The 71,582-nt window shown below is 43.6% G+C and overlaps 2 protein-coding genes and 1 pseudogene across 4 annotated transcripts in view; all 3 read right to left on the bottom strand.

Moving 5' to 3' along the window:
* Nucleotides 1-9,157, bottom strand: part of SFT2D1 (SFT2 domain containing 1) — a 23,052-nt gene extending 13,895 nt beyond the window's left edge. The window contains exon 1 of the mRNA XM_025384063.1: nt 8,977-9,157. Coding sequence (XP_025239848.1) covers nt 8,977-9,039 — 63 coding nt within the window. The 5' untranslated portion in view covers nt 9,040-9,157. The remainder of the gene's footprint in view (nt 1-8,976) is intronic.
* Nucleotides 9,158-36,484: 27,327 nt separating this feature from the next.
* MPC1 (mitochondrial pyruvate carrier 1) lies at nt 36,485-56,161 on the bottom strand. 3 transcript variants are annotated; one of them, XM_025383793.1, is made up of 6 exons: nt 55,954-56,161; nt 47,346-47,352; nt 38,528-38,740; nt 38,354-38,450; nt 37,539-37,671; nt 36,485-37,019 (listed from the first exon to the last, which is right to left on the bottom strand). In XM_025383793.1, the coding sequence occupies exons 4-6, from the start codon at nt 38,394-38,396 to the stop codon at nt 36,995-36,997; spliced, it is 201 nt and encodes a 66-aa protein (XP_025239578.1). In that variant the 5' UTR covers nt 38,397-38,450; nt 38,528-38,740; nt 47,346-47,352; nt 55,954-56,161; the 3' UTR covers nt 36,485-36,994. The 3 variants fall into 3 exon arrangements, with proteins under 3 accessions (XP_025239578.1, XP_025239576.1, XP_025239577.1); XM_025383791.1 differs by lacking the exons at nt 38,528-38,740; nt 47,346-47,352 and adding an exon at nt 41,730-41,733 and having other exon boundaries at nt 55,954-56,155; XM_025383792.1 differs by lacking the exons at nt 38,528-38,740; nt 47,346-47,352 and adding an exon at nt 54,293-54,296 and having other exon boundaries at nt 55,954-56,143.
* On the bottom strand, nt 48,996-50,464 carry LOC112623396 (annotated as a pseudogene).
* Nucleotides 56,162-71,582: the final 15,421 nt, after the last annotated feature.

Here is a 71,582-nt window from a genome sequence, read left to right as displayed (position 1 = left end):
GAGCTGAGCTCTGCTGGGTGAAGTCAGGCACAGGGCAGGGGGGTCCTGAGCCGGTCCTCATCAGCAGCCCACGGCCTGCACACTGCTACCTGGCAATCTAAGGCTTCTTGCTTTATCTCAACGTGCATTTTACTCTAACCCACTTCGAACCTCCACTTCCTGCCCCACGCTTCCATTCTTAGCAGACAACTTCCCCTACTTCACACACAGAAACCCAAAGTCATCAGTGGGAACTCCCTCACCTTCCTGCTGCTACCAAACCACCAAACCCACCCAGTAAGAACACCCATGCTCTCGTCCTTTCCTGGTTCCCGCAGAGCTGAGATCCACCTGTCCACCCTGCTTTACACCCAACCCCTGACCTGCTCAGGGAATTTATGCTAGTGGGCTTTTTCCTCTAGTGAATGTGTTCTCACTCTCTGAAACTGCGTCCATCAACTTTTAAATATGCTGAAACCCTTTCCATCTTAAACAGAAAGCGTACTTGACTTCAGCTTCCAGCCTCTGTACACTCACACCTTCATTCATCCATCCATCCATCCATCCACTGACTGGCTCAATACTTACTGAGTGCCGCTATGTGCCTGTTCTAAGTGCTGGGTAACGGATCTAGCTCCTGATTAAAAATCTATGTGCTGGCTGCTACAACAAAAATACCATAGGCCAGGCACTGTGGCTCATGCCTGTAATCCTGGCACTTTGGGAGGCTGAGGCAGGTGGATCGCTTGAACCCAGTTCAAGACCAGCCTGGGCAACATGGCAAGACTCCCATCTCTGCAAAAAATACAAAGATTAGCCAGGTATGGGGGCACACACCTGTGGTGCCAGCTACTTGGGAGACCGAGGTGGGAGGATCACCTGAGCCCGAGAGTCAGAGGTTGCAGTGAGCCGAGATCACACCACTGCACTCCAGTCTAGGTCAGTCTCCCAAAGAGCCCAAACAGCTGCGGAAGCTCGTCATTGGAGGGCTGAGCTTTGACACAACTGATGAGAACCTGAGAAGCCAATCTGAGCAATGGGGAAAGCTCATGGACTGTGTGGTCATGAGATCCAAGCACCTAGCACTCTGGGGGCTTTGGCTTTGTCCTGTATGCCACTGTGAAGGAGGTGGATGCGCCATGAATACAAGGCCACACGAGGTGGATGAAGAGCTGTGGAACCAAAGAGCTGTCTCAAGAGAAGATTCTCAAAGACCAGGTCCCCAGCTAACTGTGAAAAAGGTATTTGTTGGTGGCATTAAAGAAGACACTGAAGAACATCGCCTAAGAGATCTTGAACAGTGTGGAAAAACTGAAGTGACTGAAATCATGACTGACAGAGGGAGTGCCAAGAAAAGGGGCTATGCCTTCGTAGCCTTTGACAACCAGGACTGTGCACAAGACTGTCACCCAGAAATACCACACTGTGTATGGCCACAACCGTGAAGTGAGGGAAGTCCTGTGAAAGCAAGAGACGGCTAGTGCGTCATCCAGCCAAAGAGGTCGAAGGGCCTCTGGAAACTTTGGTGGCGGTTGTGGAGGTGGTTTTGGTGGGAATGACAACTTCGGTCATGGAGGAAACTTCAGTGGTCGTGATGGCTTTGGTGGCAGCTGTCCACAGCCGTGGCGGTGGATACAGTGACAGCAGGGATGGCTGTAATGGATTTCGTAATGATGGAATCAATTCTGGAGATGGCAGAAGCTCCAGTGATTTGGCAATTACCGTCTTCAAATTTTGGACCTATAAAGGGAGGAAACTTTGGAGGCAGAAGCTCTGGCCCCTATGGTGGTGGAGAACAATACTTTGCCAAACTTTACAATACTTTACAAAACCGAGGTGGCTACAGTGGTTCCAGTAGCAGCAGTAGCCATGCACTGGCAGAAGATTTTAACCCATTTAGCCCTGAGGTTGTATTTTTCTGAATTTGAAAAATCAGACCTTGGCGATGACCTTGAACAGGAGAATATAAATATCTCCCACATGCTTAGCGTTCCAATAATGGAACACCAGGCATAAATAGGTTCAAAAAACCAAGGTGGCTATGGTGGTTCCAGTAGCAGCAGTAGCCATGGCACTGGCAGAAGATTTTAATCACTGCCAGGAAACAAAGCTTAGTAGGAGAGGAGAGCCAGAGAAGCGACAGGGAAGCTACAGGTTACAAGAGATTTGTGAACTCAGCCAGCCAAGCACAGTGGTGGCAGAGCCCAGCTGCTACGAAGATACATTTTACACAACACTCAAGTGTATGAGCAAAAAACTCCAGGACTGTATTTGTGACTAATTTTATTAACAGGTTATTTTAGTTTCTGTTCTGTGGAAAGTACCAAGCATTCCAACAAAGGGTTTTAATGTAAATTTTTTTTTTTTTGCACTCATGCTGTTCGACACTGAATAAATGTGTCTTTTTTAAAAACATGCTGTGTAAAGTTAGTCTCCTCTGAAGCCATCTTGCTAAATTTTCCCCAAGAGTGTGAAGTCAGAATTCCTTCAGGGTGATGCCAGGTTCTACCTGGAAATTATTCACAGTCTGCTTGGGTGGGGAAGCCATTGTCTTCAGTAAGCTCGGTGTAGCTGAACTGACAGTTACTGCTGTGACCTGAAGTTCACCACTAAAGGGGATCACCCAAGCAAAATCACAGAATTATCAGTTATAAAAACGATTGTTGGCCAGGCGCAGTGGCTCACGCCTGTAATCCCAGCACTTTGGGAGGCCGAGGCATGTGGATCGCGAGGTCATGAGATCGAGACCATCCTGGCTAACACGGTGAAACCCCGTCTCTCCAAAAACAAAAAACAAAAAAATTAGCCGGGCGCAGTGGCGGGCGACTGTAGTCCCAGCTACTCGGGAGGCTGAGGCAGGAGAATGGCGTGAATCCGGGGGGCAGAGCTTGCAGTGAGCCGAGATCACACCACTGTGCTCCAGCCTGGGCAACAGAGCGAGACTTGGTCTCAGAAAAAAAAAAGATTGTTGGCACATCCCATGCAATATACCTAAACTGAATAATGGTACTAGATAACATTATAGATGGGAATGAAGCTTGTATATCATCCATAATTGTATGTAGCTAATAAAACTATTTAATTCTCTTAAAAAAAAAAACACTGTGGACTGGGGAGCCTATAAACAACAGACACTTATTTCTCACAGTTCTAGAGACTGGAAGTCCATGATCAAGCAGATTCGGCGTCTGGTGAGGCATCTCTGGTTCACAGATGACACCTTCTGAGTCCTCACACAGCGGAAAGGGCAATGCGTCCTTTATTTCCTCAACTTCCCAGGCTCAAGCAATCCTCCCACCGCAGCCTCCCATGTAGCTGGGACCACAGGCACACACCATCACGCTCAACTAATTTTTAAATTTTTTGTAGAGACGGGGTCTCGCCATGATGCCCAGACTGGTCTTGAACTCCTTGGCCCAAGCAATCCTCCTGCCTCAGGCTTCCAAAGTGCTGGGATTATAGTCATGAGCCACTGCATGTGGCCTGGGACCTCTTTATTAGGGCATGAAACCCATTCCTAATCACACCCCAAAGGCCCCTCCTCTTCATACCATCACACTGGGGATTAAGGGGGACACAGACATTCAGACCACAGCACTGTGAGTGATTCTGGGGCTGGCCACAGGCAATTACACAGGCTTTACCTGGCAGGCCTCCCAGGGAAAGCTCCCTCTGCACGCCATACTCGGAACACAGTGCAGACTTGGGGCAGTGCAGCCCCTGGGGAGGTGCAGTCAAGGTCCCAGGCCTTTCGGCCCCCACACTTTTTCATGTAGTTCCCTTCCTAGCCCAGTGCCTTCTTTCCCAGGAATCTCTGATGTCGTGGGAGTGGACAGGACCCCCGGCTGGCACACGCCTGGCAGTGGTTGGGAAGTTCACCTTGACCATTCTAGCTTCACATGCCTCACCTGGCTGAAACCCTGCAGACACAAGTCACTTCCCTGTCCTTAATTCCAAGGGACATTTTCGAGACATCAGTATCCTTTCCAACTCAACAGCACAGGACACTTTGGCACTCCCTCCTGCTTGTAATGTTCTCTTCAACTCCCACATCCCACAGGCTCTCCTGACTGTCCTCCCGCCTCACTGGCTGCTCCTGCTGGGGGTCTCCTCTGCCACCTGAGCTCCCTCTACCTGGAAAGACAGTTTCCTCCCTGTGTTTCTCTACACTCTCCCACTACCCACCTCACCCACACCCACTATGGGAACAGTGAGGGAAGTAGATAAGGTAGGTATATTTACAATCTTCTAAGTGGGAGAGGCAGAGAGAGCTTAAATTGTATATTAGGCAATTTTCTCTTATTATCATCCTCCACGCGGTGATGTTTGAAGTGAAACATGATAAATTAATGCCATTTGTAAATATGAAATACTCAGTCAACACGCAAATGGACTTGTCTCAACCCGTGTGCTATGGTCTGAGTGTTTGCTGAAATCCTCAGCCCCATGGTGATGGTACTGGAAGATGGCCCTTCAGGAGATGATCAGGTCATGGGGGTGGAGTCCTCATCAATGGGATCCATGCCCTAATAAGACGAGAAAGAGACTAAAGCTGTCTGTTCTCTGCCATGTCAAGATGTAAACAGAGGCAACAGTGTGACACCAGGAAGCAGGAGGGGCCTCACCAAGAACCCATGAGCACACCTTGATCTCCGACTTCCGGCCTCCAAACCCGTAAGAAATAAATTTCTGTTGCTTACAAATCACCAAGTCTAAGGTATTTTGTTACAGCAGGCTGAATGGACTAAGACATCTCACAAAGTGTCAGCAGGGGTTAGTAGGGGCTCCCACAAGAGAACTCTGTAGAATGTTCCTGCCATTCTTGTCATCTAACTCCCAACAAGTACCTTATGCCAATGCCCTCACCTCTCCTTGGTAGTTACCCAAATCCAAACAACTCACTCCTCTGTTTGTTCAACAAGTAGTTATGAACAGCTATTAGACGTCAGGTACTTGGTAGGTTCTACATACACAGAAGGGAATAAGACAGAACGTAGTGCACTTACATTCAGATGGGGGGAAATGGGCAATAAACTAATAAGGCAGGTTCTACTAAGGACATAAATAGGGGCAGCGTAACTGGGTCAGGAAGGGCCTCTCTAAAGAGGTGACCAAATAAAGACATCAGGAAGTGACCAATCCAACTCTGAAAAGAGCCAGGAAGGGGCATTCCAGAAAAAAGAAATGCAATGCCAAGTCTCCCAGGCAGAAGAAAATGGCTCCAACTGAGGAGGAGAAAGAGGGCCGGGCAATGCAAGCACTGGGGAGAGGGTAGGGAGGCAGGCCAACAAGCAGTGAAGGGCTGAGAGGCCAAGGGAGGGATCTGGATTTTATTCAGGTGCTGCAGGAAGTCACCGAAGGATGTGATCAAGGGAGGAATACGATCAACTCTAAGATCTGGCTCAACATCTCTCCCTCCTTGACTTCTTCCCAGACATCTCAAAAGAGGTGTCCCAGAACTCTGGCTACCGTGCCTCTCCCCTGGGCTCAAAGCACCTCCACAGGAGGGCGACGCAGCCTGGATGTCAGCATGCTCCCCCATGACCTTCACTGCCTCGCCCAACTCCTCAACTGGCCTAGAACCATCCCTGTCAAGACCCAATTCCAACGTGCCCACCATCCTGGTTACGTCTTGCTGCACAAGAAGGGCAACACTCTCAGGTCATCCCTCACCCCATTCAGGTCTGTGCACCTTTAATCCCATCTCGTCTCCTACCCATCTCCAAAAACTAACAGCAAACCTCCCTATGTCCTCACCCTCTTCTCTGAGGATCCTCTCACCTTCCTGCTAGGTTTGAAATTTAGTCTCCAGGGCCAGGGCTCTCCCCTACGAATTCTGCACCACTTGGACAGCAGTGAGCCAGGTGTCTTCCCTCCTCACTGCCACTTCCTGCCCCTTCCTCCTCCCTAGAGACACTTGCTTTCCAAGTCACTCCTCAATAGCCCCCTAGCAACAATCCCCTCTTGCCTGCACCATAATTTTCCCCTTTCCTGGATCATTCCCAAAGCACAGAAACATCCAGTATTTTCCTTGGGAAAATGACATGTTCCCCAACCTCACTGCATCCTTCAACTACCACCCACTTCTTTGCTCCACAGGAAAAATCACTGAGATGGCCATACTGACTCCATCTTCTTTCTATTCTCCCCTGACTTCAATCAGGCCTCTGTCCCCATCCAGCCACCAAGACTGCTCTCGTGGAAGTGACAACTGATAACCTCCACAGGTAACCTGCTCTTAACTTCTGAAACCCATTAACAATACTGGGTCCCCTCCCCTTCCTAAAGCACTCTCTTCCCTCACTTTCTGGGGCATCCTTCTCTCTGGGTTCTCCTCCTCCTCCTCTCGCCGATCCTCTCAGCTGTCTTTGCTGGCTGCTACTCATCCTCTAAACCTCTACACACCAGAGAAAACCAGAGGTCAAACCTTGGATCTCATCTGTTTTCTACTTGACGATCTCATCTCTCTCCTATTTCCTCCCACAAACTCTACAGCCTTATGTCCAACTGCTTTCCTGACATCTCCACTTGGATGTTACCTGGATCTCAGACCTCACATCCACACTGAAATGATTTTCCTCCCTGAACCTGCTCCTCCCACATTCACTTAATGGCAACTCCACTTCTCAAGATGCTTAGGTCGAACGCATGAGGCATCCTTGCCTCCTCTCACTCACACATCCAATCCGTCAACAGTGAGGCCTGCTGGCTGCACACTCAGACCATTTACAGAATCTGATCACTTTTTTGTTTTTTAAACAGGCTTTTTCGCTTTTTAAACCACTTGTATCACTGATTCGAGCCACAGTCATCTCTTGCCAGGACAACTGTACTTGTCTCCAGCCCAGTCTCTGGGCTTCTAACCTTGCCTCTACAGTTTGTTCTCCACAAAGCAGCCAGAGTGATCCTTTAAAATCCAAGTCGGTCACACCACCACTCTGCTCAAAACCCAAAGGCTTCCTATCACACTCAGAGTAAAGCTAAAATCCTTTCCATGGCCTATGAGAACCCCCACAATTGAAAATCCCCCTTCCTGTCTCACCTTCTCTCCTACAATTGTCCCTCTTCTCTGCCCCGCTGCTAGAGCCCCTCTGGCCTCCTTACTGGCCCTGAACATGCTGACCACACTCCACTCGGGACTCTGTATCTGCTGGGCCCTCTGCCTTGGAGGCCCTTATTCACAGGACGCTCAGACATCCCAGCAGCTCTTCTGAGCTTTGCACACATGGCTCCCTGGCACGAAGGCCTTATCTAATACGGCAACCTCAACCTCCTCAATCTGCTCTGACTTTTTCTGTGGCTGTCTGACACATTATACACTTACTTGTTTATTCATTGTTTCCTCCAATTAAAATTTAAGTTCCATGTGAAGGAGGTATTTGCACTGGTCACTTGTTATTAACACGTGCATCTTGAACAATGTCAAACATATGCAGGAACTTGAATAATTGTTAATGAATGATCACCTCCTCTGAACTCGCAGCACTTGTCTATACAGCCAGTCACTCTAATCTTTGATTACTTCTCCACGTATCTTTTCTCCCCTCTAGACAGTGGGCTCAAGATAAGTGATATTACCTTCGCATCTCCAAAGTTTAGAGTAGCACGGTCCAATAGAATTTTCTGCAATGCAAATGTTCTATATCTTCACTGTTCAATACACTAGCCTTTAACCACATGTGTCTACAGAACATGTGAAATGTGGTTGCTGTGACTAAGGAACTGAATGTTAAATTTTATTTAATTTTAATTAATTTAAATTTAATTGCTCCAGGCACTGTGGCTCAAGCCTGTCATTCCAACACTTTGGGAGGTCAACGTGGGCGGATCACTTGAGGTCAGGAGTTCGAGCCCAGCCGGACCAACATGGGGAAAGCCCCATCTCTACTAAAAATACAAAATAATTAGCAGGGTGTGGTAGCAGGTGCCTGTAATCCCAGCTACTCAGGAGGCTGAGGCAGGAGAATTGCTTGAATCTGGGAGGTAGAGGTTGCAGTGAGTCGAGATCGCACTACTGCACTCCAGCCTGGGCGACAAAGCAAGACTCTATCTCAAAAAAAAAAAAAAATTAATTGGCCACATGTGGCTGTGGTAATGTACAGAGTTACAGAGCGCAATGAGAACAGATACTTGTCTTACACTCTCTGAACCCAAAACTCTAGCCCAGAACTCTGCCCACAAGAAGTGCTGAGTAAGTATAATGACAAGGAAGTCAGGAAGAGACAAACAGAAGAGCCTTATGAAATACAATTTTAAATGTCCAACTTCTGTGACAGCGCACAATAATATGCAATATAATCTCAAGCAATAACAAAAATACCTATACCGCAGTTCCTGCTCCACTGCTACTTTGAACCTTCTTACCTTCTCGCTGGTAAGGCGCAGACACAAGGGCTTTTATTAAGAAAGGAAAAAAAATTCTTACCAGGGCTCACTGCCTTAACAGAAAATGTTTAATTCAATATAATTTCACTTATCAATGTCCTGTTTATTTTTCCTCCAGTCTCCCTATTTCCAAAAGACCAACCTCCTACACACACACACACACACAGTACCTCCTTTACCTCCAGAGACAAACAGATGCAACAAGCTTTAGGTCTCGGCTCACTGCAGCTCGCAGGATAAATGCCCTGCATAGCTACTTACGCTGCATAGCCCGAGGCCAAACCCCGCACTAGGCTCAGAAAACCAAATAGGGTGTGGGAGCGATGGATTATTTGGGAGAGCGAGGGCAGGCGTTGGTGGGTTCCTGAGAGTCAGAGACCAGATGGAAGAGTTGGAGGGTGGGTCTCAAAGGGGGTTTAAGTAGACCCCATGGAAAACAGGAAGGTTCTCAAATTCTCCCCAGGAAGCAGACGGAGCCCTCCTAAATCAACCCGCCGAGCAGAGGAGGCCCAGACCCCCGGCCTCGCACCCACCCCACCCGCTCGGCCGGTCCTCACTGCGGCCGGGGCCGGCGGGCAGCCCCGGGACTGGACGAGGGCGCGGGTTTGCTACCTGCGTGGTCAGGCCCTGCTCCTCGTCGTCCTGGCCGCTCAGGACCCGCCGCAGCTTCTCCATGGCCCCGTTCCAGGGCCGTAGCGCCCGCCACTCTGTTGCCGGCCCCTGACGCCCACCAGGAAACCCCGAACCCGAATCCCACAGAGCAGCCGGAAGTCCGGTCCCGCACACTTCCGGCTCGTCAGCGCTGCCAGGGCGGCCGCCGTAGCAATGCGCGCATGCTCACCAGCGTTTCCTTCTGGCCTGGACGTGGTCCGTGAAGTCTGCGTAGTGGCAGGTGATGGTGGGGCTGTCCCTTCCCACTGTCTGCGAGGTGCGGGGTGACAACGCGCGGGGACACAGCGTGGGTATGGGCCCCCTGCCCACAGCTGGCGCACAGCCATGAAGGTAGACCTGACCGGGGCACGACCAGTGAACCCTGCAGACCCGGCGTCCTCCGGACCCCGCGAGGGGCCCTGCTGGGCGGGTCCGCGGCCCCGAATGCGCCTTTGCTCGCCGGGAATCGGGGAGCGGAGGGCTTCTGGGGGCAGGTGGCCGTGCTCCGACGAGCGCCCTGCCACCCACGAGAGGGCTCTGGGGGCGTCGCCAGCCCTCCCAGCTGGGTCTCCTCATCCGGAGACACAAACGCCTGCCTCAGGATTAAAGCGAGGAACTGTATTTCACACCGTCTCAGGAGAAGTAGCAGGAGGCTGCCTCACTCTTTTGCCCTTGTGAGAGCTGTTTCTTTACTCAGTTCCCTGGTCAGCTAGGAGTTTGTAAGAGTGAAATCTTAGGAATAGCTAATGCAACCCATTTTTCTAGTTTTGCGTAAACAGACCATTGAACAAGTGTTCACTGTTCTCCGGCTGGTGCTGGGTGAATGAACACTAACAGAGGGGGAAGCGGCATTTTTCTCTCTCATTTTCCACCATGCTAAGAAAGGAGATGAAAAATCAGGGCTGCCTAATATGGGCTCCAGAAGTCATTAAGTGATAGGTTTTGCTCTGTTTGCTTCTAGGCTTGGTAAGATGGTAATGAGAATGTCTATTATTTTGTTTAACTACTTTGCCCACTCTATTTCCTCCCTAAAATCTTTCAATTAAAAAGTGGATCCTCAAAAAGGTTTATTGTCCATCCTACTGCCTCAGTAGAGATTTTATCTAAACTCAATTAGATGAAAACAAATACCACAGGAACCTTAGGAAAGCAAGTCGCCCCTTCTTGTGATAAAAGTCTTAATGCTCTGCATCCTTATCCTTTAGGCAGAAGATACTTCTATGTGGCCTATTCATACTAACATGTCAAGTCTTATCCTTATGTCCTTAACTTTAAAAGGTCAGAAAGTAGATTGTAAAATCTATAGAAAACTCTATGCTTCTACTGAATAAGTTACAGAGTATATCTGTTACAGGAAAGGGGTCCGGATCCATACCCCAAAAGAGGGTTCTTGGATCTTAAGCAAGAAAATATTCAGGGCAAGTGAAAGCAAGTTTATTAAGAAAGTAGAGGAACATTGGGAGGCTGAGGCAGAGAATTGCTTGAACCCGGGAGGCGGAGCTTGCAGTGAACCGAGATCGCGCCACTGCACTCCAACCGGGAGACAGAGTGAGACTCTGTCTCAAAAAAAAAAAAAAAGTGGAGGAACAAAATAGCTACTCCACAGGCAGAGCAAGGCTATTACCAGGGCTGCTGGTTGCCTATTTTTATGGTTATTTCTTGATGATATGCTAAACAAGGGGCAGATTATTCATGCCTCCCCTTTTTAGACCATGTAGGGTAACATCAAGTTTACAACATTTGTAAACTGCCATGGCGCTAGTGGGCGTGTAGCAGTGAGAACTCGACCAGAGGTCTCTCTCGTTATCTTGGTTTTGGTGGGGTTTGGCCAGTTTCTTTACTGCAACCTCTTTCATCGGCAAGGTCTTTATGAGCTGTATCTTGTGCTGACCTCCTGTCTTATCCTGTGTCTTAGAATGCTTTAACTGTCTGGGAATGCAGCTCAGTAGGTCTCAACCTCATTTTACCCAGCCGCTATTCAGGATGGGGTGCTCTGGTTAGCACGTCTGACATAACTGCTTTCAAGATTTTCAAGTATAGGCCGGGGACGGTGGCTCATTCCTGTAATCCCAGCACTTTGGGAGGCAAAGATGGGTGGATCACAAGGTCAGGAGTTTGAGACCAGCCTGGCCAATATGGTGAAACCCCACCTCTACCAAAAACACAAAAATCAGATGGTTGTGGTGGCGGGTGCCTGTAGTCTCAGTTACTCGGGAAGCTGACAGGAGAATCCCTTAGAACCCGGGATCGCTCCATTGCACTCCATTCTGGGCGACAGAGTAAGACTGTGTCTCAAAAAACAAACAAAAAACCTTACTTCCTAGCTTTTCCTGCTTCCTGGCCACAGTTTTTTCAAGAGCCAATGACTCTCCTGAACACAAGGCAGCCCAGGGACAAAATTGTTGGGGTGATCAGACCCAACACAAGGTCGTGGGGGTGACAAAGTCCGGTGGAGTCAAAGAACTGAGAAAAAGTTTGAGAGAGAAATGTGGGACGATGGGGACCATCACTACCGTGGAGGCTGCGAAGACCCCCCGAGGCTCTAGGACCCCACAGTATTTATTGGTCATCCAATAAAGAAACAGGTGGTGAGAATGTGGCGGGCAAAAGGACAAGTTGCTTTAAGCACCTGATTTACAGCTGTGATGGGTTACCTTTTATATGGAACGTGTTCTGCTACTTGAGATAATGGGAATAGGGGCCTAGGATCCTAGGAAGGCTAGACACATTCCAACGGACATTATGCAAGTCCTGCCTCGGTTTTGCTCCCAAAACACTGCTTTTTCCCAACATGCCCCCCCTTCTCTTTATTGTAAAAGAGAAGGTATCATTATTGCTAGCTGTCATTATTACTAGAGTCACTCTGGTTTGAACGCTTCCAACATATCTCCCCTTTCCCTTTTACAAGAGGACCCTTAATCCTAGAGGTAGCAGAAGGATGAAGGTCCATCTTCTGTAACTTCTTCATGCTGAATAGGGGTGATGATACTCCTGCCTTAACTATTAGGGTCTCTTGTATTCAGAGTAGAGAGTAGCTGAGTCAGAAAGCATTAGTCCTTTAAGCATCGTAACTCGGTTGGTCCTCGTTCCATCTTTGCATTCAAATTCAACTGGCTCATGGCTTGTACTGGGAAATCCATGGGTCCCTCCAGTCTCCTGTTCCATGGCCGTACACATCTTGAGGGCATCCACACGGTTCGTTCATCTGCAAAATCAGAAGCATACCTCACCCCCACGTTAGTAAATCTACTGAAACAGAAGCAAAAACTTCTGTGGCTGTAGCTGGGAGGCCACCGATAATGAGAAACAGGCCTTTTCTGATTAACAGAAGGTATAGAGAAATCAAATCGAGGCTTTTCAAACCTTCAATTCGCGCTGTACAGGGGGGTCCACTAGATGCTATGGCTGATAGATCTTTAGATGTTTGGTGGGCACCCACATAGGCACCTGATTGTCAGCTGGAGAGACACAAGCAAATCGTCTTCCCCATAAAATTATCTTTAGGCAGGGATCGGAGGAAGTAGATTCAGAGGTAAGGAGAATTTGGGGGGCCTGTTGGCTTCCTGATGTTTGATTCGTGTTCCCTCAGAAGTTAGGAATTCCCCTTCTCTCCGTATTGCTGTGTGGGCGTGGAGGACTAGGTAAGCAGACTTAGAGTCTGTATATATATTTACCTTTTTTCCTTCTAATTCTAGTGTACAATGGCCCCTGCTTTTGCTAGGATGTCTGTGCCTAACAAAGGAGTGGGGCTTTCAGGCATAATTAGAAAGGCATGTGAGAAGAGTCAAGTTCCCCAGTCACAACTTAGTGGCTGGGAGAAGTATCTAGTGACCGCCTGTCCTAGGACCCCTCGGAGAGCGACAGATCTGGAGGACAGTTGTCCAGGACAGGACAGTAAGACTGAGAAGGTCCCTTCAGTGTCCAGGAGACAGTTAACCTCCTGGCCCTCAATGGTCAAGCATACTCGGGGCTCTGTGAGGGTGATGGCATGGGCTGGCGCTTGCCCCAAGCTCCCTCAATTCTGCTGCTGGATCATCTGGTTAGTGGCTTCTGACTCAGAGGACCTTTGTCCCCCAGGGCAGTGGGCCTTCCAGTGATTCCCTTGACATAAGGGGCATGGACGAGGGGGCAGCTAATTTCTATTCGGACAATCTTTTGAAAGTGTCCTTGTAGAACGCACTGGAAGCAAGCCCTATTAGGCATTTGATTTTCCCAGCCTTTCCCTTTTCCAGTGCATCCAAAGTCCACTTGCCTGAGGGCCATGACTAAAGTGGTGGCCTTTTTTTTTCAATCCTGTTTGTCCTGTTCCACCTGCTCTTCCTGATCTCTAGTATAAAAAAACCGAGGTTGCCAAGTTCAATAGCGTTTTTAAGTTTTGTTCCGGGCATAAGGCAGGCTTTTGAAGTTTTTTCTAATGTCTGCAGCTGACTGACTGATAAACCTATCCTTTAAGATTAGTTGACCTTCAGTAGAGTCAGGTGACAGAGAGGTGTGCTTCCTCAATGCCTCCCTTTGTCTCTCCAGAAAGGCAGTAGGATTTTCTTCCTTTCCCTGTGTTATAGTGGACATCACTGAATAATTCATAGGCTTCTTCCTGGTTTTCCTGTGTCCTTCTAGCACACAAGTTAGCAAATGTCTGCGGCACCAATCTCCATGTTCTGATTCTGTGTCCCAGTGAGGGTCTACACTGGGAACTGCCTGCTGGCCTGCGGGGAATCGTTCTCTTTCCTCTGTTGTCATCCTATCATTGACCTGACTGAGATACCAGAGATTGCCAAACTCTCGGGCTGCAGTTATGGCGGCGCTTCTCTCATTTGGGCTTAGTGTCTGATCTAGCAGTAATGTTATATCTCTCCATGTCAGATCAAAGGATTGTCCTGACCCTCGTGAAACATCAATACAGCCATCAGGGTTATCTGAGAATTTACCTAGGTCTATTTTAATTTGTTTCCAGTCTGAGAAGGAAAAAGGTACATATACTCTGACTGGGCCGAATTCTCCAGAATATATCTTAGGGGTGTTTTTGCCCTGAGGGGAACATTTCCCATCTCAAAAAAAAAAAAAAAAATAGGGATGCCAGCACCCCTAGTAATTTAACGATGAGCGTTAGTCCTAGAGCGTCCTCTATGGTCCTAATGCTTATTCCTTTTCAGGGTAGATGTTATGCCCAGACCGTTTGTTCCCCAAAGAAGACCACCAGAGTCCAGAGTCAGAGCCAAGCGGCAAGGATCTTTACTGCAAGTTCGAACTTGGTCCCTCCATTCTACAGCATACAAGAGGGCCCCAAACAATGCGAGTGCTTGCTTTTTATAGCCCGATGTAAACAGGATATGTAAAGTTACAGGGGAACAAGGTAATTCTCTCGGTTACAGCATTACAATTGGTTAATATTATACATTTAGCATTTTTTATTGGTTCCTGCTGCGTCCTTATCGGAGATTTCCCAGGTGGTGTTTTTTTCTGAAGTTTGAAAGAAATATGGAGGAATGTGTTAGTGCTGGGCTCAGGGAGTTGGAAGATATATGGGGGATGTGTTTGTGCTGGGCGCCTGCTGGGCTCAGGGAGTTGGGAGATATATGAGGAATGTGTTTGTGCTGGGCTCAGGAAGTTGGGAGATATATGGGGGATGTGCCTCATTCCTTTCATAAGTAACCGCCCATGGACCTCTGCCTATCGTCTTCGTTACGCTTACCAATGTCACAGTCCTGCACCTTTTTCCGCCTTTCTTGACCACAAAGAAAGGAGTCCGGGCTGCTGGATTCTAGTGGTCCTTTACAACATTGTCTTTGCGCTCAGGGGTGAGTTCTAGAGCTGGGCTGGGTTCCTGAGTATTTCATAACAACCCCGCCGCCCCATCAAGATGCACTCCCAAAAACAAAAGTTCTTGTGCAAATTCATTTCAGAGAGGGTGTAGGTAACCTTTTGAGTCAGGATTGAGAGAGAGTTTTTTGATTCTGTGAGTACTTTAAGGCTTGGCTGGGTGCAAAGAGCTCCCACGTTTGAGCAGACCAATTATTAGGCAGTTTTCGTAACTGCTTCTACAAGAGTTTCCCTATAAATTACTGAATACCCATCGTGGGCTTTTTTTGTCCCCTCAGTCGCTGGGGAGGAACCATCTATGGTCCTGTCCTGAAGGGAGTTCCTCCTACGTCTGGTCGGACCTTTGTGTGGTAATTAAGATTTAAATTCCTTGTTAGGAAACCTGCTTGGTTAAGGGAATTTTTAGTGGTTAATGTTAAATCACCTTTTCCTTACAGAATAGCCCTATACTTTTAGATTTTTGAGTTAGGAAGCTACCTTTTTGCTTTTTGTTTTACTTAGGATAGCGCTGAACTGGTGAAGTGTGCTTACAATGAGGTTTCCTCTAAAAGTTATTTTTCTACTTTCTTCTGCCAGCAAAGCAGTTGCCGCTAATGGAATGTATGTGGGCCATCCACGGGTTACTGGGTTAAGGATTTTTGATAGGAAGGCTAGTGGTTGTCAGTGGTCTGTGCTTTCGGGCTATGCCCTTGCTTACGCTGACAGAAAGGTAGCATTGGAGTATTATAGGGTCAGAAGACCTTCAATTATCAATTATAGGTTTTTAAATTTACCCTGGCTTTTAAAGGAATAGGGTACACTTTTTAACTACTTGTATATCTTTATCCTTTGTAGATGGATTTTGGAAACAGCAGAGGGGCGTTTGCCGTCCTCCCTGCTGGATTATAGTTAGGGGAAATTGCCCTGCTTCAAGGTCTCCCTCAGCTCTAGCCTTTTGAGTAGAATTTTGTACAGCACCACCAATTGCTCCAGGTTTTAACGTTGCAACTACAGGAGAAGTTTTGTAGGTAATTAATCTTGCCCATTAAGAGGCGAAAGAGGAGGTGACCTTTCACTTAGTTCAGCAGGTAGAGCCGATGGGCTGGTAAAATATACTTTCTTCAGTTTCCCTTTGATTTCCTACGTTTCCTGTTCCTCACATTCAGAATCTGAAGTTTCTTACACTCGTCCTCCTCTTCCTCATCTGAATCTTCATCTGTTTGAAACTGCTCAAGAGCTTTTATTAGCACCTACATAGACCAAACCAAACTGGAATTTTTGCTCTATGTTTATATGCTTTTTAAAAAATCTGCCAGTTCTCTCCCATTCATCCAACTCCATAGACCCTTCTTCCAGGAACCATGGGCTATGATAACAAATTTTGAGTACTAATTTTCATTGCCCCTCTTCAAAATAAATGCTTTAAGAAATTTAGTATAAGCAGAATGTCTGCTTTCACTTTGTCCCATGTTACTCTGGTTCTTCTGAGTGCTAAGCTTTCCCGCCAGGGTTCTTTTAGATGTCCTCAGGTGTCCTTTGACGATGTATCCTCTGCTTTCACATGCTCTAGCGTTACCTTCACCAGGGTCTTTGTCGCCCCACATTGGGCGGCCAGGAATGTTGAGGTGATCAGATCCAACACCAGGTTGTGGGGGTGACAAAGTCCAACGGAGTCAAAGGATTGAGAAAAAGACAGTTTGAGAGAGAAAGGTGAGACACCAGAGGGCTATCGCGGAGTCTGCAAAGACCCCGAGCTCTAGGAGCCCTCGGTATTTATTGGTAATCCAACTAAGAAACTGGTGGATGAGAATGTGGAGGTCAAAAGGACACGCTGTATTAAGCTCATGATCTACAGCTGTGACAGTTTAGCATTTATATGGAACATGTTCTGCTACTTGAGATAATGGGAATAGGAGCCCAGGAAGGCTAGAAACAAGGAGCCAGCAAGTCTAGACACATTCCAGAGGACATTATGCAAGTCCTGCCTCAGTTTCCCTCCCAACACTCAGCTTTTTCCCAACACAGAATAAAAGTAGGCTCCGAGTGGAGAGAGACAAAGCCTGTTTCTCCCATGCACTGCGCCGAGCATCTCTCCCATTCTGCTTTCCTCCAGGCCTGCCAAGGGGAGGACAGGAATGGACCATGGTCTCCACATCTGACGTCAAGCCTCCAAGCTCCTTCCCTTTACCTCACCTGCAGAGAAGCATACACGTGGGAGGCAAGGAGACATTCAGAGATGAGAGCCCTGGTCCGGGAGGCAGAGGCCTGCCCGAGCCCGTAATCCCAACTACTTGGGAGGCTGAGGCAGGAGAATCGCGAGAATCTGGGAGAGGAGGATTGCAGTGAGTTGAGATTGCGCCGCTGCACTCCAGCCTGGGCAACAGCAAGACTCCGTCTCAAAAATAAAAATAAATAAATAAATAAAATGATTTGGAAAGGAGACATCACAGAGACAAAGATGAGTACTATAAAAATTATGACTTTATAATAGCTAGTGTATATTATACACATAAGATATTCTAGGCACTTTGCACACCACTACATTTCCCTTTTACATTTAGACTACAAAGAGGTTAAATAACTTGTCTGAGGTTGATCACACAGTAAGGTAAGTTCAAAATTTGAACCCAGCTCTTCAAGACCAGAATTCACTCACCTAACCACTAAGCAATGCCGTAAATTACAGCTTCCGGTGATCATTTTGTTGAATTTCAGCAGTTGAATCTTCATCTGAGACAGCAAGTTATGACATTTTTATTACAAATCGCCACTCTAGGTAAAATGTTTGTCTTGATTTACCTGATTTTCAGCTAATTCCTTGGAGTTTTCCTAACCACATCTCAGATGAAACAACCTGAGTGAGAACATGTCCTTCCAGAAAGCCTGCGGCACAAAGTCACTCCCTGGGTGTGGGCCCCCAGAGGCTGTGTGCTTTCTCCTTTTGACATCTGCATCTGTGCATTGGGCTGTAGACAGCACTGCAAGGCCAAGGACAAAAGCGGCAATGGAGATGGAGGCTCCTGGATAGACGTTTAAAAAAAAGAAGAAATGTGTTGGCTTGTAGCTGTCAGCTTTAGCAACTGATTAAATACTTTGTGCAATAAACTTAATCAAATCTCCTATGTCATTGAAATATCTGCAGGGCTGACTGCTCTTCCCATCTGTGGGTTGAGGTGACTTAGGGACATGTTAACTGGGCTGTGGTAGAAAAGACTCGTACGTACGCCCAGGAGCAGGGAGCACTCCAGCGAGAGCCTGGGAACTCCGAACATCTGCTCTTCCTCCCAGCCTCCACTGGACTCGATACATTTATGATGTCAACGTCATGTGTTTTTTCCTGAGGTCTGAGACTATTTGTGGCAAAATTTTGCCACCTTGTGACATCACAAAATTCAAATTCTGAGGCGTTTGTTGTTAGGAATAGAAAAGTACTTTCCGAAACACATACCTTCTCCTTATTGGAACATCCCTTTATCTACTAAAATGTACAGAAAACTCTAGGACAAAAACTTCCCAAATGTTTGTAAATCTCAACTCCTCACATGTAGTGTCTGGGCTAGGTAAGGCAGGGGCATAGACTGGAAAAAGTATAAAACTTCCATTTTTTGTTTGTAACAATCCTTCTGCAAGTGATTAACAAATGGCCTCGATGCAAAGAAAGAAAATCTACCCCTTAACCGCCTTCTGCCTCCATGAACAGGCCTAGATGGGAAATGTGGGTAGTGAGAGGGGACTCGATGTCACAAAAGGGTGCTTGGGAATGTCCTGAACTCTCTCCCTTCCGTGTCCATGGAGAAGAGGAGGGTTCTGGTCATAAAGGGTTTGTTAATTCATTGCCATTTGCTCAGCTCCTAACCAGCTATAAAACTGCAAGAAAGTCACTTGCAAGAAAGTCCTTGGATCTTTGGTTCCTTATTTTTAAAAAAGAAGAAGAGGGAAAGATGAGATAATCTCTAGTGAACTTCTGGAATTACAACACTTTGCCCATTGGTTCATGCAAAGAGTGTGTGTGTATGTGTGAGAGAGAGAGAGAGGTGGCGGGGGGAGAGAGAGAGAGAGAGAGAGAATGGAAAAGAAGTGGTGCCTGAACTGAAGGATCTGATCCTATGGGGAGAAGCCCATCCCACCATCCCACAGGGCTGGCATAAACACTGAAGGTCAAGTGTCTACAATGAGTGATTAACACAAAATGACAATTCTATTTTGGCGGCGGCCTCCCTCCTAAGTGTCTACAATGAGTGATTAACACAAAATGACAATTCTATTTTGGGATCCCCCATCCCAGTTTATTTTAAATATTAATTTGTTGGGGTAGTATGGAAAGGCATTGTTCTAAGAGCCTAACTATATCAAAAGCTACACCCAGAGATATCAGTTTCCCCTTGTCTCTTCTCATTCTCTCCTCTCATTCTTTCCACCCCATTCCCACCCATCCCCTGTAGGTAAATAATCTCATTAATTTCTGGTTTCTACTTCCTTTGTTTCTTTCGCACAAGACAGCTGATACATGCATGCTTTTCTACATCTCCCTTCTTTCTTACGTGAAGGATAGTATATTATATTCTTTTCGTTTTGCTTTTTTCATTTAACAGTGTACCCTGGAAATCAGTTCATATCAGTTTTCAGAGATTTTCCCCCTTTTTTGGCACAGCAGCATAATACTGCATTGTTCTGTAGTTTTCTCAATGACTACTTAGATTGTTTCTAATATTTTTCAATAAGAAACACAATATTGCAATAAATAATCTAATGCACATATATATGTATATGAGAGGTCTCCAAAAGTTAATGGGAAATATGTATTATGAAAAAACTATGCATGAATTTTAAGCGTTTTTGCACCAAAATAAACCTGTACTAACTTTTTATAACATGTCTGAACACGTTCAAGTTTGAGGCATTAGGAAGGATAAGACATCAATTTGAAAAGAGTCCCTGTCAGAGCAACATGACTTGAAAGCAAGAAGGAAAAAAAAAAATGAAGCAAGAACAAACATCAAATTTATGCTGATGTTTGGCTGCAAGAATGGTGAAATCATTGATACTTTACAAGACACTTGTAAGGACAGTGCCCTCAAAGGAATCAGCAGTTAAAAAATGCATGTAACCTGTTTTCAGAAGGGACAAGATTAATTTGAATACGAAGCAGTGGCAGACCATCCACATCAATTTATGAGGAAAAAATTCATTCTGTTCATGCCCTAACTGAAGAGGACTGACAACAGCACAAACAATAGCCAACATCATAGACATCTCAACTGGTTCAGCTTACCCAATTCTGACTGAAACTTCAAGTTGAGCAAACTTTCCACTTGATGAGTGTCAAAACCATCATGCCCAGATCAGCTGCAGACAAGAGCAGAGGTTTCAATGGAAATTTTAAACAAGTGAGATTAAGATCCTGAAGCATTTCTTCAAAGAATTGTAACAGGAGATAAACCATGGCTTCACCAGTACAATACTGAAGACCAAGCACAATCAAAGCAATGGCTACCAAGGGGCCAAAGTGGTCCCATTAAGGCAAAAGTGGACCAGTCAAGAGCAAAGGTCATGGCAACAGTGTTTTGGGATGCCAAGACATTTTGCTCGTTGACTTTCTGGAGGGCCAAAGTGCAGTGATGTCTGTTTATTATGTTTTGAGAAAGTTGGCCAAACCTTTAGTAGAAAAATGCCCAGGAGAACTTTACCAAAGTGACCTTTGTTCAATTTCAGATCACCACAATAAAGCAAAAAATTGCAATTATAAATTTTTTGGTTTCCCAGAACCTGTAAAAGTTATATTTACACTATACTATAGTCTATTAAGGGTGCAATAGCATTATGTCTGAAAAAAACAATGGTCATGCCTTAATTTAAAAATACTTTATTACTAAAAAATGCTAGCAATCATCTGAACCTTCAGTGAGTCATAATATTTTTGCTAGTGGAGGGCCTTGCCTTGTTGTTGATGGCTGCTAACTGATCAGGATGGTGGTTGCTGAAGGTTGGGGTGGCTGTGGCAATTTCTTAACATAAGACAACAGTGAAGTTTCCTGCATTGATTGACTCTTCCTTTCATGAAATATTTCTGTATAGCATGTAATGCTGTTTGATAGCATTTTACCCACAGTAGAATTTATTTAAAAATTGAAGTCAGTCCTCTTAAACCCTGTCACTTCTTTATAACTAAGTTCATCATACAATGTTCTAAATCCTTTGTTGTCATTTCAACAACGTTCACAGCATCTTCACCAGAGATAGATTCTGTCTCAAGAAATCACTTTGTTCAGTCATAAGAAGCAACCCCTCATCTGTTCAAGTTTTCTCATGAGACTGCAGCAATTCAGTGACATTTTCAGGCCCCATTTTAAATTCTATTTCTCTTGCTATTTCTACCACATCTTTAGTTACTTCCTCCACTGAAGTCTTGAACCCCTCAAAGTCGCCCATGAGGGTTGGAATCAACTTCTTCCAAATTCCTGTTAATGTTGATATTTTGACCTTTTCTCGTGAATCATGAATGTTTTTAATGACATCTAAAATGGTCAGTCCTTTCCAGAAGGTTTTCAAATTTACTTTGCCCCAATCTGTCAGAGGAATCACTGTCTATGGCAACTGTAGGCTTATAAAAGGTATTTCTTAAATAATATGACTTGAAAGTCTAAATGACTCCTTGATCCATAAGCTGCAGAATGGGTGTTGTGTTAGCAAGCATGAAAACAACATTCATCTTGTGCATCTCCATCCAAGCTCTTCGGTGACCAGGTACCTTGTCAATGAGCAGTAATATTTTGAAAGAGATCTTTTTTCCTGAGCAGTGGGTCTCAACAATGGGCTTAAAATATCCATTAAACCATGTTGTAAACAGATGTGCTGTCATCCAGGCTTTGATGTTCCTTATACAGAGTACAGGCACAGGCAGAGTAGATTTAGTGTAATTCTTAAGGGCCCTTGGATTTTCAGAATGGTAAGTGAACATTGGTGTGAACTTAAGGTCACCAGCAGCATTAGCCCCTAACAAGAGAGTCAGCCTGTCCTTTGAAGCTTTGAAGCTAGGCATTGACTTCTCTCTAGCTCTGGAAGTCCTAGATGACATCTTCTGATTTAAGGCTGTTTTGTCTACATTGAAAGTCTATTATCTAGTGTAGCCACCTTCATCAATTATCTTTGTAAGATCTTCTGGATAACTTGCTTCAGCTTCTACATCAGCACTTACTGCTTCACCTCGCAGTTTTATGTTATGGAGATGGCTTCATTCCTTAAATCTCATGAACCAATGAGCTTGAAACCATTCTTCTGCAGCTTCCTCACCTCCCTCAGGCTTCATAGAATTTAATAGAGTTAGGGCTTTGCTATGGATTAGGTTTTTGCTTATGGGAGGATTGTGGCTGGTTTAATCTTCTATCCAGACTACTACAACTTTCCCCATAATCAAAAATAAGGCACTTTCATTTTTTGATCATTTGTCCACTGGAGTGACACTTACTTTTAATATCCTGAAAAATTTCCTTTGCATTTACACTGTAGCTAATTATTCAGTGGAAGAGGCCTAGTTTTTGACATACCTTCCTCAATACGCTTAATAATTTCTAGCTTTTGATTTAAAGTGAGACACGTGTGACTCTTCCTTTCACTTGAATGCTGAGAGGCCATGCAGGGTTATTAATTAGCCTAATTTCAATATTGTTATTTCTTAAGTTATGGAGAGGCTTGAGGAGAGGGAGAGAGACAGGGGAATGGCTGGTCAGTGGAGCGGTCAGAATACACACAACATATATTGATTAACTTTGCTATCTCGTATGAGCACAGTTCTTGGCACTCCAAAACAATTACAGTAGTAACATCAAAGATCACTGATCACAGATCACCATAACTGATAATAATGGAAAATTTTGAAATATTGTGAGAATTACCAAAATGTGACAGAGATACATGAACAAATGCTGTTGGAAGAATGGCACTGATAGATTTGCTCTGCCACAAACTTTCAACTTGTAAAAAGAGCAGTATCTGTGAAAGACAGTAAAGCAGAAAGCAATAAAACGAAGTGTGCCCATATATACTGATAAGACATAGTTCATTTTATTAATAAAGCACCTGTCAATTTCAGTTGAGTAATTTTTATCAGGAATGGGTTTTGAATTTTGTTCAAGGCTTTTACAGCATCTGTGGGATAACTGTAATGTCTCCCTGGATCTATAAATACATAGAGGACATTAATGAATTTTCAAATATTGAACCAACTTTGCATTCCTGGAATAAATCTCAGTTGATCATGATAAATTATGTGGTGCTGAATTCTATTTGCTATTTTTTCCATCTTTTATTTTCAATCTTCCTGGACATCATATCATTGAATTTTTAGTATTCAATCTGAGAATCTTTATCTTTTGTTTTTGTGAGTTTTAAAAAATCATTTATAATTATCACAATGACCATAAACAGGATGTATTTTTGCTATTTATTTCATATATTTTATTGAATTTTTGTTTTGTTTATTTAAAGTCTCTTTTTCTTCTTTCTTTTTGGTCATTTTGAGTATTCTGCCAGTTTAAAAGTTAAACATTACACTTCTGTTCTCATAGTGGTTAAAGTTAATTTGAAGCCTGTAATTATGTGTATTTACCCATAGTAATAAACTTAGCAACATCTACAGTGCTTTAAAGTCAAGAATTTTTGCACATGATTATGTCCCTTAATCTCCCTCTTCCCTCAGCCCCCATCATGTTGATATTTTAATTCTGGGCTGTTATGAATACAGTCGTTTTCCTTTTTTGATCTGTTAAATTAAAACTTGGCCTGAGGCTGCCATAGCTTAAATCCCTGAGTAAGGAAGTATAAACTGGTTTAGTAGGTAAACAAACTGAAAGCCTAATTAAGGAGTATTCTTGGTAACAAACAGCTGAGTGTCAGCCAATCTGAGCAGTGGCCTTCAGCCAATCACAGGCTTCCTGCTGATCAGTCCACATCCAAATACAGCAAACACAAAGCTGAAACCAGTCACACCCATTCTGCACCTCACTTTCCTTCTCCGCCTGTAAACTCTCCCTGCCCACTCTGAGGAGCAGAGCTTTCTGAACTGCCACTGGTTTAGTGCTGCTGATTCATGAATCGTCATTTGCTCAATTAAACTGTTTAATTTGTCTAAAAACTTCTTCTTTTGACAGGTCCTATAATAAACTTTACCTAGGTATTCAGTTACCCTTAGTTTTTATGTCTTTTGTAGAAATATGCTAGATTTGCTGTTTTCTCATTTAAACCTTCCTTTAAGAGTGTTTTCAACATGTGGCAAAATTTTGGAAATATATGAATGAGAATATTTTTATTATACTTTCACATTTAATGACACTTTGATTGGATGAAACTTTTAGTATTCAAAGTTCTTTTCTTTTAACATTTTAAAAACATTCTACCGTTTTTCTCTTGTGTCATTTTGTTATTGAGGAGTCCACAATCAATCTGACTCTTACTCATTTGTAGGCAGGATGATGATATAACTTACCATTCAACTGGGGCACTTTGGAGCGTGAAGGGGATACTAGTAATAATTAGGCTTGTCAGTGGGCGTAACCCAGGACTGTCCTGTGTATGTCAAGACATGTGGTCCACTTATTTATAGGTGTTCAGTCACCCTATTTATAAGTGATTAGTTCTTTATCTCTAGAGGCTTTTAGAATTTTATTCTTTGTGTTTTGATATTTTTAGGTGTTGCTATAATACTTCTAGGTGTGGACTTCTTTGTTTTTCTCTACGTGGCCTTCTGTGATACTGTGATTTATAATAGGAAACATATATTTGGTCTTTCTCCTTTTTCCTGGCATGTAGCTCCAAAAACCCACAGAATCTCCAAAGTGATGCATCTATTTGTATGCCAGTGAGATGAATGTGGGCTGGGGGATCCTGGATAGCCTCAGCATGAGAGGGGGTTGCCAGGGTAACCCCTGTGTGATTAGAGGATTGGAACTTTCAGCTTTAGGCTACCCTCAACCTTGGAGGGGAGAAGGGCTGTAGGTTGAGTCAATCACAATGGCCAGTGATTGAATCAATCATGTCTAGGTAATGAAACCTCCATACAAAAACAAAAAGGCTAGAATCAGAGAGCTTCTGCGTTGATCAACGAGAACATATCAATGTGCCAGGATAGTAGCACAACCCAACTCCATAAGGACAAACTTTTCTGCTCAGGAATTTCCAAACCTCACCCTATGTATCCATTCATCTGGCTATGCATTTGTATTCTTTAAAATATCCTTTGTAACAAACAGGCACTGATAAATGTTAAACACAGTTTATGGGAGGCCACTGTTTTGGACAGCCCTCTTCACTAGGCCCCAGTAAAGCAGACCAAACCAGAATGGAGCCATTTGTGCTAAGTGCCTTGGAAGCATATAGAACCTTTAAATTTCATCCTTTCTCTCCCTCCTTCCTTCTTTCCTTCTTGTCTCTTCTTTTCCTTTCTCCCTCCTGCCTTTCCTCCCCTTTTCCTTCCTCTGTCTGCCTTCCTCCCTCCCTCTTCTCCTTTCCTTCCTTCCTTTCTTCCTTCGTCTTTCTCTCCCTTTCTCCCCTCCTCTTCTCTCTTTGTTCCTTTATTCCTTTTCCCCTCTTCCTTCATCCTTCCCTTTTTTCCGTCTTTTCCTTCTTCCTTGATTCGTCCACTCTCTCTTCCTTCTTCCCTCCCTCCCTCCCCTTCTTTTCTTTCTTTCCTTCTTTCTTCCCTCCCTCCTTCCTCTGTTTCTACCTCCTTTCCTCTTCTCATCTCTTCTCCCCTCTTTTCTACTCTCCTCCCTTTCTTCTTCCCTTTCTTTTGTTCCTTCCTCCTCTTTTCCTTCCTCCCACCCTCCTTTTCTCCCCTTTCCCTTCTTCTTCTCTTCCTTCCTCTCTCCCTTCCTCTCCTCCTTCCCTTCCTTTCTTTCTGCCTTCTTCCCGTCTTCCTTCCTCCTTCCCTTCCTTCCATATTTTTCTTCTTTTCTTCCTTCCTTCTTCCACACTTTCGTCCTCCCTCCCTCCCTCCCTATCCTCCTTTCTTCCTTCTTTCCCTTCTTCCTCTTTTTCTGCCTCCTCTTCTCTTCCTTCCTTCCTTCTTTCCCTCCTTCCTTCCATCTTTGTTCCAATAATTCCTACTCTGATTTCACTCTCAGGCTCTTTTATTGATGTTGAACTTAGAGAGGGCACGTATCCTGCCAACATGAGCCTTTCCAGTTCATGTGAAACTTTTATTTATTATTGCAAATGTTAAATGCAATTCTATTCTATTCTTTCATATTAAGAACTAAATGCTGTGTCTTCCAAAATTCATATTTTGAAAACTAATCTCCAATGTGATAGTATTAGGAGGTGGGGCTTCTGGGAGGTGATGAAGTCATGAGGGTAGAGCCGATGTGAATGGGATTAGTGCCCTTATAAAAGAGGCCCTGGAGAGCTCCCTTAACCCTTCCACCATGAAAAGACAGCCTTCTGCAAACCAGGAAGCAGCCCTCACCAGACCCCAGATCTGCTGGCAGTCTTGGATTTCCCAGCCTCCAGAACTATGAGAAGTAGGTGTTTGCTGCCAAAGCCATTCAATCTATAGCATTTGTTATGGCAGCCCAAATGGACTAGGACTTTCCACCTGCAGCACATTTTAAATATTTGCAGAGCCTTCGGCACTGATAAAGTCTCTGGGCCCACAAAGGCAGGAACCCCATCCCTCAGCCTTTTTGAGGGTAGTGCACTGTGCCTTTCCACATGCCCATGTCCAGTACTGATTTCCCTCTGGGAACTGAGGACATGAAGACTGATAAGTCATGCTACCTGTCTGAGGTTGGTTAGAGTTCTTAACTGCAAGTAACAATCTACTCTGACCAGTTTGAGCAGCAAAGAGATTCATTAAAGGATCGGAGGTTGCTTCCAAAGTCATGCTGCAGAGTGGAAATGACTTCTAGGACCAACCCTACCCCCATGCTGTGGGACTGAACTATGAGGAATCTGCCCTCACTGCTGCTGTCCCCCCGTTAATGCCTGGACATCTGCTGCTGGAAAGAACTACCACTTCACCATCACAGAAGCTGCAGGTAGACTGACAAAGGGGATGTTCCACAGAAACTTCCTTGTGACACTTCCAAACTGAAGTCTTATTTGGATGTGTCCTATTGGCCAAGTCCAGGCCAATGCCCTCCTTTCTAGCTGCAAGGGAAGTGTGTTGGGAGACAGGCTGACAAACAGGAAGTTCAGAATATCCTAAAGTAATATATAAAGGTTATTTAAATTATTATGGTCCATGATTATGACAAACATTCACTAAGGAATTCCCAAAGAGCCTACCGTCCAGTGGAGGAGAGAGACAACCATAGGTTTTCAGTGCGCAGGGGGCTGATGGGAGACGCACCTGCACAGTTGTAGCTGGTCTCAGGCAGCTCTGGCCAACATCAGAAAATATACACTTCTCTCTGAGGGCTTGTCTAATTCTCCCTTCTAAATAGAAAGGAAGCCTTTTAAATTTTAAACACAAGTTGCAGAGTTCTCCCTCATATGTTCACACATTTTTCAGACTATTTTTAAAACACTGTAAGCTTGCTTTGTTCAACTGAGAGTTGATCTTGTTGACCTAGAGAGATTTCATAGCGTTTGTCTAGAAAAAGCAACTGCCTGATTCATTCCCCATCCCCCAATTGGCTAATGTGCCCTAATTGTTTTTAAGGAGCCACTTTTTGCTCTAAGTAGCAACTTACTTGAAATTTATGCTAATTTATAGTGAAAAATTATGGCATTATAATTCTTGATTAGAAGTGCTTTTAGAAGAAAGCATCAATGTGGCTGACTTGAAATGAAGGAGAGCTCAAAAACTGGATCTGCTGATCAGTCCTTATTACCTCTGGATGCCTGTGTGTTCTCTATGGAGTAAGAAGTGCATTAGACACATGGGAAGCAAGAAACACCATGTGCCTGGGGCGGGCCACTAGAGCCCGTGTCCTGCCCTGTGAAGTGGCCTGCCCTGTGCCCTCACTTCATCTCTCCCAGCCAGAATCACAGGCACTGCAATGGCACCGTCTGCCACACACATTGCATCCAGCTGGTCTGTGTTAACCCTCACCCAATTTGCAAAACTCATGTTTCAGCGAAGGTGTTGCTGTTACAAACTAAGCAAATTTAGTCATGCACAACCCCTAGGCTTTTTTTGTTTCGTCTTTTTGACTGAATAACTGTAATCACTAAAAGGTTTGAGGTAGGTGAGCTATTTGAAGGGTATTTAGTTGTACTAGAAAACATACACAAAAAGCAAAGTCTGCATTTTGACTTACAAGTGAAGAGGTTTCAGACAAAACCCTAAAAAGCTGTGTTTATATTTGTCACCTCTGCTCATCATGTGGAATCTTAAAATATCATCTATCTCCTTAAAGCCCCTCTATAGGAAAATTAAACACTGACTCGAGTAAAGTCAAGAGAATGTTAACTGAGAGTTATTTGAATTTATACAATATAAGCCATAATGAGAAAATACATAGCATGCTATTTAGATAGATTGGATATGATTATTTTTAAAGAGAAAAGTTATCACTCAAAAACGGCACAAAATAAGTTTCACAGGATGATCTTTCAGGACAAGATTAAAAAGTTAAAATATCTAGGTTTTAATAGCACTTGAAATTAAATAGTAAAAGGCAGACCAGGCATGGTGGCTCACATCTGTAATCCCAATACTGTGGGAGGCCATGGTGGAAGAATTACTTTAGCTAGCCCAGGAGTTCAAGACCAACTTGGACAACATAGTGAGACACCCATCTCTCCAAAAAATTTTAAAATGAGCTGGGCGTGATGGCATGCATCTGTAGTCCCAGTGATTTGGGAGGCTGAGATGGGAACATTCTTGAGCCCAGGAGGTTGAGGCTGCAGTAAGCTGTGTTTGTGCCACTTCACTCCAGCCTGGGCCACAGAGCAAGACCTTGTCTCAAAAAAAAAAAAAAAAAAAAAAAAAAGAGTGAAAAAGGAAAAGGCAGAAATTGATTTATTTATCCAGAACTCATTGGTGTAGACAGACTAAATAATGAAGAATGGAAGCATTTAGACCCAATTGCTCTGATGGTAGATGGTCTTGAAGTTCATGGTAGACTGACCTCCCACCTCCTATAGCTAACAGGACTAGCCTTCTAAGAACTAGCAGCTGCTAAAATGCAGAAACTTTACACTGAAAATAAAAACTAACAATTGCATTAAAGTCTACACTGGATAGGTGCTTACATAACACACAGTAAAAGGTAATTTCAAGTGAATTTAGAACTATTATAACTTAAACCACACATGCTTAGGACAGATTCTAAAGACAAAATTGTAAAGAAAATCTTGAAATTGTATTCAGTAGTTTCACTGTTTGTGTTAATAATGGTATTGTCATTGTGAAATTATATTGTTAAAGCAAGTAAGTAGACAATGTTTATGTGATTAGAAATAATGCTATTCAGTATCAGAGAAAAGAGATTCAATTATAAAACCAAGTTAATTAAGTAGAAATACAATACTAGAGTTGAAGTGTAAATATCAATATGAACTCGTGATTTTAAAAAAGACCCCTTTCTAGCACTGACCACTGAAATGGCCAAAAAGCAATGTCCCCCTAGCAGCAATGTCCCCCTAGCAGCATAAGGGTGCCAAGAGTCCACCTTTTGGCTACAAACACCACTTCTCATAAACGCAGCCAGAGCTCCTTGGAGAAATGTCTCCTGCTTTCATGTTGGGGACAAGGAAAGGACAGGGCGAGCAGGAGAATCTTGTACCAGCAAACATGAAAGCTTTCAGACTGATGGGATTGTATCAAAAGGACACCATTAAGGGGCTCCCAGTGGCCAAAGGTAGGACTTTTGAGCCAAAGAGAATAGTATCATAGTTGATATAAGCCCATTAAATCTATGAAAATTCAGAAGTCTGTTAATCACGCTCAAAACAGAAAACATTCAAAATAATTTATCACTACTGAAATAGCTATTACACCAATTCCTTACTTTTTAACTTTTAATTTTTATAGATTCAGGAGGTACAAGTGCAGTTTTGTGACTTGGATATTTTGGGTAGTAGTGAAGTCTGGGCTTTCAGTGAATGTATTAGTCAGTTCTCACACTGCTATGAAGATACTACCTGAGACTGGGTAATTTATAAAGGAAAGAGGTTTAATTGACTCAGTTCTGCATAGCTGCAGAGGCCTCAAGAAACTTACAATCATGGCAGAAGGCAAAAGGGAAGCAGGCACCTTCTTCACAAGGTGGCAGGATAAAGTCATCAGATTTTATAAATGGAGTTCCCAGTTTCAGTATGTTCATGTGTACCCATTATTTGGCTCCCACATAGAAGTGAGAACATGTGGTATTTGATTTTCTGTTTTGGAGTCACTTTAATTATGACAGTGGCCTCCAGCTCTATCCATGTTGCTGCAAAAGACATGATTTCATTCTTTTTTTTTTCATGGCTGCATAGTATTCCATGGGTCACATACACTATATTTTCTGAATCCAATCAACTGTTGATGGACACTTAGGTTGATTCCATGACTTTGTTATTGCAAATAATGCTGTGATAAACATATGAGAGCAGGTGTCTTTTTAATGATTTCTTTTCTCTTGGGTAGATACCTAGTAATGGGATTGCTGGATTGAATGGTTTCTCTATTTTTAGTTCTTGAGCAATCTCTATCCTGTTTTTATGAATGTTGTGCTAATTTACATTCCCACCAACAGTGTTTAAGTGTCCTCTTTTCTCTGCATTCTCGCCAACATCTGTTGTTTTGTGACTTTTTAATAATAGCTATTCTGACTGGTGTGAGATGGTATCTCATTGTGGTTTTACTTTGCATTTCTCTCATCAGTGATGTTGAACATTTTTTCACGTTTTTTGACCACTTGTGTATCTTCTTTTGAAAAATGTCTGTTCATGTCCTTTTCCCATTGTCTGTTTACTCTGTTGCGTATTTCTTTTGCTGTACAGATGCTTCTTACATTATTTAAGTCCCATATGTCTATTTTTGGTTAGTTGCATTTGCTTTTGAAGTCTTCTAACTTCTTTGCCTAGGCCAATGTCCAGAAGAGTTTTTCCTAGGTTTTCTTCTAGGATTTTTTATAGTTTCTGGTCTTACATTTAAGTCTTTAACTCGTCTTAAATTTTGTATATGGTGAGAGCTTTGGGTCCGGTTTCATTCTTCTGCATATGCCTCTCAAGTTTTCCAGCACCATTTATTAAATAGGGTGTCCTTTCCCTAGTGTATATTTTTGTTGACTTTGTTGAAGATCAGCTGGCTGTAGGTATGATGCTTTATTTCTGGGTGCTCTATTTTGTTCCATTGATTTATGTGTCTATTTCTGTGCCAGTGCGATGCTGTTTTGGTTACTATAGCGTTGTAGTATAGTTTGAAGTCAGGTAGTATGATGCCTCTAGCTTTGTTCTCTTTGCTTAAGATTGCTTTGGCTATTCAGACTCTCTTTTGGCTCCATATGAATTCTAAGATTTTTTTTTTCTAATTCTGTGAAAAATGATGTCGGTAATTTGGTAGGAATTGCATTGAATCTGTATCTTGCTTTGGGCAGTATGGTCATTTTAACAATATTTATCTTCCAGCTACAAGCATGGGACGTTTATCCATTTGTTTGTTTCATCTATAATTTCTTTCTTCAGTGTTTTGTAGTTCTCCTTATAGAGATCTTTCACCTCCTTGGTTCAGTGGATTCCTAGGTATTTTGTATATGTGTGTGGCTATTGTAAATGGAATTGCATTCTTGATTTTGTTCTCAGCTTGAATGTTATAGGTGTATAGAAATGCTACTGATCTTTTCATGTTGGTTTTGTATCCTGCAACTTTACCAAAGTCATTTATCAAATCTAGGAATCTTTTGGAGGAGTCTTTAGAGATTTCTAGGTATAAGATCATGTCATCAGCAAACGGAGATAATTTGACTTCCTTTTTTCCAATTTGGGTGTCATTTCTTTCTTTCTCTTTCCTAACTGCTCTGATTAGGACCTGCAGTACTATGTTGAATAGGAGTGGGAAGAGTGGGCATCTTTAAAGTTTACAGTTTTTAGGGGAAATGCTTTCAGCTCTTCCTCATTTACTATGATGTTGGCTATGGGTCTGTCATATATGGCTTTTATTATTCTGAGGTATGTTTCTTTGATGTCTAGTTTGTTGAGGGTTTTTATCATGAAGGAATACTGGATTTTATCAAATGCTTTTTCTTCATCTATTGGATGATCATATGGTTTTCTTCATTCTGTTTATGTGATGAATCACACCAATTCTTTATATTTAAAATTGGGTAGAGAAGGAAAAAACTGAACATTTATCCTGCCTTTTCATTAGGACCCATGTTTGTGTATAAGTGAACAGACTTAGTTAATGGAGTCTACTCTATAGAAGGTGATCTAACAACTAAATGTAGGAAACCACCATTAAGCTACCCCATGGGATTATTAGTTTAGGTGGGAATTATGTCTTGGCTGAAATACTGTCCTATCTGCCTCAGATGGGTGACTCATTCAGAGAGCCTGAATGGAAGAAGAGCTGTGATTCATCAGGAACATAGGAGAACAGCAAGGTGTCGGTGTCGTGCTTCCTGCTAAGGTACTAGCTAATGAACATTTGCTAAACGCATGTCTGTAAGGAAGGCAGATTTTGACCTGTGACTTTCATAATAAAGTTGTCAGGGAGTAGCTAATCCTCACCAACTTTTCTATGATTTCTGTTATATCCACCAAAAGCAAAATAACAGCAAAACCCTGGGAGTCCTATGTGACCAGCCCAGTTTAGGTCAGTTCTCAGCAGCTGTCTGAGGGAAGATCAGGAGGACTGCAGTTTTCTCACTGTGGGTGGCTCCTCTCCACAGACATCTGCAGCCTCTGCTCTCTCCACATTCCCAGGGGACACTGACCTGCCAGGGCTGCAGGCAGAGCCAGCTCAGTCTTTGCTGTCTAAATGCAGTCTAGAGTGCACTTCTCTTCTAGACCTTAGAGGAGAAATGATTATTTTTGAGTCCATCTAGTGTCTTCTCAGTAATCTGATGCAATTTCAGAGTATCCTCAGGTGTTGCAACAACTTGTGCTTTCTTGTTAAGGCTTGTAAATTCTCCATACAAATTAATCTAAGAAAACATCTGAGAAATCCAATCCAAAAATGTAAAAACACAAAAGAGTAACTGAACCCAACTTGGAGTTCGGAATGGCAAAAATTCACCATTGCTGTGTGGAGTGGGGGAAGAGAACTGACAAAACTGAGCTATGTCATGTCATAGTAAGCCAAGTGCAGTCAGAGGAGAATTATGAAACAAGAGGCCGTTGATTTCTCCATCACCCCCACACATGGGCCACTCTCACTGAGCATGCAGCCTGCAGTCACGCTGCCCGGTGCCAGGATTCCCACTGTCTAGGTTGAGAATGTTTGCTCGTGCAGGAAGAATTTCCCAACTGTTACCTCTGCCCCTTGAATTTATTGTAACAAAGAAAAGCACTGCCTCTGGAGCTGAAACCAACATGCCACTTACTGTTCACAACTAGTATGAACTTCATCTTGGAAGTGAGTCAGGACTCATTTGAGTCTCCTTTCTTTATATTTTGTCATTTAAATGAAAAGCATTTTGAGTTCTTGAGAGTTATTTTGAGAAAGAATGTTATATGGCAGTTTAAATTCTGAATATATATTGCTGGGCTTTTAAAGTAATCAAGTTCTGCATCAACCCAATCTTTGAGTTTTCACATTTTTCTTATCACCTATGATTACTTTAAATGCTGACTCTCTAATGGTTAATGCATTTCCATTGCCAGCAGTGTTCTCCACTAATACACATCAAAATCCTAAGGCAATGATTTCTGAAATTATACTAAAGAGACCAGATCGGATTTCCAGTCTTTAAGACGAAACATTATCATGCATACTGCTCTCATAGTACAAACCAAACATTTACCAAATGTGACAATGTATTTCACCTGTCTCTGGAAGACAAGCTCTGGAAATTCCCAGGATGAAAGAGCAGCAAGAGCTTGCCCAGGGCCTAGGAATTAGCCTTGCCTGGGAAGTCTTCCACCTCCAAAGTCCAGAGAAAAACAATTTAAATAACAGGTCAGTCTCCTTTTGATACGGCTTTTGCTTATAAGCTGAATTCCGAGGTGTTCTGAGTGCGCTTTTTGCTAACAAAAGACATTGGATATGGTAAACTTAAAGCAACCAAGAACCATTAAAAGCTGTTGTTCTGGGCTGGGTGCAGTGGCTCATGCCTGTAAGCCCAGCACTTTGGGAGGCCGAGGCGGGCAGATCACAAGGTTGGGACTTCAAGACAAGCCTGGACACCATGGTGAAAACCTGTTTCTACTAAATAAAAATACAAAAATTAGCTGGGCTTGGTGGTGTGCACCTGTAATCCCAGCTACTCAGGAGGCTGAGGCTGGAGAATTACTTGAACCTGGGAGGTAGAGGTTGCAGCGAGCCAAGATGGTGACACTACACTCCAGCCTGGGCAACACAGCAAGACTCCATCTCAAACAAAACAATGCAAAAAGACCCAAAAACTCTTGTTCCGGAATGTAGTTTATCATGACTGGTCTCAATGCTATGTGAAATTAGGAATCAAATTCTGACAGCGGAAAAAGTCTCACATCCTTTCCTACTGCTTCTACTCAGGTGCCTGTTGCATTCTTGCCTTCATCTTTGCAAGCGCTCAGGGCTCTGTGCGGAAAGAGGAAGTGCGACAGTTAAAAGCTTCCAGTGACCTGTAAGCGGGCCAAGTGCCGTTCAGTCCTTTCCCCAGTGAGTCCCTCGTCACTCTCTCTCAGGCCCAGTCAGAAGCTGCGGCCCTGAGGGAGCAGACTCCACGCCACTCCTGCACCTGTGCCTGCTTTGACTGCATCTGCACACTCGCAGGATTGCCTCAGCTTGGACGCAGGTTTTGGCCAGCAGGAATGACCTTACTGGCCTCTGTCTCTCCATATTCTCTCCTCAGGAGTACCAGAAAAGTCCACGGAACCAAACTGTTGCCTTGGTTTCTATCAGGGCCTGTTCCTGCTTGAATCTCCTGCAGTATCTGCTCCTGGTCCCTGGTGCTCTGCAAGCTTCCACCTGGGCTGACCGACAAGGGCATGCCTTCAGGGAGCTGGCCAGTCTCTGAAATGGAGGTGGGAAAATCCCCTTGCTTCTTACCCAGCACTAAAGCCTAGCAGGTTGGGAGTTTTTCCAACGTGATGAAAGGAAGAGAAAGACCTCAAGCCAAAAATCCTTGACAGTGGCTGACTCCACAGGGATAGGCCAAGGGTGGAGGAGACCTATGAGGGCTTCAGCTGCTGCACTCTCCGCCCTGTGTCTCTGTGGAGTTAGAATGTCTCGCAAGTATTATTACTTGTATGATAAAGTAGAACAAGTGGTTTTAACTTAATTTAACCAATCTATAGCTCTTCATGCTAGTTTTTTTCACCACGCTCAGCTGTACTTAACTGTGGAAGCTGAGCCTGTCGGAGCTGTGGTGTGGCCAGGTTCCTGTAGAGTCTGTCCTGCCGTGGTCCCAGCTGCAGTGTGGCAGGAGCAGCGTCCCCAGACAGGTGTGTGCCCTGGCCTTGCCAAATACAGGTGTTTCACAGCTTCACAACCTGTCCCCTTGTCTATAAATGCCCAGCTTGCTCCACAGTGCTGTGAGAGGCCCAGATAGAACATATATGACAATGCTTTGTGAACTGTATAGCACCTTAAAAAGAAAATAAAAGTGACAGAATATGAAGCCGGGTGCAGTGGCTCACGCCTGTAATCCCGGCACTTTGGGAGGCAGGCAGATCACTTGAGGCAAGGAGTTCGGGACCATCCTGGCCAACATGGCAAAACTCTGCCTCTACTAAAAATACAAAAATTAGTCGGGTGTGGTGACGCATGCCTGTAATCCCCGCTACTTGGGAGGCTGAGGCAGAAGAATCACTTGAACCCAGGAGGTGGAGGTTGCGGTGAGCTGTGATTGCGCCACTGCACTCCAGCCTGGGCCACAGAGCGAGACCCTGTCTCAAAAAAAAAAAAAAAAGAAAAAGGTGACAGAATATGGACCCTTGAGGGAGACTGCACCTCACAGACTTCCCCTCTGCTCAGCATGGGCTTCCCTGCTGCCCTCATCTGCCACCACATAGAGAATGGGAAACTGTAATCAGATTCAAGTTGGATTTTTTTTTAAACCCTAAGTTAACTGTATAATGTGAAATAAGAAGTCAGGACTATGCTCTTAGGATATTTTCAGTCATTTGGTCAGACTTCTCTGGAGCAGCTCCTAGTTAATGGCTCCATCCCTCCCCTGAAAGTTGATTCCTCCATCCGAGCACCTAATCTTGTGCTGGACCACAGGATCAGCCCATTCCTGTGGGACTGCAGTCTCAACAGCTTTCTCGGGAAAGCAGCACAATTCTTAGATCACCACAAGAATCACCTGTGCAACCTTTTACAGATGGAGAAAGAGAAGCCCAGAACACTCACGTGACTGGCCTGAGTCTCAGTGACTGAGGGGCATTTCTATTAATAACACTTGCCCATGAGAGAAAGAACGCATTCTGCGTAGCTGGACTGTCGATGCTTTCCAGAAAACACTGGCCTTCCAGCTCTGCCTTTCGTCCAGCCATCTTCATAGTTTTCAAGGAGTTCCATTTTCACCTATAATTGTCTTTTCATATACACTGTTCTGCAGTTTCCTACGGAATGCAGCAAGATATTTAATCATACTCATTTAACAAATATTTAAATCATTTATTGCCATTAAGTTACAGCATCTCAATATACACACTGCATGGAAATACACAGATAACATTTCTAAACAGTGGGGACAAGATTTTAGGTACATGGCCAGCTGTTGGTTGTCTTGTGGTCGTTAAAGACAATGTCAAGAATTAGGAGTACTTAAGTGCTGGTAGTTACAAATTTTGTTCTCTTCAGTTTTTCATTAAGTAAATTCTAATAGATAATATACGTATTACTGCAGAAAAAACCATCATCAGAAATTATTAAATTAATTGCATATTTTGAGCTACTCTTTATGGAAAGAAGTAAAATATTTAATACTTGTAAGGCAGCAGAGAGTTGGTTTAGAGACTCTCAGCTATGTCTATAAAAATAGAATGGTTAGTAAAAATAGCATTCAGTGTATTTTCCTTAGTGAGGCTATTTATAATGAAATCTGTGACTCAGCAGCAGCTGGCAATGCTGTCCCTTCAAGACCTTGTTCTTCATTTTCCATTGTTATGCAGATGCCTTTTTAGTCATCCTGGAAAGAAACAAAAAGAAAAATTCAATGAGAAACAAAATTTCAATGCCAATCGCAAGGGCTTTGGATGGCTTTAAAAAGACACTTTTACATAACATTTATTTCAACTTCCAGCTTAAAAAACAGTAATATAGGCTGGGTATCCCTCATCTGAAATGCTTAGGCCCAGACATGTTTCAGATTTTTTCAGATTTTGGAATAACTGGATTATACCAGTTGAGCATCCCTAAACTGAAAATCCAAAATCTGAAATGCTCCAATGAGCACTTCTTTTGAGTGTCATGTTGGCACTCCAAAAGTTTCATATTTTGGAGCATTTCAGATTTCTGGATTTGGGATGCTCAGCCTGTATCCTACTTCATGTTAACTTGCATGTTTTATTAAGTGGTTTCCCCAACTGCTAAAGCACATCTATACACACTCCAGTCCCCAAGTACTCCCTCAGACGAGAGTTTAGTTTCATTCACCCCAATTCCTCAAATTCCTGAAAAGAAAGTAGCTAAATTGAAATCTGCTTACTCGTATTTGATAAGCCGCCCTCCCTGGATGAGCTGGGCTACTTCATTTGTTGCGTGGCATGCAAACAGAAGCCAGTTCCGAGGCTGTACCTTGTAGGCAAATCTCATGAATGCCAAAGAATAGCAACAGAGGGCTGCCAAAAATAGCAGAGCAAAGATAATCAATAACTTAGAAACTGAGAGAGTTGATAGGACCACAGAGATGAACAGTTCCATTGCCTTGATCAAAAAAGAACCTCTTCTGCGAAAACCTTTGACAAAGTTGTTACTTAAATGCCTGTATGAATAGGAAGCTCATAAAAAATTTTACTGTACTGCTATGCATTTTTGTTAATTATTTAAACATTTAAGGAACATATTTCAGAGTAAGAGTAGGCTGAAATTAATTCCAGCCACTTTTTCTTTTATCTTCTAGAGTTGCTTATAATCCATTCATTATCGGAAATAATTATTTATTCCCTCCACAACAGTTTTATGTTCAAATATCAGGGTTTCAAGTAAGTTTAATAACACTTTCCCCCCAAAAAGTTCACAATATAAATCATTAGAGTGACTATTAGAATGATTAAGATGACACATTCTTCAGTTGGTTGTGCTAAATCTGAAAGGCAAATAAGATGTTACTACTTCCTAGATAAATATTTCTAATTAATCTTGTTTCTTACTCACATGGAGAAGTAACACTCTTCCATGCCATCACATTCTGTATGTGACTTTCTAATAGTGACTGTAACATCTGGTGCTACAATCTTGAAATGCAAGCAGGCACTCTACTATGTTGAAAGTCCTCCCAATTATCGAAATCTGCATTCTTACCAAATGTCATCCGCCCACTGATAATCTCTGGAGACTTTTTCATGTCATTGATGGCAGCAATGGGAAGACCCCAGTTGGCTACCGGGCCCCAGAAGTGCTACAAAAAATGAGAGGAAAAGAATGAAGAGAGGAAAAAGTTAAGACAGAACTATAAATAGCTGAAATTTTCCTTACTTTAAATAACCATGTGAAACTCGTGAAAACAAATCTTCGTTTCCATTTTGCAGGTTTACTGGGTTAATTGATGGTTAACATTCAGGTATTGGATTGTCCAAGTGTTCCCATAGGAATCAACAGTTCTTACAGGTGAGCCCAGAGCTAGAAAGGGTTTGGCAGCTTCCCAAGATCCCTACTGGTTTCCACACTACAACCAAGTCGTCTCTGATTGTCCCATTTAGAAAATTTAAAAATAAGATTAACTTCTTACACAATTCATTGTTGCTATAATTCAAACCCTGTTAGAACTATTCTCCATAATTTTTATGTTTAAATCTATCCACACTCCTTTTCCCAAATTTTCATTAGGATATTTGTTAATAATTCTTAAAATGCAGACCGTAAATTGGGTACTTTTCTGAAGAAAGAAGCTTAATAAGAGAATAAATTGTTTTTCAGCTCATATGAGCTATTCTAAGTTAAAAGAACTTGGAAATCAATACCCAGGACCCCAGACACTAAGAAATTAAGATTGGAAAGTACTTTTGACATAATAGCAAAAACTTACATTAATATTAAAGAAATGAACCAATAGTTTTTCATTCTACAACTACACTCATTCAAGGATACCAAAGTGAAGTTGTCTGTGTTTGACAGCAGCCACTATCAATTTTAGAGGCTGAAATAAAACAAGGTTTGTGGCTTTTGTTCATTAAATGAAAAATTGTTTCATTAATTTAGAATTTGGAAATAATATTTCCAAATCTGAAGGAAACCACATCTTGTTGGCTAAACACCCCTTTTAGTTACCCCAACACTAAAGAGTAAAAACAGTCTTTGCTTGACTTCTGCCTATCATAATGTTTAGCTTAAATTCAGACTGTTAAATACATTTCTAGACTTTGCTTCTATTATTGACGAGGGGTTAAAATACAAAAATTCCCTAAAAAGTGGTGAACCAAGGGAAATATAAGAAAAATAAATGGGAATTAGATTTGGCATAATAGAGTATTTTAAAATGTTTACTTAACATGTAAGCCACAAGGTCATTGAAATAACTACAAAAGGTCAAAGTTCCCATATAGCCATCACGATAAGTATTTCAGGGTTTAACATGTGAGTTATAAACTCTGTAAATTAGGCACAATTGGTTTAAAGAATCTTGAGATTCTGGGCTAATTAGTCCTCTTGCGTTCAGACTAGATATTATCTAAGATACTCACTATTGCAACTTTCACTTAATTTCTTACATTTAGATGAGGTGGCTAGTGGCTCGCAAATTGGACAGCACGACTTTAGAGGAAATATTTCTTTGAAAATGACAAGTTGGGTTGGGTGCAGTGGCTCACACCTGTAATCCCAGCACTTTGGGAGGCCAAGGCGGGTGGATCATGAGGTCAGGAGTTCAAGACTAGCCTGGCCAACATGGTAAAACCCTGTGTCTACTAAAAATACAAAAATTAGCTGGGTGTTGTGGCAGGTGCCTGTAATCCCAGCTACTTGGGAGCCTGAGGCAGAGAATTGCTTGAACCTGGGAGGTAGAGGTTGCAGTGAGCCGAGATTGCACCACTGCACTCCAGCCTGGGCAACAGAGTGAGACTCTGTCCAAAAAAAAAAAAAAGACAAGATGACGAGTTGGAGAGAAGTGCACTCCTGCAGAATTCTATTAACAATGACCTTTAGATGAGATATGGCCAGTTTTCTTTTTTCCTTATTCCCCAGACTCTTTTAAGGGAGAGTATCTATCTCTCCCTTACCTACTTCTTTTCCTACCTGTCCTGTTATTTGGTGTCACTTCATTTTTCACCTCTCTATTATTCCATAGTGATCTTCCTTTTCTTCCTGTTTTGACCAGGCCTTTCTCCACTTGGTCTATTTTCATCTCCTTTTCCATTTACTCTCTTTCCATTCCTCTGCACTATATGGTGGTGTTGCTGTCTACTTTATCATGCATGAACCCAGGGCTGTGACAAAGCCTGAAGAGTTATTCTAAGAGGGGCATATAAACCAGTTTCTTTACCACCAGTTGTGAATGTGTCTTCTTTCATAGGTGAGGGTAAAGCAGAAATGGACAGTGGAATAAATCTAAACCTAAAGTAGCCCTGGGAGATTCCTGGCTAAGTGACGGTATTAAAAGTTTAAGTGTGGGCTGGGCGTGGTGGCTCACACCTGTAATCCCAGTACTTTGGAAGGCTGAGGCAGGCGCATCATGAGGTCAAGAGTTCGAGACCAGCCTGACCAATATGGTGAAACCCCATCTCTACTAAAAATACAAAAATTAGCTGGGTGTGGTAACTCACACCTGTAATCCCAGCTACTTGGGAGGCTGAGACAGGAGAATCACTTGAACCCGTGAGGCAGAGGTTGCAGCCAAGATCGTACCACTGCACTCTAGCCTGGGCAACAGAGCAAGACTCCATCTCAAAAAATAAAAATAAAAAACTAAAATAAAAAATTTAAGTGTGATGAGTGTTAGGTTATAGGAAACAGTTCTGCAAGTTAAGAACTATACATACACTTATGACTGTAAATGTTGAGCTATACTGAAAATATATTAAGAACACAAAAGGTAAAGACAATTTTAACACTAGTTTGCTAAAATATCTAACCTTAGAAAGTTTATAATGCATCTTTTCTATCTAGTACATGATTCTAGTTCTCTCTTCCCTTTTTTAGAATATGATTGATTTATGCTGTCAGATATTCAGCAATTTTGAGAAAAATAAGGAACTTTATTAAAATTCAAAAAGAAATTACCATATGTTGGATTAAACATTTTACTTCATTATAATTCTTAATTGTGCTGAAAAGAAAGTTCCAACAGAATTGCACACCACCACTTCCTGCGTGAAATCAAGCCATGGAAATGAACTCTACCCTACAGGAAAAAATCATCCCACCTTTCTTTTCCTGCTTTCTCTTTTTCTTTCTCTGTTTCCTTTCATCGTTGCCAGGCTCCACTGTGACTGTTATCAATGAAGTAATTATATGCTTGTTTCTAAAAACAGGAGTAGGGAGCAGCCCCAGGAGCATGGCTTTCACAGAGCTCATGTCTAGGCTCCCTAGGACAGGCCAGGGTGCAGTAGGCACCCTTCGCAACCTGCCAGCCATGGCGACAAGAGAGGCTCTCACAAGCAAAGGACACTAAGTCTGTTGTCCATAACTCTGTTAATGCAGAAAGTCTGCAAAAGCCTGAAATGGATGGAAATAATTTTCTTACCGTACTATTTTGTGAAGAGTCACCGAAGTTCAGACAGGAGAGACATGGGGAAAAAAAAAAAATCAAATGATTTTGGTCTTATTAGGTTACTGCAACCTCACACCTGTATTCAAATTTCAGTAACAGGACTACAATGTTAACAGAGTACATTCTTTCATTATTTTTAAAAGATCAAGTAATATCATTTCTAATAAGAACTTTGACTTAATGAAATTAGATCTTAATTTTATGGAAAGTAAGTGCAATCCTTAGAGCAGAACTATCCAGTAGAAATATAATGCAAGGCACAAATACAAGCCACATATGTAATTTAAAACTTCTAGAAGCCACATTAAAAAAGTAAAAAGAAGGCCATGCACAGTGGCTTATGCCTGTAATCCCAGCACTTTGGGAGGCTAAGGCAGGAGGATTGCTTGAGGCCAGGAGTTCACTATTAATCTGGGCAACATAGTGAGACCCCATCTATACGCAAATATATTTTAAAAATTAGCTGGGCATGGATGGTTTGTGCCTCCAGAGGATTGTTTGAGCCCAGGAGTTCAAGTCTGCAGTGAGGTATGATCACACCACTGTATTCCAGCCTGGGCAACAGAGCAAGACCTCGTCTGGGAAAAAAAAGAAAAGTAGAAAAGTAAAAAGAAACCACAGAAATTACTTGTATTAATAGTTTACTTAATCCACATGTATGCAAAAAAACATTTTAATTTCAAAATGTAACCAATAAAAACTATTCATTAGAACTTTTACATGCTTTTTCATACAATTATTTGAACTCTAGTGTGTATTTTACACTTACAGCACAGCTCAGCTTGAACTAGTCACATTTCAAGTGCTCAGTAGCCACCTGTGGCTAGTGGCTCTCAAACTGGACAGCACAGCTTTCGAGGAAATATTTCCTTAAAAGTGCCAAGTTGGAGAGAAGCATACTGCTGCAGAATTCTATTAACAATGAAACTTTCCCTTCTGCTTACTAACACATTGCATCAGAATGTGAACCCCTGGAGGAATGTATTTTTTGTTACTACTGGACTACTTAAAGTAGTGCCTGGCATTTAAATTAGAATTTAAAAAATACCTGTTGAATGAATGAATGAATAGTAAAAATGTCAGTGCTGTTTTCCAGAATGTTAAACTTAAAAATACACCAAAAACTTATATTGAGTTACTTTTATTTCTGAAATAGCAATTTCTCTTGCCAGGATATACCTGAGCTCTTCTCTTAGGGCAAAATCTCAAAGTTGAGCTACTGAAGGAGTTATTGAAATAAAATAATAAAATTGAGCAGTACAGCAGGGGGAAAAATGAAATAAAATCCTTTATAAACACACGCAAGTCCAAAGAATTCTACTAGTTGTTTTGTTTTAGAGAGCACAGAGATTATAATTTGTAACATGAAAATAATCGTTGATGGTGCCAATAATACAGTAGTCCCCCTTATCCTCAGAGGATGCATTCTAAGACCTCCAGTGGATGCCTGAAACCATGGATAATACGGAACCCTATATATACTGTCTTTCTCCTATACATACATACCTATGATAATGTTTAATTTATAAATTAGGCAGAGTAAGAGATTGACAACAATTACTAATAATAAAACAGAACCATTATAACAATAAACTGATATAAAAATTTTGAGAATGTGGTCGCTTTCTCTTTCAAAATATTGTAATATTTTCTTGGACCACAACTGGCCTTGAGTGACTGAAACTACAGAAGGCGAAACTGCAGATGAGAGGGTCCTACTGTGTGCTTCAGATAGGTTATATTATGAAATGTATATCATTCATATATAATTATATATACAAATGTAATTATCCAAATTATATTTCACACCAAGTGCAAACTGACCACAGTGCTTTATAGCAGAGAGATTGATAACCTTACTGGATCAGACAGCACAATCTAGCTAGAACGGTCACCTACAGCATTGCTCTCCTTAAAATACCTTTGTCAGTATCTGAACACTGGCCCTTTAGATAACCATGAATAACCAAGGGCACATTTCTTCCCTATAAAAATATTTTAAAGGATGTAGTACTTACAATGTAAAGTTTCAACTTGGACATAACTTAGTTTTTCCTTTAGGACCCTCTCCTTAAATCATACAACAGCTCAATTATACCCTATTTTACAACAGAAGACCTTAGTATAGATTACAAATGTATGAGAATAAGGGAGAATTACCTTCTGCCTTCATACCCTGCTCAATTCAAAAGTCCTACATGAATATAATCACATTAATTACTGTAAAACAATCTGAGAGTAAAGTCAGTTTAAATATGTCTGTTAAATACAAAACACTACAACTCATCATCCCTCAATTCTAAATCAGGACTTTCTAGAATGCATGAATCAATGACTCAATCAAAATATCTGAAAAGCATATTTGTGCAGAACCAAATTAGAAAAAATGCTTCCAAATATGTATTATTACCTGTTTCAAAAAAAAAGATAAATTTATAAGCCACATATAAACTGCAATTTGGGGACAGTAATGCAAAACCATTTAGAAAATATTCTTGATTTTCTCTTTATTTGGTATGCTGCCTTTATTTTCAGTAAAAAAGCAAACAAACACAAAACTCATAGATTTTCTTGGGTTCACTTATGATTTTCAATTCTCATGGAGGAGAAACTATTTCCAGTTAAAAATTAAGTATTCCGTTTTTTAAAAAAATAAACTATTTTTCAGAGAAGTTTTAGGTTCACAGTAAAATTGAACCCAAGTACCTCCCATATACACCCAGTCCCAAAACATGCACGCACTCTCCCATTATCTACATCTGCCGCCATGGTGTATTTATCATAATCACGAAACTTACATTGACACAGGATTGTTACCCAAAGTCCATATCTACATTAGGGTTCACTGTTAGTGCTGTACATCCTGTGGGTTCGGACAAACATATAATACCATGCATCCATCATTACAGTCTTACAGTAGTTTCACTCTCTAAAAGTCCTCTGTGCTCCACCTAAACCCTCACAACCACTGATCTTTCGACTCTCTGTAATTTTGCCTTTTCCAGAACGTCATGTAGTTGGAATCAGGTAGTATGCAGCCTTTTCAGACTGGTTTCTTTCATGCAGTAATATGTATTTAAGTTTCCCTCATATCTTTTCATGGTTTCATAGCTCATGTTTTAGTGCTGAATAATATTCCATTGTCTGGATGCACAATTTATTTTGCCATTCACCTGCCAAAGGACATCTTGTTTGCTTCCAAGTTTCGGCAATTATGAATAAAACCTCTATAAAAATCCACATGCAGGTTTTTGTGTGGACCTAAGTGTTCAACTCCTAGGGGTAAATACCAAGGAGTATGTAAGAAACTGCCAAACTGTTTTCCAAAGTGGCTGTATGATTTTGCATTCCCACCAGCAATGAATGAGAGTTCCTGTTGATTCACATCCTCATCAGCATTTGCTTTAGTCAGCGTTCTGCCTTTTGGCCGTTCTGATAGATATTTAGTGGTATCTCGTTTTAATTTGCATTTCCCTGATGACATATGATGTAGAACAGTGGTGTCCAATCTTTTGGCAGAGCATATTTTCATATGCTTATTTGCCATCTGAACACGATGAGGTATCTGTTTAGGACTTCAGCCCATTTTTAATTGAGCTCCTTTCTTATTATTGAGTTTTGTTTTTGTGGTTTTTGCTGGCTTGTTTTGAGAGGGAGTCTTGCTCTGTTGCCCAGGATGGAGTGCAGTGGCATGATCTTGGCTGACTGCAATCTCCACCTCCCAGGTTCAAGTGATTCTCCTGCCTCAGCCTCCCAAGTAGCTGGGATTATAGGCACCCGTCACCACACCTGGCTAATTTCTGTATTTTAGTAGAGAATTAGGTAGAGGTTTCACCATGTTGGCTAGGCTGGTCTCAAACCCTTGACCTCAAGTGACCTGCCTGCCTTGGCCTCCCAAAGTGCTGGGATTACAGGCGTGAGCCACCACACCTGGCCTTATCATTAAGTTCTTTGTATATTTTGGAAAAGTCCTTTATCAGTTATGTCCTCTGCACATATTTTCTCCTATCTTTTCATTCTCTTGACAGCATCTTTCACAGAGCAAAACTTTTTAATTTTTACGAAGTCCAGCTTATCAATTATTTCTGGGATCATGCCTTTGATCTTGTATCAGAAAAACTGATCATCAAACCCAAAGTAATTTAGATTTTCTCCTAAATTATCTGCTAGGAGTTTTATAGTTTGTGATGTACATTTAGGTCTGTGATCCTTTTTGAGTGAATTTTTGTAAATAGTATAAGGTCTGTGTCTACATTCGTTTCTTCTGATTTTTTTTTGCAATTGCATGTCCAGTTGTTCCAGCACTATTTGTTGAAAAGACTGTCTTTGCTACATTGTTTGCCTTTGCTCCTTTGTCAAAATTTAGTTGATTTTGTTTATGTAGGTCTACTTCTGGGCATTTCATTTTGTTCCATTGATTGATCTGTCTATTCCTTTGCCCATACCACACTGTCTGGATTACTGGGGCTCTACAGTAAGTTTTAAAGTTAGGTAATGTCAGTCCTCCAACTTTGTTCTTCTCCTCCAATACTGTGTTGGCTGTTTTCAGGTTTACTGCCCTGTCCATTTAAACTCCAAAATCTGTGTGTTGATATCCACAGAATAACGTGCTGGGACTTTAACTTTCACCTATTCACTTAAAAAATGTACTTTATGGCTTCTCTTTGGCATATTCAAAGTAGTCTTGTACATCACTAGTCTTGTACTTTGGGGCCATCATTAAATAAAATAAGGGTTACTTGAACAGAAGCACTGCAATACCATGACAATCTGACAAATGAGATGGCTAAGTGACTAGGTGGCATGACTAAGTGACTAACAAGTAGGTAGCATCTACAGCATACAGATGGTGGATGAAGGAATGGTTCATGTTTCAAGAAGGACAAAGTGGGATGGCATGAGATTTCATCACGCTACTCAGAATGACACAAAATTTACAATTTATGAATTGGTTGTTCCTGGAACTTTCCACTTAGTATTTTCAGACCTTAGTTGGCCACAAGCAACTGAAACTGCAGAAAGCAAACTGTGGATAAGGTGGGTGGAGAGCTACTGTATTTCCTTTCTTCTGCTTATTTTCATTCTAATTTGCTTTTTTTGGTTTTTTGTTTTTTATTTTTTAGTTTTGTAAGGTGGAGGCTTAGATGATTGATTTTAGAACCTTCTTGTTTTCTAACATATGCATCCAATGCTATAATTTCTCTCTAATCACTGCTTTAACTGTATCCCACAAATTCTGATAAGTTGTGTTTGCACTTTTATTTAGTTCAAAATATTAAAAAATTTATCTTGACATTTCTTCTTTGATCCAGAGTTATTTAGAAGTGTGCTGTTTAATCTCCAAGTATCGGGGATTTTCCAGCTATCTTTCTGTTAGTGACTTCTAGTTTAATTCCAAAGCACACACCATATGATTTCTAGTCTTTTAAATTGGTAAAGATGTGTTCTATTCTCCAGAATATAATTTATCTTGGTGAGTGTTCCATGTGAGCTTGAGAAGAATGTGTATTCTGCTGCTGTTACATGTAGCAGTCTACTGAGGTTCATCATATCCAGCTGTTGATTCATTGTTTTGTTGAGTTAAATTATGTCCGTACTGATTTTCTGCCTGCTGGGTCTATTTATGATGGAGGGGTGAAATCTCCAATTATATTATTGGATTCATCATTTTTTTCTTGCAATTCTATCAGTTTTTGCCTCATGTGTTTTAATGCTCTAATGGTGCATACACATTAAAGATTGTTACCTGTATTAGGGCTCTCCACAGAGACAGAACTAATAGAAGATGTAGAAGATGTATAGCTATAGATACAAATACACATACATGTGTATATATGTATAATTGTTAATGGAAATTGGCTTATGCTGTTATAGAAGTAATAAGTCTCATAAGCTGGAGAATCAGTAAAGCCAGTGCTGTAACTCAGTCTGAATCCAAAGGCCTGAGAACTAGGGGAGCCAATGGTGTAACTCAGTCCGAGGCTAAAGGCCCTGAGAACCTGAAGGGCCACTGGTGTAAATCCTAGAGTTCAAAAGCCCAATAACCTAGTGTTCTGATGTCTGATGGCAGAAGAAAATGGATGTCCAAGCTCCAGAGGAGAAAGCAAATTGTCTGTTCTCTACCTTTCTGTTACTAGGGCCCTCAGCAGATTGAATGATGCCCACTTACATGGGTGAGGGCACATCTTTACTCAGTCTACTGATTCAAATGCCAATCTCTTCCAGAAACACCTGCATAAACATGCCCAGAAATAATGTTTTACCATCTAGCTGGGTATCTGTTAACCCAGTAAAGCTGACACCTAAAATTAACCATTGCATATGTCTTTTTGGAGAATTTATCCCATTATCATATGTAATGTCTCTCTTTATCCCTGGTAATTTTCCTTGCTCTGAACTATGCTCCATCTATAGCTACCAATGCCTTTTCTTGATTAATGTTAACATGGTACACCTATCTCTATTTAATCTAGATGTGTATTTACACTTAAAGTGGGTTTCTTGTAGACAATGTATATTCAGTCTTATTTTTTGATCCACTCGTACAATATGTCTTTTAATTGGTACTTTTAGTCTACTGATATTCAAAGTATTGATATAGTTTTATTACTATTTATCATATTTGTTACTGTTTTCTATTTGTTGTCCTTGTTCTTTGTTCTTTTTTTGCCTTCCATTCTTTTTCTGCCTTTTATGGTTTTAAATGAGCATTTTGTATGATGCCATTTTCCCTTCTTTCCAAAAATAACAATTATTATTATTATTCTTTTTTTGAGACAGTCTCGCTCTGTTGGCCATGCTGGAGTGCAGTGGCACGATCTTGGCTCACTGCAATCTCCATCTCCCAGGCTCAAGCAATTCTCCTGCCTCAGCCTCCCAAGTAGCTGGGATTACAGGCATGTGCCACCACGGCCAGCTAATTTTTATATTTTCAGTAGAGATGGGGTTTCACCATGTTGGCCAGGCTGGTCTCGAACTCCAGACCTTCGGCCAGTTATAATTATTTTTTAAAATTTTTCACTGGGTGTGGTGGATTGTAAGGACTCCCCAGCCTTGTGGAACTGTAAGTCCATTAAACCTCTTTTTCTTCCAAGTCTTGGGTATGTCTTTATAAGCAGTGTGAAAAGGGACTAAAACAGGTGGGTCTTCTGTTCCCTGTGCAGCCCTGCACAGCAGCCTCTCCAACAGGCTCTGGGGCAGCCCCAGGGTGGGTAGACTGGGTGGGGCTGCTGTGGCCCTTCACTTGGGCAGGACATCAGAGGATTTGAACACCAGCTTCCCATCATGGGTCTTGATCTTCTTCACAGCCACAGCCCTGAAGGAGCTGGTACAGCTGAAGGAGCTGGCTCCAGCCCCTGCCAGAACCAAAGCTGGAGCCCAGGCCATAGGTGAGGCCAGGGCTTGTTAAGTTCCTGTAGGCCGGGCTCAGCTCATCTGCATAGCCACTGGTGGTCTTCATATGGATACTCATGTTCTGCATCCCAGACTCCAGCCAGCTCTCCTCACCCTCCAGAGCTTCCTGTAGGTGACAATCTCGATGTCCAGGGCAAGCTTGACATTCATCAGCTCCTGGTACTCATGCAGAGGCCACACCATGTCCTTCTTGGTCTGCTGTAGGGCAGCCTCCAGCTCAGAAAGCTTGGCATTGGCATCCTTAATGGTCAGCTCCCACTGCGGCCTGGTATCTGAGATGGTGGCCTCCAGGGAAGTCCTCTGGCCTTTAAGGCCCTCAATCTCAGCCTGGAGCCAGCTGATGTTCCGGTTCATCTTGGAGATCTCAGTCTTTGTACAACGCAGGTCATCCCATGATTCCAGGCCAGCGTCTGCAGCTTCTCATACTTGATCTGGTACATGTTCTCAGCCTTGGCCCGGCTCCGGTTGGCAGTCTCCTCATACCGGGCCTTGACCTCAGCAATGATGCTGACCATGTCCAGGGAGCAGCTGTTGTCCAAGGACAGCACCACTGATGTGTCCAAGATCTGGGACTGCAGCTCCCGGATCTCCTCTTCACAAAGCTGCCTAAGGAAGTTGATCTCATCAGTCAGCCCTTCCAGGTGAGACTCCAGCTCTACCTTGTTCACATAAGCGTCATCCACATCCTTCTTGATGAGAACAAATTCATTCTCCAGCTCTGTACGGTTATTGATCTCATTTTTGTACTTGTTCTTGAAGTTCTCTACCATCTCCTGCGTGTTGCCAAGCTCCGCCTCCAGCTTCTCCTGGCCCAGTGTGTCCAGCTGCCACGGAAGGCTGTTCAAGTCACTCTCGAACATGTTGTCCATGTTGCTCTGAGCTGTCTTCTGCTGCTGCAGGAGGCTCCACTTGGTTCCCAGCATCTTGTTCTGCTGCTCCATGAACTGCACCTTGTCGATGAAGGAGGCAAAGTTGTTGTTGAGGGTCTCAATCTGCTCCTTCTTCTGGGTGCACATGGCCTGAATGTTGGGGTCCACTTCCAGCTTAAGGTGGCTCAGCAGGTTCTGGTTAACTGTGACGACTGTGATGCCTCCCCTACTCCTGGCCCCACCACAGCCTCCAGCCAGACCCATGCCAGCGCCCAGGCCACCCTGGAAGCTGCTGCTGCTGCCCACTCAGGAGACAATCAAAGAGCTGATGCAGGCCCTGGGCCTGCTCATGTAGGAGCAACTGCTGAAGGGCCGGGGGCCAGAGGTAAACATCCTGTAGGGCTTCTGGGTCACCCTGATGGACATGGTGGAGGCAGAAATGGAGGCAGGCAGGCTGAACGAGGAGGAGATTTGAAAAGGAGCAGAGGACCTGCTTTTAGGTCAGTCTCTAATTTTTCCAAAATTACGGTAATGTTAGCTTTCTCTGAAAGTACTGAGAGGAATTTAGGTAATTTATAACTTACTTATGTAGTACTAAAAGGATCCAACTGACAGCCTAGCATAGTATATTTCTAACATTATTCAAAGTAAAATGGGATAAAATTTTGAGATATTCTAGATCATAATTCTACAGTTTGCTGAAATTTATTCTTACCAAATGTTGTCTAGTTTTCTAGTTCAAATTAAAATGAAGGAGGGTTTTAACAATTAGAATTTGTGATATTCAGCTATATTTAGCAAGCCAAAAGTCAGCTGAATGACAGTAAAGACCTTTGTGACTGGACTATCCAGATATTAAGAGACTCTTATGGCCAGTCTTGCTTCGACATTTACAGCTTCATTCAATTTCTGAAAGTCAATTATATGGCAGGGAAGTGCTCAAAGAGTCCAAGGACCAGGTGTGAAAAGCAGTTTGGCAGAGAAAAGGGAGACATATGCAGGAAAACATGGAGCACAAAAATATCTAAAACCTTCTTTTCAAAACCGTTTCTACGCATTATTATTTTCCTTTAAATCCCAAGTTGACATTTCTGTTTTAGCTTCATAAGTTTGGTATCCAGAGGTTCTGAAGTTATCTGTTTGGTTCAGATATCAGCCTTCTCATGTGGCAAATGAAGCGCTGGAATTTCTAAGGCCCGTTCCGACTCTAAAATTCCAAGTTTGGGAAAGATTCCCTTTTACTCTACTGCAACTTCTCACCTGGGTAGTAAGTATAAATTCTGAAAGCTTTCCTGGAGACTAGAAGTTAAAATTAATTTAGAATACCTCATTAACTTGAGAATATTCAATGCAAACATCCCACTAACCAGATTCATAAGCATGCAAAATGATTAACTGATTTTAAAGCACTCTATGATCTAGTTTCTTCTTAAGAAAACATCCTCTGCACACATATACAAATACATATGTGGTGTGTGGGTGGGTAATCCATTCACCTTTACTGTAATATACACAACTTGAGAAGAGGAATCAGTCTCTAGAATAAAGCTGCACAGACCTTGATTGAGTTAATCATTAAAATATATGTCCTACCTCCAAACTTTTTTGCTTATTCTGATTTATTCTTCTTAACCAGAAATCCAGGAAGGAGAATGAGAGAAGAGGAAAGCAAAGAAAAGCTCTCTTTCTTTATTCTGTCAATAAGAAAGGTGAGGGAATCGTTTCTTAAGAAAAAGGTATTGGAATAGAGACCCAGGAAGTTCTTGGTTCAAGATACTAATCAAGGTAAGTAAGAATAGATAGAAGAAAGTACCAAAAAGAGAGTACCAGAAATCCTGGGGATTAAACATGCAATATTAGTTACAATAAAAAATAAATTCAGCACTTACTTTTATCAAGTGCTATATACTATGTCATTAAACAGCTACCAAAGCACAAAAGCGAAACAATTTGCCCAAGCTCACAAAGCTGGAAAGCCAAGAGTTGGGCTTCAAATCCATCATTCAGACTCATCACCTAGGTTTAACAGTACTATTATCACAACTAACAATTTCCAATAATTATTTAATATTATTTAATACTGAGATCCTATTTAAGTGTTCTGTTATCCCAGTAATGCCTTTTCCAGCTGTTTTTTCACACCAGGCCCAATCAAAGTCCACACATTGCCTTTGGTTCTTAGGTGTCCTAAGTGAGAGCCGGTTTCATAAACTCTTTCAGTTAAAAAAAAAAAAAAAAAATCATCATTTAAAATACATGTGGATGGGTTGGGCATAGTGGTTCATGCCTATAATCCCAGAGCTTTGGGCCAAGATGGGAGGACTGCTTGAGGCTGGGAGTTCAAGAACAGCCTGGTCAACATAGCAAGGTCCTATCTCTACAAAAAAAAACAAAAAACAAAAAACTAACCAGGTATGATTGTGCACACCTGTAGCCCTAGCTACTTGGGAGGCTGAGGCAGGAGGCTCACTTAAGCCCAGGAGTGGGTGGTTACAGTGAGCTATGATCATGCCATTGCACTCCAGCCTGGGTGACAGAGTAACACCCTGTCTCTAAATAAATAAATACACTTGGAAATTCAGTTTAGTAAGAATGTTCAATTTGATTCATAAAACATGATTGAAATAAAATTTATAATCTGTGTAAAATATGATTTTAAATTTATGCTGAAAAATTCAATTAATTTTTAAAATTCTAGAACAGCTTTAGTTGAGAAAACCTCTAGACCCCTTCAGAAGGCTACAAAAAGAATGCGGAGCATGCAAAGTATGTACAACAGGCAACTGATGAAGTAAAAAGAGGAAGGGATAGAACCTTGTTTCTGATTAGAAGAGAGATATAATTACGTTTTCTGCTTTATATTTTATTCTCCTTTGCTAAAGAAAAGCCGGGCTGTAAGCAAAAAGCTTGGAAGAACAAATAGGAAGTACTTCCCTCTGATATGTTCTAGGAAGAAAGGTTTCTCTTTCTAGGGGAGGAAACACTGAAATAAAAAGCTGGTCAGAGTTTTGATACCTGACCTCAAACTGGCCCTCAATCACTGTTTGGCAGACCTAGCATGAATTCCCACTGCTGCCAAGAATGGCAGGGAAAACAGGTCAGCTGAATGTTTCACATCACGTGTTCACCTTTCAAAAATAATTTCAGTTCAAGATCATAGAGTTTTATAGCTCACACAAGATTTTAACTTTCTAAATAAATATAAACTTTACAAAGTGTTTTTGCTTACAAAAACAGAAGGATATAATAAAATGTAGAGTGATTTGGAGTTTCCTAGTATTTTCACATCCCTTATCCAATTTAATTTTCTTGATAACCCAAAAAGAGCATTATCATTAAACCCATTTGATGGGCAAATAAAGTCTGCTGGGATCAACTTGCTGGGGATCCTGGACTATGAGTCATTCTTCTGAATCCTAGTCTGGTGCTCTACCAGGCAACACTGTTCTGAGTAATGCAATTCTCTTCTTTTCCTTATTTAGTCAAAGTGTAATTGAATTAAATACTGGAGAAAGTACAAAAATTTAAAGCTACATAAAATTAATTTTAGAAAAGAAGGTTAGATGATATACTGAAGTATCCTTTTGAAAAGCCTGGCTCTTGGAAACCCATCTAGTAGAAGAAAATATAACACTTAGAAAAGCAGAGCTCTCTTCCTTGAAAATATATTTAACAAATTCTTCCTATGTAATAAAACTGTTAGGGCCGGGCATGGTGGCTTACACCTGTTAACCCCAGTACTTTGGGAGGCCGAGGTGGGCGGATCACCTGAGGTCGGGAGTTTGAGACCAGCCTGACCAACACGGAAAAACCCCGTTTCTACTAAAAATACAAAATTAGCTGGGCTTGGTGGCGCATGCTTGTAATCCCAGCTACTTGGGGCTAAGGCAGGAAAATAACTTGAACCCAGGAGGCAGCGGTTTGGATGAGCCAAAATAGCACCACTGCACTCCAGCCTGGGCATCAAGAGTGAAACTCCGTCTCAAAAAAAAAAAGAAAAAAGAAAAGAAAACTGTTAGGTAATTATCACCATAATTTTTATATAGCTAGGTGTCAAAACTGTATTTTTAATTTTACCATCCAATGTTATCTTTAGCTGTAACTATTAGGAAGGTTCATTATACAAGATATTAGTAAAAAGCTAAAATTCAAAGCTGTAAAGAAACTTAAGTCCAAGGATTAAGAGCATATCCTCAGATTGCTACTTTGTTCACATTTTTACTACCATGACTCTGATAAATTGCTGTGCTCCACAGTACTAAATATCCATCTTAATTAATCATAGTTCGATTTAAGCATAGAAATGTCTTTTTTTGAAAGTCAGAAGTGAAGCTTCCGTTTACAAGTTTACCATACGGCAGACTGAATTATTTTTCCTACCCTAGTGCTCTATAAAAGTAGAAGTAAAAAGTATTAGCAATAAAATTCAGGATTTAAAATTTATTGCTAAAATCAAGTTGCCTTCATACTATACCTTTTGGATGGTTATAACAGGATTTATTCCTCCTCAGCTTTCATCTCTTTACCTCTTGACCACACTATTAACTACTGAAAAAAAAACGCAGCTGTACACTTACCTTGGTTTTAAAATCATTCACTGAAAAACTAAAATACTCCTAAATAACCTAAAACTGCTTCAAAGTTATATTCAATATTTTGAAATAAAAGCAAGCGCCTCAAGATTAGAGGTGCAAATAAATTATAGCGTATTTTCAGGCTTTCCAACCGCGAATGCTCCTTGTTTCTAATTGGAAAGGAGGAGTTAACAGAAAATAGAACAAGAAGAAAAAGGTACGTCCTTAGAGACACATCACTTTACTTTGGATGACAGAATTTCGTATATAAAAACATCTTAAATTGTACTTCCTCCCAAGCTTAAAGTCCTTATAATGAGAAAATCGAAAGGCGAACCCAAAGCCAGCACATTTTATTTCCATTGTCCCAGAAGCGCGCTGGGTGCACCCGAAGCTCCGCTCCAACAGCGCCGCGCGGCGCTCTCAGCAGCGCCTCCCGCTGGCGTCTCCCCAACCCACGCCCAGGTCGCGGCCTCTAGCACACCTGGACCGACGCAGGTGACCGGCGACCCACTGCGAGGATCTGGTAGAAACCGGCCAGGAGACCACTCCCGCCCGAAGGAGCGAGCCACTGGCACCTGGCCTGGAGGGACATTCCCCCACTGCCAACCATGCGAGAGGAACCAGCCTCTGTCACCCCTGCCGGGAGAGGCGTCTCCACGGTCACCCTGCCCTGAGGGGCGACCACTGTCACCCCTGCCGGGAGAGGCGTCCCCACTGTCACCATGTCCTGAGGGGCGCCTGTCACTTTCGTCCCTCCCGGTCCCCACTGCCACTCTGGCCGGGAAGGGCGTCCACTGTTATCCCTACCAGGAGAGGCGTCCCCGTTGTCACCCTGGCCAAGAGGGACGCCCACCGTCACCCGCTCCCTGAAGGGCACCCAATGTCACCCCTGCTTTCAGGGGCGCCCACTGTCACCCTGCCGGGAGAGGACACTGTCACTCCCGCCCTGAGGGGCGCCCACTGTCACCCTGCCGGGAGAGGACACTGTCACTCCCGCCCTGAGGGGCGCCCACTGTCACCCTGCCGGGAGAGGACACTGTCACTCACGCCCTGAGGGGCGCCCACTGTCACCCTGCCGGCAGAGGACACCCACTGTCACCCCCACCCTGAAAGGCGTCCACTGTCAACGGCTCTCTACGCCGTTCGCTTCGCGGCGTGGGGGTCCGGGAGGGATCTGGGTGGGGGCCCCCTGACAAGCGCACCCTCTCGCCTGGGCCCGGGCCCACCCGCTGCCCGGGGCCACCGCGTCCTCGCGGCCGCCCTTGTCGCGGACTGCACGGGTCGCAGCCTCCTGGGCGCCCCTCCGGGTTGCCGGGTCCGGCCTGCGGCGCTCGTCACCTCATGAGGTAGTCCCGGAAATCCTTGCTTCGGACATAGTCCGCCGCTTTCCGCACCAGCGCGCCAGCCATGGCTGTGCCGACACCAGACCCCGAGTGGACACCGCCGCTGCTGCCGCTTCCCAGAGCCAATGACACCCAGGCCAACCCCTCGGCGGCCGACGGCGAGCTAGCTCTGGGGCCCGCCTCACGACACCCCGCCACGCCTTACGGCCGTGCCGCGCCGCCCGGCTCTCGGCCAATGACAGGGCGCAGGGCCGGAGATGGTGGCGCGGACTGGCTGGCTCGTGCCGCACACCTCCTTCCCGCCCTCTGTGGCGCACGGGGGCGGGGCCCGCTGCCGTAAAACGGCTGGGGCGGGGCTGGGGCTGACAGGCGGTTGCTAGGCTCCAGCGGCTCCCGGCCCGCGGGGGCGTGGAGGTGACATCTCTCTGGCCCGCAGGGCTGTGGGCGCCCTGCCGAGCGTCGCGCGGTCTTGGGGCGCCCTGCAGTGGGGCCCCTGCGGCGCAGCGCGCGGTGGGACTAGCTGGGTTCCCCCGGCGCCCAGGGCCTGTGTCTGCGCCGATTCCTGGCAAGGGCACCTTGGCCAGGCGGCCCGCGTCCCCCGCGCTTCCCGCATCCTCGTGGGCAGACCCGGCCCGCCAGCTGGGCCACCTGCGGTTTCCGGGCACTGGGGAGTGCACAGAGCCCCGGGCCAGCGACCGCAGCCGGGGCCCCTGGCTTCTCCCGAGCACTTTCCCCCGGACCGGTCCCTCCAGGGTGGCGGACGGCACCCAGGGCCGGGGCTCCTCACCAGCGCGCCGCAGCTACGGGCTCGTGAGGGAGCCGCAGCGTTGGAGGAGGAAAGCATTTAAGAATAGCACAAAGCCTGAGGCTCGAGGAAGCGTGACTGCTTAGGTGTTGAAAATAAAGGTTCTATGAGTCCCACCGCGGGTGCATATTGAAAAGAAAGGGACGATTAGCACGCGACCCTCGCCTAGGTACATAAGCCGCAGCACGACTTTCGGATCACCAAGGCAGAGAAAGGAACACATTGAAGGCTTTTGCTTGCCTTTCCAGGTGGTTTCGTTTCGTTTCTAATGTGGATGATCATTTAAAATGCCTCCGGTGGCCGGGCGCGGTGACTGACCCCTGTAATCACAGCACTTTGGGAGACTGAGGCAGGTGGATCACTTGAAGTCAGGAGTTTGAGACCAGCCTGGCCAACATAGTGAAACCTCGTCTCCACTAAAAATACAAAAATTAGCCAGGCGTGGTGATGCGCGCCTGTAATCCCAGCTACTCGAGAGGCTGAGGCGCGAGAATCGGTTGAACCTGGGAAGTGGAGGTTGTAGTGAACCGAGATTGTGCCGTTGCACTCCAGCCTGGGTAACAGAGGGAAATCCTGTCTCTAAAATAAAAAGAAAAAAGAAAAAAAAGAAAATGCCTTTGGTGAACAGGAATTCTCAACGTTAGTGACCCGCAGTGTATTAGTGTTAATAATGGACGTCCGCTTTAACCCAGCAAGCCCATCTAGGGATTTCCAAGGATAGACAAGCCAGTTTGTGTAATTTCATGTGTACAGCATTGTTTTTAGTATGGAAAGATTAGAGTTTACATATCCATCCATAGGGAGAGAGTTAAATAAATCACGGTGCATCCATTTAGTGGATTAGTATACAGCCGTTGGAACTCTATATGTGCTGATACGAAATATCTTTTTTATTTTCAAGAAAAAAAACCAGGTTCAGAATAGTGTATGAAGTATGCTACTCATTGTGCATAGGGACAAAGAAAATATATACATTCATGTTTGCAAAGATACTGGAGAAATGTTAGTAGTGGCTACCTCTAAGGATGAGCAAGAGTGACACTGACTTTTCATTGTATCTTTCTTTGTTCTTTTTGAAGTTTGTACAGTCTACATATACTAGCTTTTCAAAATAAGTGGTGTTAAAGAAGAAGAAATGCCTTTGAGAATGAAAATGGTAAGCCATTAATTGAGTGGGGTTCATTTTCTGTTAGGATCGTGGTCTCTATTGGTCACAGCTGACCTTGATTGCCTCTGAAAGTGTATCTCATTACACAATGTTGCAATCTTACAATAACACCAGGAAGGTTGTTCTGTTTCACATGAACTTCCTTCATGATGGGGTTAGGAATGTACAACCTGTGAAAAGTGAGGGGGTCTTGATTATTAATAATGTTATTAATAGCTACCTTTTGTTGAGCATTAGGCACTATTTGTACATTATTTCTCCTCCTCACGTCAACCCAGAGGGTAGGTATAAGGAAACTGAGTGGCTTCTTGAATGAAGCCAAACTGCTCTGCAGGATGGGTGGAAAAGGAGACTTTCCATGTGATAACAGGTTCCTGGATCTCATAGCTGCTCTGTCTTAGCCCTTAATATTTTTCTTTCCCTCATGAATAGTGGTTCTGAAACCTGAGCTGTCAGAAGAATCTTTGGCAGATTCCTAGACCCCAGCCTCAGACTCAGAAGGTCTGGAGTTGGGGCTGAAAGCTATGTGGCTAATGAGCGCTGCAGGTGACTCTGAGGCTGCTGGTCAGGGTCCAGCACTTGGAGAAACTCTACAGAGGGCACCTGCCCCTAATGTACTGTTGCCACTGTTTTGTTTCATTTAATTTAATGTAACTTAATTTAGGGGAGCTAAGTAATTAAACATGAGGCCAAAGTACATAAGAAAGTGGCAGTTTTTTATTTGCAAATATGCATACACTCTCGGATGAGGTTCTCTGGTCCTCAGATGTAGGGGGCCAGGGAAGTCACCCCGGCGCTCTCGGGTGATGTTCTCCGGTCCACGAATGTGGGGGGCTGAAGAAGTTACACCGGCACTTACCGGCGGCCAACTCTTATGCCTGGGAGCTGGAAGGAGAGGAGTTTGGGGCGTGTGTGTAAGAGTGGCTTCTTGAATTTCGGTGTCCCCGGCTTGATGTCACTCTGCGCATGCTCAGTTGACTTGGTTCTTTTCCCGGGTGTGGGAAAATCTGTGAAGAAGAACCCGGAAACAACAGGAACTGCTCCATCTTGTTCACCTTCCTCCATCTTGTCCGTTTTCCATCAACCAAACAGTCCAACCTCTTATTGATTATAAGAATTTAGGGCGCCGTGGTCTGTCTGGCTGCTTCCTGCTGTTAAGGGGCGTAGTTAGGGTCTGAGGTTGGCAGTTGGGTGTAGGGATGCAGGAGCATTTGGTTGAAGGTGACTCGGGTGATCTCTTGGACCCTGGCTCGGAGAAATTTTATTAGAATGGGAGCAAGACATAACATAAGGCAGAGGATTAGTATGGGAATTAGGAATGGAAATCTGCTGTACTACAGGCAGCAGCCATACCGGTGGTCCGGGGGTTAAGGGGGCGTTAAATTGTTGAAGCTCCTTTTTGATTTTGTTTAATGTTTGGACATTGGTGTCAACCAGGCCTGATTCATTTACATAGTAGCAACACTCCTCTCCTAGGAAAAGGCACGTTCCTCCTTTTTCAGCAGTAAGAAGATCTAATGCCCGTCTATTTTGTGCTGCTACCTGGGCCACTGAGGTGATTTGACGTTTAAAGAGGCTAAGCTTTCAGCTGAAGCCTCTATGGCTGCCTGGACCTGAGTGGAGAGGGTCTGTGTGGATTGAATCGAGTGGGTGATGGCCCCTGTTCCAAGTCCTGAGGCTACTAGGGACGATGCTAGGGAAACCCCGATAATTAAGGGAAGAAAAACAGCCCGCTTTTGGATGTTATTGCTGGAGCTGAGCTGGGAAGCTAGTTCAGACAATTCTCCTTCGCTATATACGGTTAAGCTAGGCACTAAAGATACCGGAACGCAAAGGGACTGGGTGATGGAGGTATGGTTAAGAGTTTTAGATAGAGTTTGGTTACACCAAAAGTAGCCTCCAACGGGGGCCGTCTGGTTCCTGCTGGGAGCTTGTGTGTGATCACACCATGAAGAGTTTGGAGTAGAGTAGTAAAAAGGAAGGGTTTGACTCTGTGGATTACGGTATAATGGGACTTGAGGCAAGGATGTTGCTTGAGAGGAGCTGGTAGAGTCGGTGGTGATATTGAAAGCGGTTGGATCCCTGGGACCCCCGGTGGGCTCAGGGAGTTAAAGGTGGACTATATGCAACATCTTGGTCCTCATATCCCACCGCAACCCTCCAAATAAAGAGAGTATACGTGCAACAAGTACCCGCCCCTAAGAGTAAACAAGTATATCCTCCTAAGCAGGCCCTACAAAATTTAACCTGTTGTAAAATCTCAGGAACAGAAAATACAGAAGCTGTTAAGCCCCCCAAACCCCCTTAACAATGAGGACCCATTCTCATGGCTAACACTTATTCGCCAGGGACTTAACTTAACCCAGGCTGCTGAAGTAAGGAATCTCTCCCACTGCTTCCTTTGCGCTGCACTCGGAAAAGCTCCCTTCGTGGCAGTCCCACTACCAACTGCTTTCCCAGCTCCCAGGCATAAAAGTCCGCCGCCAGCAGGAGCCGGCGGGACTTCTTCGGCGCCCCACATTTGTGGACCGGAGAACATCACCCGAGAGCGCCAGCGCGACTTCCCTGGCCCCCTACACCTGAGGACCAGAGAACCTCATCCGAGAGTGTATGCGTATTTGCAAATAAAAGACTGCCACTTTCTTACGTACTATGGCCCCATGTTTAATTACTTAGCTCTCCTAAATTAAGTTACATTAAATTAAATTAAAACAGCTGGTGCTGAAACCCGACCTGGGAGGAGACCCTTCCTCAACATCCCCTAGGGGTCTGAGGAACCTCCTCCCCAGCGAACCGGCTCCCAACCCAACCAGCCACCAACACCAAACAAGTGTTCCAGCTTTCCACTCGTGCCTCTCTGAGAATTTCTTCTTCGGTGAGTACTCCCCTTTGTTAACCATCTCCGTCCGTTTCCGTGTCCTTGGCCTAGAGTCGTACGTACGCCCAAGGACGTAGCCACCCTGTGGCGCAGTGAGGGCTTCAACCCGGAGACGTCCATCTTGAAGTTCCTCAATTCTCCGTTAGTGACTCCAGGAGCCCCCGGTCTCTAGCAGCGGCAAAGGACGCTTTGCCACTGCGTGAGGTCGGTTTCCATTTCTGGTGGTTAAACAATGGGAACCTCACAATCCAAAATCCCTAGGAACACCCCCTTAGGGTGTCTCCTCCAAAACTTGGAAGCCTTACATTTAGCTCAAGATTTAAAACGAAAGCAGCTAATTTTCCTCTCCACTGTGGCATGGCCGCAGTATAAATTAGACAACCAGTCTCAATGGCCACCAGACGGCACACTTGACTCTAACATTCTATTAGATCTCTCTAATTTCTGCCAAAGGCTTGGAAAGTGGTCAGAGATTATCTATGTCCAAGGCTTTTCGGACTTGCGCTCTTGCCCAGACCTGTGCACCCAGTGTTCAATGGCCCAGGTCTTGTTAGTTAAAACCCAGCCCTCGGCCCCCACACCACAAGCAGAGGAAGATTCTACTTCCATCTCAGACGAGGCCGATGGCGAGGCACCTCCCCACCGACCTTCCAACCCCCTCCCTATGCTCCTCCCACCGCCCCTCCCTCAGCCACTCCTCTTACCTCTCCCATTTCCGCCCACACTCGCTCCAAGACCACGGTAGCGGCCCCCACTAGTCAGCCCTCTACCAGTCAGCCTGCCCCAACCCCCTCTGCCGGTCAGCCGGTCTCAACCTACCTGACTGGTCAGTCTGTTTCAACCTCCCCTGTTAGTTTGTTGGCCCCCCTCCAAGAGGTCGCCAGAGCCAAAGGACTAGTTAGAGTCCATGTCCCTTTTTCCTTGGCAGACCTTTCCAAGATTGAAAAACGGCTCGGCAATTTCTCTGCTAACCCCACCCTATATTCCAAGGAGTTTCGATACCTATGTCAGGCATATGATCTAACCTGGCATGACTTACAGGTCATTTTGTCCTCCTCCCTTAACCCAGAGGAAAGAGAGCGTATTCTTGCAGCCGCCAGGCAACATGCGGATCAATGGCATTTAACTGACGCCACTGTCCCGTTAGGAGAGATGGCTGTCCCGTCCATAGAACCAGATTGGGACTACCAACCACAGCAGCCCGGCCGCCATAGGAGAGACATTATGGTTCAATGTCTCTTGGCCGGTATGCAGGCAGCCTCTAACAAAGTGGTCAATTTTGATAAACTAAAGGAAATCATCCAGCACTCAGATGAGAACACGGCTTCCTTCCTAAATCGCCTTACAGAGGCACTAGCCCAATTTACTCGGCTAGACCCCACCTCCCCAGCCGGAGCAGCTGTCCTAGCCTCCTATTTTATCTCCCAGTCAGCCTCAGATATTCGAAAAAAGCTAAAAAAGGTTGAATATAGGCCTCAAACCCCCATACAGGACTTAGTAAAATTGGTCTTTAAAGTTTTTAACTCCAGAGAGGAAGCAGCTGAGGCCGCAGAGCTAGACCAGGAGAAAAGAAGGGCTGTGCTTCAGGCGCAAGCTCTAGTGGCTGCCCTCCAATCAGCGTTGCCCACTCTGCCGGCAGGGAAGACACAGGGCAAGTCTCCCAAGGGCTCCTGCTATAAATGCGGAGACCCAGGACACTAGGCAAACCAGTGTCCCCAGGCCAAGCCGGCCACTCCGTCTCGTCCATGCCTTAAGTGTGGCACAACTGGGCATTAGGCAAAACAGTGTCCAAATCCTCACCTGCCTACCACGCTGTGCCCAACCTGCCGACAGGAAGGACATTGGAAGTCTGATTGCCCCGCCAGCAGGGCAGGCATTGCGCCTCAACGTGGTGCCTCTCCTCAAAGGCCGGAAGGCTCCTTCCAGCTCCTACACCTGGACGACGACTGATGGTGCCCACACTCGGAGACCCCGGTCACCCTCGCCGAGCCTAGGGTAACTCTACAGATAGCGGGTAAGCCAATTTCTTTTCTCATCAATACGGAGGCTACCTATTCTGTTTTGTCAACCTATGGAGGTCCTAGCCAGCCATCCACTATCTCAGTAGTTGGGGTAGACGGTAAACCGTCTAACCCTCGCCAGACCCCAATGTTAAATTACTGCCTGGACTATGCATGCTTTGCCCACTCTTTCCTCCTCATGCCCTCTTGTCCCACCCCCTCTTGGGACGAGACATGTTAACCTAACTCAAAACATCTATTCCCCTTCCCTTTCTCCAGGTGACCAGGTTCTACTCAAAGATCAACACCCTCCTCAAATTTTCCCGCTTCCTCACCATTCTTCATCTTAACTGACTTTTCCCTCATAAACCCCATAGACACCCTCCTTCCCGACCCTTCTCCCGACCAGTAGGTTTCCCAACTTTTTACTCTCATAGAAGACCTAGCTTGGTAAGGTGCCCTTTATGATTTCAGCAATGTTGAACTTACCCTCTACACCTTTGTTACCACTATTATGGTTCACTCTAATTATTCCTGCTAGCCTTACTAATCCTAAATTTGTATGGAGATTTTCTATAACTGAAACCTGCTCTACTGACAACCAGGCTCACTCACAAATGCAAGGTACTGCAGATTGCTCCCCCCAGGGCTGTCAAGCTGCCCTCCTCCTTAACTTTCACCTGAGTTCTGTCGGCAACTACGACCACCCAGTCATATGTTTCTTGTACGACCAAACGGAATATAATTGTAAGAACTACTGGCAAGAAACCAACCTGGGGTGTCCATACAACTATTGCAACATGTATGAGATAGGTTTAATGTGTGCAAATGGCATTTGCACCCCTAATGATCGACCTTTTGTAAGAAATAGAACATCAGGAGGATATATTCTTACTATTAAGGATCCCTGGGACCCCCGGTGGGCTCAGGGAGTTAAAGGTGGACTATATGCAACATCTTGGTCCTCATATCCCAGCGCAACCCTCCAAATAAAGAGAGTATACGTGCAACAAGTACCCCTCCCTAAGAGTAAACAAGTATATCCTCCTAAGAGTGTACAGGCCCTACAAAATTTAACCTGTTGTAAAATCTCATGAACAGAAAATACAGAAGCTGTTAAGCCCCCCAAACCCCCTTAACAATGAGGACCCATTCTCATGGCTAACACTTATTCGCCAGGGACTTAACTTAACCCAGGCTGCTGGAGTAAGGAACCTCTCCCACTGCTTCCTTTGCGCTGCGCTCGGAAAAGCTCCCTTCCTGGCAGTCCCACTACCAACTGCTTTCCCGGCTCCCAGGCATAAAAGTCCGCCGCCAGCAGGGGCCGGTGTGACTTCTTCGGCCCCCTACATTTGTGGACCGGAGAACATCACCCGAGAGCGCCGGCGCGACTCCCCTGGCCCCCTACACCTGAGGACCAGAGAACTTCGCCCGAGAGTGTGTGCATATTTGCAAATAAAAGACTGCCACTTTCTTACGTACTTTGGCCTCATGTTTAATTACTTAGCTCTCCTAAATTGTTACATTAAATTAAATTAAAACAGCCACCACTGGGGTGGGGTCAAGAGGCTTTACTTCCCACACTTGGGCCTCAATTGGGACCTCTGAGCTTTCCACTAGTTTCCGTTCCATGAAGGAGTACAAATTGGAGTATGTAAAGACATATGTAAGTGGATAATTTGGGTTTGAACTAAGTTCTCTGTGACTCTCATACTTCCCCCATGTTGCCACAAAAAGTATTTCTTTCATGTTGCCATGTATCTCTTACTTCAAATATGAAGCAGGAATGTGATCTAAAGCATAAGAACATAGCAATAGATAGACCCATATACGTGATTTTGTAAGACTTTAGAAAGGCCAGTCCTACATGGTTTGTCCATATTTGGATGGTGTATGGAAGGCACAAATGAAAGCATCACTGGCTATTCTGAACCCCAGGTTTGTGGAAGTGAGTGTAAAGGCCCAGCAGTGAGCCCCCATCTCACCTGCCCATCAAAGTTCAGAGACAACAATCAGAATAGGCTGCACTTGGCGCTTCCCTGTAGACACAGGATCTGTGAGTTTGGACAGATTTCTGGTCAGTTTGGAAGGAAGCTGGCCTCTGTTGACAGAGCACCCCTTATGGGTCAGTGTTGTGCAGGCAGTCCACGTACACGGTGTGTATGCGATGACAGTGCGTCTGCTTGTAGAAGGGGCTGGGTCCCCTCTGCAGAGCCTCCGCATGGGGCTGCATGACTGGTTCCACCCGACTTGCTGAGGAGCGCCCAGGCTGTCCACAAAGGGACTCTTCTTCCTTCCTGATCTGCAGAGCCATTTGCAATGTGTGATGGCAAGTGCTTTACTTCAGTTTTCATCCCTGGGCCCAGAGATTTCTGTGCCCTGGGTTAATAAACATATGATCTAAAGAGCTTTTATATCTTTCTAGAGAATAAGGAAAATGATACTCTGAAGAATTTCTGTTCCTTTTGTTATTATCTCAGGGGAAGGTAGTTATTAAGTGTTCACTGATTAGGAGTAATGTTTCCAATTTTTGTCAAGAAGAGAATGTATGTATTACTAATTTGACCATAATTTCAATAGAAACTAGGTCATTAAAAATGTTGGCAGTCCTGCATTTCCTGCATGGTTATGAATTTTTTTCATGTATCTACATAGTATTTTTATAATGGTCTAATTTTAATTCATTCACTTTCTCAGGAAAATTTTTTTTCCATTTCAGCATGTAGTATTTATCACCTTTTCATGAGGCCCACACTCTTCCAAGGAGGCTGCTGATTGACTTTAAGCTGATTACCTCCATTTGTTCTTTCCTTGATCTTACAATGTCCATCAGCTTCCTATGATTGAAGAAAAGCTTCCATTTGTAATAAACCAACTTCTCTCATCCAGTTATCAACATAGACCAAAAAAAAAAAAAAATGGCCAGGCACAGTGACTCATGCCTGTAATCCCAGCACTTTGGGGGGTCAAGGTGGGCAGATCACTTGAAATCCAGAGTTCAAGACCAGTCTGGCCGACAGGCTGAAACCCCGTCTCTACTAAAAATACAAAAATTAGCCGGGCATAGTGGTGCACGCCTATAGTTCTAGCTACTCAGGAGGCTGAGGCAGGTGAATCGCTTGAATCCAGGAGGTGGAGGTTGTATTGAGTGGAGATCACGCCACTGCACTCCAGCCTGGGTGGCAGAGCGAGACTCTGTCTCAAAAAGAAAAAATAAAAAAGAAAGCAGAGTCGCTCTGAGTGAAAACATTGAATTCCACCGTTTCCTGATCATATTGCCTTTATTTTGTTCATTCATTCATTCTGGAAATGGGGATAAATAACCCGTTTGTCTTTCCTGCAGGTTTGTTGCCATGGCAAAGGCAATTTAGAAGGAGGTATTTAGTGGATGATAAAAGTGTTTTGTAAATGTAAAGATGCATTGTTTCTGTCCTGCTGCCAAATTTTCTCTCAGCCCAGCACCTGCCTCTATTTGGTTCTTAGGTTACACATTAATTCATTTGCTTAGTAATTTAAAGAATGTACTGTAGTACACCAATAAGCTAAGAAACTCGGACCCTTGACCCCGAGTCACCAGTGTCACCTAGATTCAAAAACCAATACAACGTGTCAAGTATGAATGCACAATAGTTTAGCTAAGATAGCCCTTCCTGTCCCACCTCTAATGAACCCACATGCTGCCCCAGGGCTTGGTACATCCTGTTAAGTAAGCAGCTTTACTCCCTCCTGCTCCCTATTTTTGTCTTAGGTTGGTTTCAGTCCTTCCACTATGAATGGAGAAGTCACAAAGAAATGGTTTTACAGGCAAGGAATCTTTACTCTGTTTAGCAACTCAGTAACTTGTTAGCAAATAAATGGCAAAGGGTCAAAGGAAGTGGAAACCTCACTATTTTGCAATCCCTGTAGAAATGAGAGATTCAAGCAGCAATCATCAATAGAAGCCAAAATCCTCCTTTGAAGGGAACTGGATAATCCCAAGTGCTGGACTGGCACCCACAGATTCCCTGCTGCTGGTCACCAGGGGAAAAGTGCTCAGCACACTATTCAGGCAGCTTTCCCAACCCCTCTGTCCCCAGGAGCTGGGAGCAGGGAGAAATAGTGAGGAGGTTTTCATGGTCAAATGTATTTAGGAAACTTATTTGAATCAGGCAATTACTTAATTTCTGCAGCTATTCTGAGAGCTTTTACTAAGCTATGTGAATTGTGATACCGCAAGAGGAACTTTCACCATGTAGCATTTCCCAAACTTTTTGTTGAGACAGAGTCTCACTCTGTCACCCAGGATGCAGTGCAATAGCATGATCTCAGCTCACTGCAATCTCTGCTTCCCAGGTTCAAGTGATTGTCGTGCCTCAGCCTCCCAGGTAGCTGGGATTACAGGCCTGTGCCACCATGCTCAGCTACTTTTTGTATTTTTAGTAGAGACAGGGTTTCACCATCTTGGCTGGTCTAGTCTTGAACTCCTGGTCTCAAGTGATCCACCTGTCTCGGCTTCCCAAAGTGCTGGGATTAGGGACGTAAGCCACTGTGCCTGGTCCTCCCAAGCTTCTTTGAACGTAGAGCCTGTTTGGAAGGTGGATTTATGGGACTAAGCCTCCCAGGGGCTCCAGCGGCTGTGCACCCTGATGGCTGTGTACCCCGACTGCTGTGCACCACGACAGCTTCCATGCCTTCGAAGCTGGGGGGTGCCATGGGAGGGCTCAGAGCTGCACACCAGGCTGGATGAGCCCAACTGCTTTGTAGCTGCCTGTATGTGGCAAGTAACTAACACTCCCTAGGCCTCAATTTTTAAATCTATAAAATGAAAGCAGTAAATATCACATTACATAAGTTGTTGAGTATTTATGAGAATTAAAAGGAATAATCGCCATAAAAGGCCTGATACTGCCAATAATATATTTGACAAATATGAATTTCTCTTTTTCCCTTTATTCTACTTTACGGCAACTCCTACCTACTATTCTTTCTTTTGCTGCTAAGCAGACATCTGGGTTTGTTTGTTTGTTTTATCAAGGAGAGGTTCTAAATATTGTACCTTTTAACCCTCAAAGCATTATCTATTCTGTTAGAGGGTAAAAGGCAGAGATGTTATCCCTGTTGGTTTCTAACCTTGGAGAAGGTCAGAAACATCATGAGCTCTCTCTAGATTCTCTTGTGTGTTTCTCTTACATAACCCTTTGGTTCTGTGTGTGGTGAAAACTGGACTGGGGGAAAATCAGATCAGCAGAAACCGAATGCTGAACCGACTGGTGAATAGAGAAATGCAGATCGAGTATTCCTACAATGGAATATTATTCAGCAGTAGAGAGAAATGAAGTATGGACCCATGCATGGAAGGAAACATGCAGGGATGTTTCCTACAGCATAGAAGGACCTTGAAAACACAGGGCTAAGTGAGAGGAGCGGGACAGGAAGGATCATATATTGTGTGGTCTGCTCACATATGACCTGCTCACATGAAATGCCCAAGGTAGGCAAATCCACAGTCAGGAAATAGATTGGTGGTTGCCAGGGGCAGGGACTTTTGGGGGACAATAGGGAGTGACTGTTAACAGGGACCTGCTTTCTTTTGGGGTGGTGAAAATGGTCTAACATTGATTGTAGTGAGGGTTGTGCAACTCTGTGAATATGCTAAAAAAAAAACCATTGAATTGGACACTTTAAATGGGTACAAATTATATTCCAATAAATTATCTGTAGAAACTTAACAGTGTATTATTATTATTATTATTATTATTATTATTGAGACGGAGTCTTGGTCTGTTGCCCAGGCTGGAGTGCAGTGGCGTGATCTCAGCTCACTGCAACCTCTGCCTCCCGGGTTCAAGCGATTCTCCTGCCTCAGCCTCCCTAATAGCTGGGACTACAGGCACGTGCCACCAGGCCCAGCTAATTTTTTTTTTTTTTTTTTTTTTTAGTAGAGGCGGGGTTTCACCATGTTAGCCAGGATAGTCTCGAACTCCTGACCTCATGATCTGCCCGCCTCAGCCTCCGAAAGTGCTGGGATTACAGGCGTGAGCCACCGCGCCCGGCCCGAAACTTAACAGTTTTAAAAAAACTTTAAAAAGATACATAGAGCAAACAAAACAATCCCCCTCCACTCCCCACTAAAGTCTTTTGTCTTAATCAGTGCACTAATTCTTTCGGTAAGTAAAGGGAAGAGACCATTTATCTGTATAAACTATTTCAGCTAGTCCTGGTGATGAAGGAAAGCTCTTCTTTTCAGAATAATTCCAGATAATAAATGTGAAAGAATAGTAGAATGAAAAGAACACCACTTTGCCATCCCAAGTGAAGTTACTGCTTCAGACAAAAACCACTGAGGGATGCTAAAAGCATTCAGACCATGGTTAATAGAAATGCAGACAGGCAGTGGGCAGTCGGTATAATGCCCGGGGTGATTTGTTGGTCCTCAAGGGGAAAATGTAGACTCACAAGGAGGGATCCACTGGACCTCAGCCTCACTAAGGAAAGGGGCCAGCTCCAGGCGCCAGTCCGGAGGATGCTGTGAAGCCAGCAGCCCCACTGAGGGGTATTCCTGCGGGAAATCTTGAGCCTGAATCTAATCAAAACTTTATCCTTCAGTTTACAGGAAATAAATGAGAAATAACAGAAACTAGTGAAAGCAAACTATGGGAAAGTAACCTAACCTATCCAGCCAGTGGAACGTTTGACGGGACCACTGAGCCCGTCTCCAGGGGCTCTGAACCCGTGTTGTATGTAGGGGAGGAAAGGTGTGACGCTTTCCCCCTACTCATCATTAGGGTCATGGCCAACACCTCATAATGAAAGACAGGTTAATAAGAGAAAAGTCTCACAAATATATGCAACCAAAGTTTTATGTGACACAGGACTTTCAGAAATAAAGACCCAAAGATCTGGGGAAACTGTGTATTTTTATGCTTAGGTTTGATGGAGAAAGGATAGCCAGTAGGGATGTGATCGAACGTAAGGGTAATGGTCATAAACTGAATGGGGAACCCCAGCAAGGCCTGTGTGTTGGATTTTTCAGGACCTCATTCCTCCTGGGTATTGAGCAGGACCCCTCTGGAATGACGGTCTTCAAGGCAGAAGGGAGAGAGCAACCATTCTAGGTTTTCTGGCTTGCAAAGCAAGCAAGAGAGGGCCATGAGACAGGAGGACCTTGCTTCTGGGCCCTTCCAATCTCCTTCAATGTTCCCAGCATGCGATAGTGCCGTACTTTGAGGTGTCAGGTTCTAAGCCCAAATATGTCCAACAGAAATATAATGGGAGCCAAGCTGGAACTGTAAGTTTTTAGTAGACACATTGAACATGATTTTAAAAGGTCAAATTGATTTTAATCATATATTCTATTTAGCCCACTATATCCAAAATATTATTGCACCATGTCATCAATTAGTTATTAAAATATTTTCTTTTCCTCTTTTCGTGCTAAGTTTTCAAACCTTGATGTGCATTTTGCAATTATGATTCATCTCAATTCAGGTGCTAAATTTCATTGGCAATACTTGATCTATATTTGAATTTCAAAAATTACAGTTTTTAAAAGTATATCACATACCTAAGTTCTTCCAGATATACTGAAAAGTTTTCCAAAGCTGAATTGAGTGCCAAAAAATTATGTTCCTTTAACATTTATATTCACCTTGACAAAATGGGTTCATCTTTGTAAGAACTGATTCACTTTGAAACAAACACATCCATTTCAAAGCTACATCACTTCAAGTTACCTCAGTTCACCTACTTGTTTCAGTTGAGTTGTAATAACATTGAATTAAAAAGTGACTGTGTAAATCGAAAAACATGTCTTAGATTTTGGGGTGTAATTTTTTTTTTTTTTTTGAGACAGAGTTTTGCTCTTGTCGCCCAGGCTGGAGTGCAATGGCGTGGTCTCAGTTCACTGCAACCTCCACCTCCAGGGTTCAAGCATTCTCCCAATTCTCCTGCCTCAGCCTCCCAAGTAGCTGGGATTACAGGCATGTGCCACAAAGCCCGGATAATTTTGCATTTTTAGTAGAGACGGGGTTTCACCACATTGGTCAGGCTGGTCTCGAACTCCTGACCTCAGATGATCCACCTGCCTCGGCCTCCCAAAGTGCTGGGATTATAGGCGTGAGCCACCGTGCCTGGCAGGGTGTAACTGTTGTACCTAGTCTACATAATGCTGTTTATTACAATGAAAACCTACTGCCTATGTATTAATGTTAGAAACAATCTGTAAAACATTATTATTGATGTGTAATCCAGCATTTTCAATTGCCAATAAATCCTCCTATCTACCTGGGTAACAAAGAAACTTTTACGGGAAGCTTTTAAATCAGCTCTTCCATCTGCCATGTGACATTGGTGAGAAAATGAATCACTGCTGTGAGTTTTGATTCTTGAGTATTTGGGAACCTTTCCCTTTATTTTAGGAAATTCTTGAGTTGGAGTTAAAGTAGAATAAAGCTTTGTAAAACTCGTCCTCAGCTCAACCAACGAACACTGGCAAATGTCATTAAATTTCTTTCAATAGTTCTAGAAACCAATAGTCACTCATGGCATTCACTCACATGTACTGAACTATTTAAAAAACTGTCCAAGGAGAAGAGGTGGGGCAAGACGGCTGAATAGAAGCCTCCACTGATTGTCTTCCCCACAGAAACACCAAATTTGACAACTGTCTACACAAAAAAGCAACTCTATATGAACCAAAAATCAGGTTAGTGTTCACAGTACCTGGTTTTAAGTTTATATTGCTAAAAAAGTAGGAAAGACAGCCTTGAATTGTCTACAGCACTCTTCCCCCATC

The sequence above is a fragment of the Theropithecus gelada genome, chromosome 4, assembly GCF_003255815.1.
Source record: "Theropithecus gelada isolate Dixy chromosome 4, Tgel_1.0, whole genome shotgun sequence".
NCBI lineage: Eukaryota > Metazoa > Chordata > Mammalia > Primates > Cercopithecidae > Theropithecus > Theropithecus gelada.
Note: the sequence above shows the minus strand (reverse complement) of the source record. Positions and strands in the feature narration are given on the sequence as shown.

What these genes read in the sequence shown, in the direction of transcription:
- MPC1 (XM_025383791.1), bottom strand. Translation starts at nt 56,024, where the DNA reads ATGGCTGGCGCGCTGGTGCGGAAAGCGGCGGACTATGTCCGAAGCAAG. An exon ending in CAGTGGGCGGATGACATTTG is followed by an intron (nt 37,672 to 38,353) that starts GTAAGAATGCAG and finishes TATTTTTGGCAG; the next exon opens with CCCTCTGTTGCTATTCTTTG. An exon ending in GGGCGGCTTATCAAATACGA is followed by an intron (nt 37,020 to 37,538) that starts GTAAGCAGATTT and finishes GTTTCTTTCCAG; the next exon opens with GATGACTAAAAAGGCATCTG.